Consider the following 72,089-nt stretch of genomic DNA (forward strand, 5'->3'; position numbering starts at 1 on the left):
CTTTCTGCCATCGAAGATTGAGGAAGACCGATCTGAAAATTATTCTCCCTAGTCCTTCATCGTGGCCAGATCTAACCACAACAAAACGGAGAGGAGACCGGAGAAAATTATTCCATGGCAGCGACATCACCTCCGCCTTGATGTCGCCACCCGGAAAGAAAGGTCTCCATGTCGTCATGCCGGTGAAATTGTTGACGTTGTAGTTGTCGTCCTCATTTTCAATAGAGCCGCCAAGGAGAAAGCGATTCCATCCTACCCCCTCGCCGTCGCCGAAGAGAAGGAGGAAGAGATAAATCCCCAACACCAAAAAACTTGGCATGAAAAGACCCTGACCCTAACACTCGATCTACTATAAACTTATTAAAAATGATGGATCCCCACTCCCTTCGGCCTCCAGTGTGATGCCGGAGGAGAAAGGAGGGGGACCAGCGGTGGTGGAAGGCGGGGTAGTGACGGCGGCTCGTCACGAGTCGCAAGAGGTGTGAGTCGCGACTTCCTGTCTCGCGAGTCGTAAGAGGGGCAAGTCGCGACTTCCTGTCTTGCCACTCTAGCTGTGTGCATTCAAGTCAGACGCTAGCATAGAAACGAGCATATCAAGACTCCCATCTCTGTGAATCGATTTTTATAGACAGGCGCCTAGAATCCGTCTATGTTAATAGCGATTTTCGGAGACGGACATCTTAAGATATCTGCCTTTATAAAATCTATTTTCAGAGGAAGGAATTTTTTTATTGTCTCAGCACATATAATGACCGTCTCCGTAAATCAATTTTGAGAGGAGGATGACTTTTAGGTGCCTCCGTAGGTAAAATGACCGCCTCCGTAAATCAGCATTTGCGAGACATATAAATTTTCCGCCCGCCTCTGAAAGTAAAAGGGCGCATCTCCTAAAGTTTTGTTTTTGTGATAGTGTTAAGGCCACGCATCTGAAAATGACTATTTTTAGGGACATGACCTGAAATGGCCCGCCTCTGTTAATTGGTTTTAGGAGGCATTATTTTTTTGGTGTCTCCTTAAGTTAGATGTCCACCACTGAATATCATTGTGTATTTTTTTTAGACACTCGTATTTTCTGTCCGCCTTTGGTAATCAAAATGTGTCTTCTAAAGTTGTTTTTGTGGAAGTGGTACCTTTTACCTGATTAAATTTGAACGGGTTCCAGAGCTATATATCCTGAAGGAAATTTTTGGCGGGAAGCAGCTATAAGATGGATAGAATTGAGAGAACAAGTCCATCGGGGCTATGTTTGTTTCTCCCTCCTAAACTTTAGCCCCTGTTATATCGAATATTTAGACACATGCATGGAGTATGAAATATAGACTAATTACGAAATTAATTGCACAGATTGAGACTAATTTACGAGACGAAATTTTTAAGCTTAATTAATCCATAACCTGACAATGTGTTGCTACAGTAAGCATGTGCTAATGACGGTTAATTAGTCTTAATTAATCTATGGAGTGTGATATGATGGCACATGATGATAGCGACGAATTTACAGTTGGCCTGGAGAGTGTGATCGTGTGGAAAGGATGGCAGAATGATCCGGCCTTCTGTCGTCCAGAAGGATGTCCGCAAGATTACACGATATTATTCCCTCTTTAATAATAAACGCATTTATAGGATCCCTTCAGAAGATTAATGTAATAATTACGCTTTGGAAATAGAGAGAGCATAAAAGGCTACTAGAGTCATTATTATGAGCTCGTTTGGTACAGCTCTAACTCTATTTATGCTAATCAAAATAAGGTGATTTAAATACTCTTATTTAATGTTTTATAATATATATGCTCTAGAAAATTTATGGATTTTCTAGAGCTAGAACTCTGCCAAATGAGGCCTATGTAGTTTTATATCTAGCGCATAGAAGTACGAACACTTATTTTGAAGTAAATTTTGAGTATTAAAAGTGCACTTAGGTAACACTCGATAGTATGAGCTAGTTAGCAGCTCTAAAATAACTTCTTTAGGGCTCCTTTGGAATACATGATGGGAAAAACACAGGATAGAAAAAAAAATAAAGGAATATGATAGGATTGGAGTTGAAAACAGAGGATTGAAAACTATAGAAAACTTTAAGAATTTGTTGTTCGGATAGGCATATGAAATTTATAGGAATGGAAAACTTAGAAAATTATAAAGAATACCACTTACCTTATCTGCGGCTTCATTTGTTGGTGTCACAAATGTGAGTCATCACATCTCGATCTTATCCCCTTCTCTATCGTTTTCTGCTCTATTTGTTTGACTGATAAGCTATGACTGAAAATACTATTGATTGATTTATTATGAGAGAAAAAATATAGTTCGTTACTGGGAAAAGTACCACTTATAAGACCCGCCCGCGTTCATCCGTTCATTTCACTGAAGCTCATCTCTCAGCATCGATGGCCAGTAGCAGCGGGACGTAGAGCGAGGCTGCAAGCTCGAGCGGCCAACGCAGCAGTGGGGCCGCAAGTTGACGGGCGTGGCAGGAGGCTGCGAGCTCGAGCGGCAATCACGGGGCGGCAGCCTGGGCGATGATGTGGTCGACCTCCCGCTCGGCCGGCGAGCGGGCGACGACGAGCTCGAACTCCAGCACGGCCGGCGAGCGGGCGACGACGAGCTCAAGCTCGCACTGGCGGGCGGGCGGGCCGGCGCATAAGTTCTTTTTTTGCAGTTTTCTTCTTCCTCTACGTCGTGCTTACTGCGATGAGCTCGCTCGAGGGACTTCGCCCTGTTCGTTTGCCTCGTTTTGGCTGATAAGCCACGGCTACTGTTGGTTAATTTGACATGGGAAAAAAATATTATTCGTTGACTAAAAAATTACGGAACAAGTCCAAAAGAACAGAGCATTAATTGTTCTCAATCCAGCTCAAAGGAAAAGAAACAAGAGGTCTACGTGAATGTTAGATTTCCTCCGTTTTTCCTCTAGAACAGTTGCCATAGAAAGATCCTCTGTTTTTTCCGTGGTCATTTCCCGCGATCCAAAGGAGTGAACAGTGGCCAAATCCTATGTTTTTTCTATGTTTCTCCATCGATAAAAAAGAGCTCTTAATGAAATTAACTTTTAGCACTAAGTCATAGCTCAAAACATGGATAGTCCCATACGATACTCTCATATAATCTTAGATTATATGCATAAGTCTAGCTCTTAATTATGAGATGGTTTTTTCTCTCTCTTCTATTAAAATGTGATATAATATGTCTGAGAGTTATTTCATAAATAACCATTGAAGCTACACTTAGTATGATACGGAAGGAGTATACTGACCAATGATCTTGTTTATTAACCGTACATATGTGGGGGGGCTACGACCCCGGATACCCACGGCAGACCACATGGGATGCGCCCCCTAGGGGTAGCCCAGCCCACAAGACGAAGCCTTGCGGAACACGACGCTGCTCGGCGCGTCCCGCAAGATATCGGGAAGATATCCTAAAGATACTACGAGATCTGTTAGGATACGTATGATCCCATGATTTCTGTAATCTATTATTACTTTCCGGTTATCTCCCAGATCTAACCGACTTGTAACCCTGCCCCCAGACTATATAAGGCGGGCAGGGACCCCTCCAAACACACGCAATATCATACGATAGCAAATACAATTCAACAGACCACAGGAGTAGGGTATTACGTCGTACTGACGACCCGAACCTGTCTAATTCTTATGTCTCTGTTGCCTTCTTGTTCTCCATTATACGCATCTCTGACGATCAATCTACCTTCGTGGGATACCCCTCGGAAGACTACCGACGATATTCTATCGACAATATGGATACACAACTTGCCATATACTCCGCCCGTTCCAAATTATAAATCGTTTTGACTTTCTTGATACATTAATTTTACTATATATCTAGCTATAGCGTATGTCTAGACAGATATAGCAAAACTGATGAGAAAACAAATAAACAAATGACTTATTATTTGGAACGGAATTTATACCTACACATATTTTCGTTTACGAGCTCGAGATGCCTCGTCACTTCATCAGGATAGTTCAAAATAAAGCTCATAGGGACGTACGGTGATGATGACTTTCTTCGGCCCCAAGGAAATTGGAGAGGTTGGAGGCGGTCTGGCGGTGTATATATGCGCCGTGCCCGTGCGGCCATGCCGAGACGGGCAACACCAAATCGGGGAGCAGTAACCAGGTCCGGGAGCAAGTGAGCAACAGACCACCAGGCCAGCCACCTCGGGCCTCCACTCGATGGCTATCAACCCACCCACCGCCCGGGGTCCGGCTCCATGCACGCTGCCGACACAGCTCGCGGCAATGATCCAAGGAGAGCGAGCTGCGCAAGTACACTGGCCGGCCGTGTGCCAAGAACCGATGGAGCAGGCAGGCAAAGGCATGCCTGCAAAAATCGCCGGAAACAGGGGACTCGCCACTGGAGTCGCTAGTACTATGATGGCCACGGTGATTGGGAAATGTGGCTGCTGGCGCCAACGTGGTCTGCGGTCATGTGGAAGGCGAGGCCGCTACGTGCCCGCCTCCTCCTCACAAAGCCCTAGGCCCCTCGCGACCGTGCCGTCCCTCTCGCTGCCCCCGCCTCCTCCGTTCTCATCCACGCCAATCTCCTCACATCACAAGAGCGCGCACACGATGCGTTGCATGGCATGGCTCCGCCACACACACACACCCGTAGCAAGCAACCGTTATACCCACCCACCGCTGCATAAGTATCTCCGCCGGCGGCTCCGTGCGATCCAGGCCCGGCCGCGTGCGTGCGACGACTGCACCATCGATCCACATATACGCTCTTGCTAGCTTGCACTCCGAGCGCGCGCGGCGCGGCCCCTGCGCCCGTCGTGTCGATCGTACGTGCAGCAAACTAGCTAGCTGCAGACTGCTGCATCAGTGCGTGACGACGTGAGGATATATCAGCCACGCACCGCACGCGATCGTGAGGACGGAGATGAACCAGTGCGTGCCGAGCTGGGATCTGGACGACCCAGCGGTGGTAGCTGGCGGCGGAGGCGGCCTAAACCACCATCAGGTCTCGACGACGACCGCCGGCGGGGCGCACCGGGGCCTGGAGGTGTCAGCTGCTGGGGCCGCCGGCGGGGCGTTCGCTCCCGTCGTCGTGCCCATGTCGGACCAGTACTACGAGGTGGCGGAGCTGACGTGGGAGAAGGGCAACATCTCCTCTCACGGGCTGGGGCTGCTTAACCGCCCGGTGCAGCACAAGTACCCGCCCGCCGCGCCGCCGCCGTTGCAGCTGCAGGCCATAGGAGCCGGCGGCGGCGGAGCGTCTGGGGACCGCGAGACGCTGGAGGCGGTGGTCGGCGAGGCGGCCGCGCGGTCACACTTCCTCTCCTCGCAGCCGGTGCAGCACCCGGCGCCTTGGGTCGGGGTGGGCGGCGCCGTCGTCGACGCCGTGCAGGGGCGGTCCGCGGCGGACGCGCTAGTGCCGTGCGCTGCAAGGGTGCAGGACGAGGCGGCGGCAGAGGGAGGAGGAGACGCGGGCGGCTCGAGGAGGAAGCGGGCACGCGTGGTTGGCGAGGACGGCGGTCTGGTGTGCGCCAGCCAGGGGAGCACCGCCGCCACGCCCGCCGGCCGCCGCGGCGAGAGCAGCGCGCTGCTCACGCTGGACGCCTGCTGCGGCACCGGCGGGGCTGATGACGTGTGCGGCTTCACAACGACGACCACCAACAACTCCACGTCCCTGGAGCGCGACGACAAGGGCTCCCCGGACACTGAGAACACCAGCATCGGTGGAGGGGCCAGTGATTCTCGCTGTTTCAGCCGTCGGTCACAGGCAAGCTCATCATATTTATACGTATACACACCTCTAGGCTCGAGCTAGCTAGCTTCATGCACTTCACATCTGAATTTAATTTCTGAATTGCTCGATGCTAAGCTGCGGATGCTACATGCTACATGCATGCAGGGTTTGTGTTCTTTCTATTTCCATTACAATAAGCTTATTTTTGTATTGATTTGCATATTATGTTCATTAATATATGCTTTATTTGTCTATATGTGTCCGTACATGCATGTTTGGCAAAATGATTAAAGAGAGACGGCTTGTGCGACGAAGGGGAGAACGTGGTGATCAACGGGGACGGGGCGATGAGGTCGTCGATTTCTACCAAGAGGAGCCGGGCTGCTGCGATCCATAACGAATCTGAGCGTGTAAGATCCCTTTTTTTTTCTGCAGTCGTACGCGAACTTGGATAAGTTACTTGCAGGTGAAATAAAATGCATGGTCCAGCATTATGGCACGTACACATTCCTGTAGTTTCTTGTCGACAGCGCTCACCTTTCTGATTATTGCAAAATCATGGGCCATATGTCAAACAGTTCTACGTATCACTTTCAGTAACCACTTATGCCACGTTCGTTTGAAGGGGAAAGACTGCCGGGAAATATTCCCGGCCGGAGTCATTATGTAATTTGAATAAGCTTCAGTGAACAGAATGGTTCCTGGCCCGGATTCCCCTTAATATTGGGTGAGATTTGTTTGCTCCAACAACACACACTTAGGGCTAGCAGCTTGTTCCGTGGACAAGGGATTTACGATGTGTTTGGCTTAGTTCCTAGGCTAGCCAAGCCAAAATTTTGATTACTTTGACAAATTTTAGTCATCATTTAGTTGATGCTAAAATTTGGCTTGACGTCCTCCTCCTTTGGCACCTTAATTTATTTTGGTGGCCAAAGTTGACCACATCCATGTCCACCAAATTTGGTGACTAAAATTTAGCCATACTAATTTTTGGTTTGGTTAGGAGGTGCAAGCCTTTTGAGGTGATTAGTTTGAGAAATTGGGTGGTTCATCAATTTATCGCTCACTCCTCACCTTTTTTTAGTTTGTGAGATGGAATAGTTTGATCCATCGTTACCTTATTCCATATAACAAACTAAAATTTAGTATAAATAAGCATGAGGAATGGATTATTCCACCAAAATTTATAAGATAAACTCATGATAGGAGGGGCACCTCTCAAATAAAACATCAGTTTAGAGTTTTAATCGACAAAGCCGCGTTTCTACATATTTCCGCTGAAACAAAATGTCAATTATTCTTTCTTTGGTTGTCTAAGTGCACATGCAAATGACTTTATGGTTATTTATAGTTTTTTTAAATATATATAGTAAAGATGTATTCTCTTTATTCCAAATTATAAGCGCCATGTTCGCTTGGCTTATAAGCTGTACTTTTTCAGCCAACGAATATTATTTTTCTCTCACAATAAATCAGCCAACAGTACTTTCAATCATGACTTATCAGCCAAGCGAACAGGGCAAAGATGTTTTGGCTTTCTAGATATATACATTGCTTTACTATATGTAGACCTAGCGTATATCTAAGAAAATAGCAAAATCCATGTATCTAGAAAAGTCAAAACTTCTTATAATTTGGAATGGATGGAGTAAACCTTTGCCCTGTTCGCTTAGCTGATAAGCCATGACTGAAAGTATTGTTGACTGATTTATGGTGAGAGAAAAATACTATTTGTTGACTGAAAAAGTACGACTTATAAACCAAGTGACCAGGACGCTTATGTATGCGCATGCACACTCACTAGTTCTACGAGTACACACACATCCTAACTTTATGACCACATATGAGAGAGTAGCTATCGGCATGTCACATCACTTATATCGCTAAAATATATAATCTTTTGCTGAAAATACGGAACCGAACTGAGTTAAGCTTAGATATCATCAAAAATGGTCTCTAAAACTCTTCACCCAATAATCTCGGTTATTATCATATGTTTACTCAACAAGGTAGCCTAAGACTAAGGTATTCCGAGAAAATCTTGAAACGTCATTTCCGTATTGTGCAACTACATATAGAATCAGATTCCGACAAATGGTTTTTCTTTTTTTTTTTTGCGAAAAATGATCCTGATAGAAGTTGATTGCACGTTGCCAACATCATCCTATTTTTTTTCACACGGCAGGGCGGAGTAATAACTATACGTGATCTAGATAGGAACGTTTCAAATATGTCTTTGGGACAGAAGGAACCAACATGTGTTCGTGTTTCTTTACTGTTGTTACCATTTTGGCTTTATACCCTACCGTACCTCACAATCACGTTTTTGCTATGTAGGATAAGTTCCACATAGCTATCACACTGTTTGAAAAAATATCTTTTGCGACCTAGTGGTAAAAAAAAAAACGAATCGTCAAGGTTTCGAAGCTTCCCAGCGGCGTGACAGTGACTGTTGACTGCGGACTCGAAATAAGATGCAATACGCCTTAGCAGTGCAGTTTCATTTGCCATGCCGCACTTTTTGCCAGTTCCTTCAGAGCCTTTTGTTCTCCTTTAATAAATTCCTTGAGAACCTTGTGCTGTAGGTTCTTGAGAATGAAAGGACGCTCCAACTTTCTTTCAGCTTGGCATATGGCTTATATTTGGGCCTATACAGGCCGAAACCAATGCAGCAGTATGTCTTTAGTTGGGCCAACCTTTTGCTTCTTATATCTTGTGCGTTTTGTTTCAGAAACGAAGGGACAGGATCAACCAGAAGATGAAAACGCTGCAAAGGCTCGTCCCGAACTCGAACAAGGTGAGACGTACGATCGCGACTCATCTGCCGGAACCAGTATATGACGATGATCTGTAATAAGCGGAAATCCGACACGTTGCTGCGTTTGTTGCCGTGCCCTGAATGAAAGCAGACAGACAAGGCGTCGATGCTAGACGAGGTGATCGACTACCTGAAGCAGCTGCAGGCGCAGGCGCAGGTGATGAGCCGGCTGAGCAGCATGATGATGCCCATGGGCATGGCCATGCCGCAGCTCCACCAGATGTCCGTGATGGCCCAGATGGCGCAGATGGCCCAGATGGCACAGATGGCACAGGGCATGATGAACATGGGCTCCCTCGCCCAGCCGGGCTACGCAGGCCTCACGCCGCCCATGATGCACCCGCCGCCCTCCTTCGTCCCCATGTCCTGGGACCCTGCCGCCGCTGCAGCCGCCACCGCCACCGCCACCTCCAGCGCCGCCGCCACCTCCCTTGCCCAGCAGCCCGGCGGCGGCGCCGTGCCGGGCGCCTTCTCCGCCTTCCTGGCCTGCCAAGCGCAGCAGAACGGACAGGTACGTACGTGCAAACCGTATCTACCTAACCTACGTGCAAACGATGATATGATGTCGATCTGTGCTGACCGGCACGAATGCATGTATATATGCAGCAGCAACCGGGTAGCATGGAGGCGTACAATAGGATGGTGGCGCTGTACCAGAAGATGAACCAGCTGCAGCAGGGCGAGCCCAGCAGCAACCCGTCCAAACAGTGAGCATGACGTACGTACGTAGAGCCTGTTTTCTTGTACATTGTTTGTTTGCTCGAAACCGTGTTCTTGCTCCTTTTATCGCATTTGTTCAGATTTTTTCTTCTTCTCGACTGATGGGCCCGGAATCGTGTAATATAATAGAGGTGAAATCTGTCGACGCGGTACCTGTAGCATCATGTATTTATTTTGTTTTTGATGACCGGTCTAGCCTTGTATAAGTGACCACACGTTGTGCAAGAGTTGAGCGGGTTTTGCACTGGTAGTGGTAGTCGAACAAGTGATGAAGGCGATGCCAGGTAGCGGTATGTACAGTACTAAAGACTTCAATGAGTGTGGATTAGAGAAATCAACCCACGAACGACTCAACCATTTGTCCTATCAGATATTTTCTCCATGCCCAGCTCTTTTTGTTCGGTGCTCCAGCACTGTGGCTGCCAGAGGGTAGAGGCTGACCGAGAAAGTGATGATTTTGGTGGTGTTTAAATCAAGGACTAAAGATTAGGATATCATATATCAGGTGTTATATCAGTGTGTCACATCAGAGTGTTTAGATAATAATAAAAAAATAAAATATAAAAGTCAATCCACGAGATAAATTTATTAAGTCTAATTAATCTATCATCAACATATGTTACTGTAGCAAAATATTGTCAAATCATGGATTAATTAGATTTAAAAAATTCGTCTTACAAATTAGTCGTAATCTGTGTAATTAGTTATTTTTAATCTATATTTAATATTTTATATATATATATCTAAATATGTGACGTGATAGGAAGTAAACTTAAGTAAAAAGCCTTTGTTTTGGAGGGGTCTCGGTGGATAGAGTTGCTGGGCCGTCAATCAGAGGCGCGCACTCAGGCTCAGGCGAGCTCGGCCCCGAAACGGAGCATGGCGTCGCGATGGATCCGCCGGACACATGGCCACCGGCAATAGGCTGCATCACGACATGGAAAGAGACGGTAGCAGGCTGCCGTACTGGCTAGTCGACGCCGGGTACAGGACGCTGTTGCAGCCTTTTGACTCTATCGGGCTTGGCACCGACCGCATCGGCGCCATGTCCATGTAGGCGCACATGCCGCGGACCGCGGGGAAACAGCTCAATCCAAGGCGGATAAAGAAAAGGCGAAGGCGAGGGAGAAAAGGTTCGTCCCAAACAAAAACAAAAAAAAAAGACGGATGTCCATGTGTCGGAGTAAAAATAGATGGTTGAAAATCTAAACTATCTACCTACTAGAAATTTATAACATAGTAACGAAATGAAATGACAAAAAAAAAAAAAAACCAAAATTAAGACAACATGAAAAGACCAAAGTATTATTACCTTATCTCTTTCTTTCAGACTTTCATTGAGCCATTTTCTCCCATTCATGTAGTCTCGATCCAAAATCCTCCTTGCTTAACTACTCTGATACACTAAATAACTTTTAATTAAATTTCTTTGAGATCCCAGATTTAAACTCTACCAACTCCAACCACTCTTTATTAACTTGCTTAGGAGTAATTACTAGGTATGTATGAAAACTATGGCCCTGTTGATCAAGTTACTGATATAGTGTCGGGTATCGTTATTAGGGATACCTAAAGCAAGGAGGTTAGCGCCCACGCTGACTCCCCCGGATGTCTCGAGACGTATTAAAAGGTCTCGAGCGACCCCAAGGCCGCAGGCTCCGTCTTGCCCAAGGTCGTGGGTTCCGTCTCGCCTGACCCCTCGGGTGCGGGCTTTGTCTCGCCCGACCCTTTGGGTTCGTGCTCCGTCTCGCCCGACCTCTCGGGTGCGGGCTCCGTCTCGCCTGACCCTAAGGCCGTAGGCTCCGTCTCGCTCGATCCCTTGGGTTCGTGCTCTGTCTCATCCGACCCCAAGGACGTGGATTTCGCTAGTTCGACGGGGACCCATACCACCGCCAACCACTCTAGGTCCAAGCGTATGGGCCTAGGTTAAAACTCTGACATCAGGAAAGAGTCTGGCACGTCTAGATGTAACCCGTAGCTATGACGGGTCATACCTGACGATTCACATCAAGAACAGTGTCGGGCGTGCCGGTACTGTTCTGCCTAATCCTCGTACGGACGCTGACAGACGCGTCAATTCATCATGACGTCCGCCGATGTAGCAGAACCGACTAATTTATAAGAGCACAAATATAATGGCAGCCCGCAAGCGGTTGCTCTGTCATACTTGAGCCCATATAAACCAGGTAGTCCGTCGAGTACCACGAAGGGTCTCGATTAACCATCAACATACAACCAAGATCGTACATGATTCAACATATATGTCACACGTTACATGAAGTTCACAAATACAGTTCATCCATAAGAGTACAAATTAAGGTTATTACAAACCGAGTTTAAGTAAAATAGTAGCAGAATCAAATTAAAGTTTGAAACTAACATCTGCCATCATTGTTTAAACATAGTGCCAGCCCACGATCATACTCCCACAAAAGCATATCAGAAGGATTAATAAGAGATGCCTGCCTAGGGCTCACTCCTCGTCCATGGTGGGACAGAAGCAGTTCCTGCAATAGCCATAATAAACTGTACCATCTACAACACTGAGAATAAAACCTCAAGTACGAGAAGGTACTCAGCTAGACTTACCCGTCATAAACAAAAAATAAGGTGACTCCAAGGATCTTGCATGGCTTTATAAGTGGAGATAGCTTGACAACATTTTGCATAAAAACGACTAATTCAGTTATACAATTATAATTCGGTCATCAAGTTAATTATAGCTATTCATCTCTAGATTAGCAACTAACATGTGCCAAACATGTGGTATATCATTTAGTAGCATACAATAGCAACCATAACTAGTGTAGTAATTCCATGTTCATCTAAACCATCATATTCCATAACATAGTTACTACGATGTTGGGACTAGCCAAGTTTCTCACTGTCCGAAAGAGACGACGATTCAAATCGATTTCAACCACCTGGGAATTTATTCCTAACATAAACCTAGACAGACTAGATCAACAGTCACCTTTGGTACAACTCAGGTACACATTTTACGGGTTCGCCCAGCATCGCACAATCAGGGACAACTAGCTGACAGGATGATCATGACTACCCTACCCTTGGGCTCACGTCTGGCTCCCTGCACATCCTTACTACCATCTAGAGTGCGCACTTTTACAGAACGGGACCCAGCTTGAGTTGAGCTACACGGCTTCTCGGTCGGAACGAGTTATCTGGCCAGCCAAGTGAGAGGCATACGTTCAATCTTGTTAGAAGTGCCAACAACGGTACGGTCCTTAACCGACACAGACAAAATCACATGAGTCAACTTACACATAGACTCCGCCCGACCTCCATTTCCATTTTCCCATAGTTCTTTTTCACGATAGCAAATATAGCCAACCGTGCTTCAGTATCCACCTATATCTCGCAAGTGATAAGAAATCACCCGACTTCTACCGGTCTAAGCATGGCTAAGCATATATTCGATCCTGGACCTATACAGGGTTAAAGATATATGTAACTGGACAAGGTAGTTCTATGCATCAAGGGTTTTTAATCAACTCTTATAACCTAATGCATCAAACATAAAGGACTCAAGTGATATTTTGTAAAACATGAGACTTAGAATGCTCTGGTGCTTGCCTTTGAGAAAAGAGGTTGGCCGATGATCCGAACACTCAAGGAGGTCCTCGAGAGTTTGCTCCTCTTCTTCTAGAGCTACGGCCTAAGGCGTCTCCTGCTGATCCTCCTCTTCTTCCTCGTTGAACACCAAAAGAGTTATCTCTTCGGTCGATCCTATATGCATGGGCATGAAATAAGATATCACAAATGCATATACGATGACATGTATAATATGATATGATGTGATGAATGCATCCTCATAAGTGTTTTCAATAGCATTGCATTAAAGTGATAACAATTGCATCTTATTTTACTGAATAGGTGCATATCTCTTCTCTAGTAACTTAAGCAAACACTTATGTAAATTATTTTCTGGACTACAAGATAGCAGTCACTTGTTTTGACCATAACTAGAGTTATATACATAAAAAATAATATGGTTGTGGACATTATGGAAAGCTTATGAAATTTCCTACAACTTTATTTTAATCCTCTTAATGTGATTCAGTAGTTATCTAAGTCAAACAATTCAATCTTTTAGATCTATCTAGAGAGCAAGCATTTCTGACAAGAGACTTCTAACAGCCATAATTATTAAACCACAAGGCCTATGACTATGAAAATATAACATAAGGTATATAAGTAAGTTATCTACAACTTTGTTACTAAAAATTTTTATATAAAAGACCATTATCATCATGAAATTACAATCACAACCGAAACTATATTTGCAACCATCTAGTTAAATTATAAAGCAATAATCAACTAGTTGCATACAACTAATTACTTCTAAGCCTAACTAATAACATAAACAGATCATATGCATCACAAGAACCATAGAAAACATCATGGTTAAACATAACTAATTTATTTATATCCATCTATTAATTTCCTTAGATAATAAGGTGATTTAAAGGATAAATATTTTCATTGCTTAATAAATTCTAGGAAAATTACAGTATCCTACAACTGACCTTAATAATCCACTGTACAAATTTCATGCCATTTGGATAAGTTTATCTACCTTTACAAAAATGACAAGTTATATAGGATTATTTTAGCAAAAATAGTTTGGCATAGTGAAAAGTGCCAAACAACAGATTTAATATTTTTGTACATTCCTCCGAGCATAAGAATACTATGTAAAAATCTGCATGATCATATGTTATGTATTTTTAATCCAATCAATTTCACTAGAAACTAGCAATTAATTAGGATTAAATATGAAGACCACATTTCAATTATGCTTACTGTAGGTTTAGTATTTTTTCTTGCTAGAGCATGTCAACACAAGACCAACAAAATTGGAATAACAATTTTGTCACCTTCCTAGCTCAAGTTATGCAATTTACAAGATATAAGCTACTTTAAAGGCACTTATCTTGCTCAATTTAATTTCAATAGAAAAAATACCCTAAATAGTATATTTCATATTTTTATCAAATAATACACTTCAAGATGAAACCAACAAAATTTTGGTCACCCCATTTGGACACTCCTAGCTCTAGATATGAATTTTTGAAACATGCATTCGAATCTGGAAAAAAATTAGAAAATCAAAACATCACACAGGCTGCCAGCTGGGGCCCACGGTCAATGGGGACCCACCCATCAGCGAGACCAAGACAGGGGATGACACTGACTGGTGAGAACTCACCGACAATGAGGTCTCCGATGGTAGTGTCTTCACTGTTGCACTCTTCTCACCCCCGCGCATCAACTGGTAGGCTTAGTTGGCTCGATGGCTCGCTGGAGCAAGCTCGACGGCGGCCATGACGGACGATAGAGGTTGGCAGCGATGCGCTGGCCATCTCCATCTATGGCACACTCAGGTGAGGATGATTATTCTATCCTAGTGACCTAGCGAAGCTACATGATGCAGGTGAGGGCTTGAGGTGGCATCGGTGAGCTTGGCCGCGTGCATGGCCATGCGACGGCGCACGGAGAATAGCGGTGCTCTCACTGTTCTGGTTAGACGGTGGTGAAAGGTGGGTCTCCATCATGCCACTATCTAGGTCTAGGGTTACTCGACCTAAGACGCGAGAGAAAAGAGGGAGATGGTGAACCAACTCGGCAGCGGCGAGCTCAAGTGCCACAGCGGCGGCACGCGGAGCGGCAACTCGTTCCGACACAGTCAAGCGGTGGTGTCATTCCTAGATCCAGCCTAAGCATCTAGACTCTAGCATGGTGCTGTACCAGAGAAGATGGAAGCATGTGGTGCGGTGGAACGACCGGGCCATGGTGAGCCACAAGCGCGGTGGTGCTCCAGTGACGACAACGGCCACAACGAGGCTAAATGCCTCTATACCTAGGGTCTATAGGTGATGCTGGTGGCTCGAGGAGGTGGAGGTGATGGCAGAGAAGCTATGGCCGAGACAAATCGATCAGCGAGGCTACGTCGGCGGCGAGCGGCTACGGTGGAGCTACGGCGGTGCACAGTGTGCTCGGCGCGGTGCTTTGGTGAGGCAGAGTGAGCGGGAGAAGGTGAGAGCGAGTGAGTGGAGTGAGCGGCGGGTGCACGGCGCTTATGTGCTCACTCTAGCCTAATCGGTCGGGACAACGCCAGCGTACAACCACCATGTGATGGCCATGGCCTGTGGCTGATCGGCCACAATTCGCTGCCCTAGCGCCGATTTAGTGTTGCTGAATCCAACTAACAGCGCTTTTTCAACCCTTTGTATCTCCTAATCCATTCATCCATTGCAAAAACTCCATTAAGGAAAGTTGTAGAGCTACATGCCATCTACAACTTTGCTTTAGGAAGCATTCCCTAATTCGCAATGGTTTTCTAGTTACAATGCTCCCAAGTGAGGTACATTGAAACTATAAACAACATTATGACTTAGAAAATTTTGCAAGTCTCAAAATGACATTTTCTTGCTACTTGTGAGCTATTTTTGAGCATGCTATGCACTAAATTAGACCTTGACCAAAAAATAAAAGTTGTTACCCTAGTCAAGTACTATAACTTTTATTTAGGTCACACAACTATGCAAATAATGTAAACTACTATTCAACTTTGGTCAAACTAGCATCATGAAAATGGCATTTGAAATGAAACCAACACTTAGAAGCAAATTTGGCCTATGCCATGAATACAAACATTGTTCCATTTGCCATCCTAGATGTGTCTAAGGTGTTTTCATGACATCGCAACCATCTCATACATTGGTCATACATGATTGTAAGCATAAGCATATATATAAATCAACATTTCATGTGACAATGTATAAGAATGAGATGAAATTTCATATGCTCATGTTCATGAATGCTTGGATGACTTGTGCTCATGAAATACAGATGCCAAATGCAATGCTTACACTAGGGTGTTATAGCTAGGACGGAGTGGAACGCCATGACCGGTAGATGACGACTGTGCATGGCGTCAGTGACGAACAGGGCCACGACGTGGAGCCATCCCTGTTGACATCTATAGGATCGGCAGGACTTGTATGAAGGAGAAGAAGGACCTAGTAATCCTAGAAGCCTTCTCTCTCTCTATCTCTTGTTCGTCTCCTTTTCCTCTGCTGTAACCCACGCTTTCCCTTCACCTATAAAAGGGGAAGCAGGGTGTCCCATTAAAGGGGGCTGAATGAATCAGAACATAAGAACACGACACAAGCACATGGCTGAGTAGCAATCGAGCTCTCAGCACCTGTTCTCTCCTTCCACTAAAGACTTAGGATCATTTTCCTCTCTCGCCTATTTGTAACCCCTACTGCAAACCAAGTGCCGGTAACACGAGCAGCAACGAACTGAACATAGGGACGTTCTGCCCGAACTAGTATAAACCCTTATGTTCTTTGAGCACACCATCCGAGCCAGACGCACAAATACAAATTTACTCGTCAGTGGTCCAACAACACTAACAGTTGGCATGCCAGGTAGGGGCTTTTTGCGCATCTTGACTTCCACATTAGGGCTCGGATGGCTAGTCACAGTGTCAGCTGGGTCCTAGGTGCGCACATGCGCTTTGGAAACCTAGACTTCATCATTACGATGAAGGGAGAGTTGGCATAGGTTCCCACCACCGTCCAACCTCTCCACTTCGCCGATCTTAACACGATCACAGAGGCGCTTGAGGAGCTGCACCTGCACACATCGGAGGCCCACATCGCTGAGAGCGACCAGCTCCTCGGCTTCGATTACAGGAGGCTAGAGCACTAGCTCGGTGCCTTCGTAGGACCTTGACCATCCTGGGAGGACCTGTGCCGCCTCACATTTTTGTTTGCCAATGTCATCACATAGCTTGCCGGAGGAGAGCTGCACTCCCCAGAATGCCTCATCCGTATCGCCCCGGCAGCGCTCCTATTCGGTCTTTGCAACACCGCAGAGACCGTTGGCCACCTTGTGGTGCAACGCATGCCCCCATCCCCTACGAATGATGGGTTCATGGGAATGACCAAATACATCATAGAATCTTTCCATGACATTCTCACAGGAGAATCGGAGTTGCTCTCCAACCCTGACTCTAGCAGGGGGAGCCATCACCCCTTGTGAGAATGTTTCATGGTGGGTACCCCCGTGGGTTACATCGAAACCATCCACAAGGGAGGGGCTACCCCAATAGATGACCTTGATAACAAGGTCAAGGGAGGTGTAGGGGCCCCACTTCGCCTGTGGGTAGAGCAGCTAAGGGCGTGGCACCAAGAGCTCGAAGAAGCACATCTCCAGCTCGAGCTAGAACATGCGAAGCTCGGGAGAGAGATTGAGCACCATAGAGATCATGGCCGTGCATGTACCATGGCCCATGATATGAACCAGAGGATCATCGAGGATGATAAAGCCCTCCCACACTTCACCTAGGCGAGCCAGAACATCGCTATCATGATAGCCTTGCTCCAGGGGCTTTCAGAGCCCGCAACACGAGAGGATCATCGGACCCATCATGAGATTCACACACTACTCGAGTGTGTAGCAGTGTAGTAGGCCAAAAGCTCACTATCCCAACAATGTGAGCTCGATGCTAGCCAGCTCACGCCCTCAGAGTGACCCAATAGGGACGTATTAGTCCACCAGGCGCAACAAGGTGATGGGCCACGCACCATGGTCCTGGTGCATGAGCATCTCGGCCTCCACCATGACACGCGCAACACGCTAGATGCCAGCCGGCATGCCCACAATGATGAGAGGGAGGAGGCTAACCACGGCTACCACCCTCGTCATGGCGAATGCTATGATAGTGGTGAGGATCAAAGCCTGAGCCCCGACTTGTCGGGGCCTTAGGCCTTTGGCCGATACATCCTCAATGCCGTCTTCCCACCGTGGTACTAACCATCGACCAACATCTTGAAATACTCTAGGAAACAAATGCCAGACTATGGTTCGAGGATTATCGGCTTGCTTGCCAAGCCAGTGGTGTGGATAGTGACAGTTTTATTATCCGTAACCTTCCATTGTTCCTGGCTAATTTGACATGAATGTGGTTAGAACACCTTCCACCCTAATTGAATCTAAAGTTGGGCAGACCTAAAAGAGATCTCCGTGGGAAACTTCTAGGGCACAAACGTGCATCCTAGGAACCCATGGGATCTCCAAAACTACCGATAGAAGTCCAAGGAAACTCTTTATGGGTATATCTGGCGCTTCTCCCGATAGTGCAATGAGCTGCCCAATGTCGTCGACGCTGACATCATAGGAGCTTTCCTATGTGGGACCACCTGCGAGTCTCTAGTTCACAAGCTAGGACATAAAGGCCCACGAACCACCAAGGAGCTCCTCGACATCACCACCAACCACGCCTCGGGCGACGAGGTGGTCAGAGCAATTTTTGACTGCCTCAAAGGCTAGGCAAAGCGGGACGAGGACGCCGGTGAAGGCACCTCCAACCGTCCCAACAAGAAGAGGAACAAGCAGCGGCGTGAGGGCTCGCTCGTGGCCGCCACCGACCACAAGGGGGTCAAAAGCCCACCGAGGGTACCCCAGACCACTTCAAGAAGCTGCTCGAAGGGCCATGCCCAAACCATGCTTTCCCCATCAAGCACCTATACAAGGACTACGTCCTCATGAAGCGGTTCTTGTCTAGAGGCTCCAACAAGGGGGAGCATAGGAAGGAGCCCAAGCTGGCCGCAAATGATGCTGAGGGGAAGGACGATGGATTTACGATGCTAGATGGCTGCCTCATGATCATCGAAGGGTCAGTGGTCTATGACTCCAAGCGCCGCTAGAAGCTTGCACGCTGTGAGGTCTATACGGTGAAGCTGGCTGTGCCTACCTTCCTCCAATGGTTAGAGTCCACCATAGCATTTGATCGGACCAACCACCCGGAAAGCGTCCCATAGCCGGGAAGATATCCGCTCATGGTTGACCCGATCATCAACACGAAGCAGCTCACTAAGGTTCTAATGGATGGAGGCAGCGGCCTCAACATCATGTACGCTGAAACGCTCGATGCCATGGGCATCGATCGAGTGCGCATCCAGTCGGCCGAGGTGCCTTTCCATGGCATCATGCTAGGAAAGCAGGCCATGCCACTTGGGTAGATTGATCTGCCCATTACCTTCAGGGATCCATCCAATTATAGGATTTAGACCCTTACCATCGAGGTGGTCAGGTTCCACGGAACCTACCATGCCATCCTAGGACGTCCATGCTATGCGAAGTTCATGGCCATCCCCAACTACACCTATATGAAGTTGAAGATGCTGGGTCCATATGGGGTCATCACCATCGGCACCTCCTTCTAGCGTGCCTACGAGTGCTAGGTCAAGTGCTGTGAACACGCCGTGGCAATTGTCGCCTCCAAAGAGCTTGCGGCCATCAGGGAGGAGGTCATCGAAGAAGTGCCTGACCCCAAGTGGTCGGCCGGGTGTCTTGAGCCTGTAGAGGGTGCCAAGGAGGTCCTCATAGACCCCAGTGGCTTCGAGGGCAAAGTGGTGCGCATCAGCACCACACTTTCCTCCAAATAGGAAAGCACGCTCGCCGACTTCCTTTGCGCCAATAGAGACATCTTTGTGTGGAGACCCTTGAACATGCTAGGCATTTCGAGAGAAGTTGCTAAGCACACCTTGAAGATTAGGCCAGGCTCCAAGCCAGTGAAGCATCACCTACATTGCTTCGACAATGAGAAACGTAGGGCCATCGGCAAGGAGATTACAAAGCTTTTGGCTACTAGGTTCATCAAGGAAGTATACCACCCCGAGTGGTTAGCCAATCCTGTTCTTGTATGAAAAAAGAATGGGGAATGGAGAATGTGTGTTGACTGCATGGGTCTCAACAAAGTCTATCCAAAGGATCCATTTCCTTGGCCATGCATAGACCAAGTAGTCGACTAGACCTCAGGGTGTGAAATCCTTTATTTCCTTGATGCATACTCTAGGTACCATCAAATCATGATGAAAGAGTCTGACCAGCTCATGACATCTTTCATCACCCCATTTAGATCATTCTGCTATGTCATAATGCCATTCGACCTAAAGAACACGGGGGCTACATACTAATGTTGCATGCTTAAGTGTTTCAGGGATCTCATTGGGCAGACTGTTGAGGCTTACGTGGATGACATCATGTTCAAGTCCAAATGGGCTGACCAGGTCTAGCCAACCTAGAGCAGACCTTCATGAAACTCCAAGCAAACAACATCAAACTCAACCTCGATAAGTGTGTTTTTGAGGTCCCAAGGGGTATGCTGCTGGGTTTTATCATCTACGAGCGTGGCATCGAAGCCAACCTAGAGAAGATCTCAGCCATCATGAGTATGGGCTCAATTTAGAACATAGAGGGGGTACTATGAGTTATAGGGTGCCTTGTCACGCTCAACTACTTTATCTTGTGCCTCGGCGAATGAGGTATCTCCCTCTATCAGCTTCTAAAGAAGGCTGACTACTTCGAATGGATGCCCGGGGCCTAGGAGGCACTTGACAAGGTTAAGTAGCTCATAACGAAGGCCCTGATCCTGGTCCCCGCAAACAATGGGAAACCGCTTCTGCTCTACATTACAACCACCACACAAGTGGTCATCACCACCCTGGTGGTAGAGCGAGAAGAAGAGGGACATGCCCTCAAACTACAGCGTCCCGTGTACTTCATTAGCGAGCTCTTGTCCAATTCCAAGACCCGCTACCCTCAAAACTAGAAGCTCCTATATGCCGTCCTTGTCGCTAAGAGGAAGTTGTGTCCTACTTCGAGTTGCATCCGGTGACGGTCGTGACGTCCTTCCCTATCGGTGAGGTCATCCAAAACTAGGATGCCATGGGAAGAATTGCGAAGTGGGCACTCGAGCTGATGGGTCAAGGCATTTCATATGCCCCCGGATGACCATCAAGTCCCAAGTGCTGGATGATTTCGTTGTAGAGTGGACCGAGATCTAAATGCCACCAGCAGTCGTTGACCAAGAGTACTGGACGATGTACTTCGATGGATCGCTGATGAAGAAAGATGCCAGCGCAGGGCTAGTCTTCATTTCTCCCCTTGGGGTACGCATGAGGTACATGGTTTGCATCCATTTCCCCTCCTTCAACAATGTGGCCGAGTATGAGGCACTCATAAATGGCCTACGCATCGCCATCGAGGTGGGTATTCAACAGCTTGATGTCTAGGGTGACTCCCAGCTGGTCATTGACCAAGTCATGAAAGAATCAAGCTACCACAATGCTAAGATGGCTGTGTATTGTTGAGAAGTCCACCAGCTGGAGGACAAGTTCGACGGTCTTGAGCTCAATCACATCCTGATGCGTCTCAATGAGGCGGCTGATGTGCTAGTGAAAATGATGTCCGTTTGAGAGCCGGTGCCACCGAGCATCTTCGCTAGTGATCACTACAAGCCTTTGGTCCACTATGAGGAGCCAAAATAGACCGGTGAGGGGCCAGCTGCCCTAGGCTCCATCCGACCCTGAAGTCATAGAGCTTGATAAGGATCGAACAATAGAGCCTGACCCTCTGGACGGCTGGAGGATGCCTTACCTCGACTACCTCCTCTGTGAGGCGCTGCCAACAGACAAAATGGAGGCTTGACGGCTCACGTGTAGTGCCAAGTCCTTTGTCGTTATTAAGGGCGAGCTCTACAGGCAAAGCCACATCGGGATCCTACAACGCTGCATCCCCATTGAACAAGGGAAGTAGTTGTTGGGTGATATCCATGGTGGGGTCTGCGGGCACCATGCCGCGCCTAGGACCCTAGTTAGAAACGTATTCCAGCAAGGCTTCTACTAGCCGACCATAGTAGCCAACACTGAACAGATTGTGCACACATGTGGAGGGTGTCAATACTACGCTCGACAGACTCACCTACTGGCCCAAGCACTCCAAACGATCCCCATCACATGGCTATTCATAGTCTGGGGGCTCGATCTAGTCAGACCTCTCAAGAGGGTGCCCAGTAGATATACACACTTGCTTGTCGCCATAGACAAGTTTACAAAGTGGGTAGAGGCTCGACCGATCTCCATGATCAAGTCCGAGCAAGCCATGCTATTCTTCCTTGACATCATCCATCGCTTTGGGGTCCCAAACTCCATTATCATGGACAACGACACACAATTCATTGGGAAGAAGTTCCTCTGATTCTATGATGAATACCACATCTACATTGATTGGGCCACCGTGGCACACCCTCTCACAAACGAGCAGGTCAAGCGCACGAATGTCATGGTCCTACAAGGCCTCAAGCCTAGGATCTTCAACCAGTTGAACAAGTTTGGCAGACGATGGGTCACGGAGCTTCTCACGATGCTCTAGAGCTTGAGGATGACCCCCAGCTAGGCCACCAGCTACATGCCATTCTTCATGGTCTACAGTTTTGAGTCTATCCTCCCAACCGACCTCAATTATGGAGCGCCGAGGGTTAGGGCGTACGACGAACAAGGAGCCGAGGCATCCCTCAAGGATGCCATGGACCAGCTAGATGAAGCACGTGACATTGCCCTCTGTCGCTCGGCCAAGTACCAGCAAGCGTTGCGCTGATACCACAATCGTCGAGTGCGGGGTCGGGCCTTCAATGTTGGGGACCTAGTACTCCGCCTTGTCCAGAGCTACAAGAGCCACCACAAGCTCTTTCTGCCATGGGAGTTACCATATGTCAGCGTGGAGATGCTCTGACTAGGCACCTATAAGCTCAGGACCATCGATGGCGAAGTCTTCGTCAATGCCTGGAACATCAAACAGCTACGTCGCTTTTACCCTTAAATCTACACATGCCTTCTCTTATCGGTTTCACAATCAACTCCTTGATCTTTAGTGACACCCAACCCCAGCAATGGCAATGGTCTCAGGACCATCAATGATGAAGTCTTCATCAATGCCTGGAACGTCAAACAACTATGTCGCTTTTACCCATCAATCTATGCATGCTTTCTCTTATCGGTTTCGCTATCGACTCCTCGATCTTTAGTGACACCCGACCCCAGCAACGACAAGGGGCTTAGGACCATCGATGATGAAGTATTCATCAATGCCTAGAACATCAAACTGCTATGTCGCATTTATCCTTAATTTACGCATGCTTTCTCTTATTAGTTTTGCTACCAACACCTCAATCTTTAGTGACACCTGACCCCAGCAACGCCAGGGGGTCAGGCCTCACACGGGGGCTGATAAGAGCATATCTATTCGGTAGACATTCTCTATGCCTGACCCTTTCTCATGTTAAGACCTAGAAGCGAGGTTTGCAGAAACAAACACTGAGTAAAACTGGTCAGACCGTAAGAAACCTATGCCCCATCGGCTACGGCGTTTTTGCTCACCAGCGTGATGAGAGTTTTTCCCACAACCTGAGCTTTTTAGCCTTAACTACGAAAAGAGTCGGAACACATTTAAGAGTATATCCACCTAGCAAACATTCTCTGTGCCTGGCCCTCTCTCACGTTAAGATCTAGAAGCAAGGGTTGCAAAAACGAACGCTTAGTAAAACTGGTCAGACTACAAGAAACCTACGCCCTAGCAGCTATGACATTTTTGCTCACTAGCATGATCAGAGTTTGTTCACGCGCACCTCGGGCTTTACAGCCTTAATGATAGAAATGGTCGGAATGCATTAACCTTTTTATACAAAAAGGGGAGAAGGGCTAAAAATCTGTTTGGCCATAACGAAATTTAAGAGCTTATCCACTTATTACGAGTTCATCGTCTGGCTTATCTACCTAACAAATTTCTTGGGGGGTGATCTCATTCTGTATCTCCACAAGTAAGTCATGTGCCAGAGGGGCCACCTCCTTCTCGATGCCGTCCAACTCAGCGCCAGAACCATCATAGATAAGGTGGGATACGAAGCTAAAAATGCTCCTATGGCCCATTCAGGCCTAGGAGTTTGAAGGCTGGCCCTCCAACAGGTTCATAGCCGCTCCAGGGCACCCTTAGAGTGAGGGATGGAAAGGGATGGGTCCTCTAGCGGCCAGTACTCGGGCGCATGAGCATCGCGGGCATCCTGGCCCACGTTCGAGTCTTGGTCGGTTTTTAGTCCATGGTTTTTCCTCGAAGAAAGGCAATGAGCCCTTAGGACCAGTCGAACGGACTAGAGAACTATATGGATTTGCCACTAAGAATATGGAGTTGGTCACCAGCTAACCCATGCCAGACCCCCACAAATAGGAAGCCAGGGCCCCACTCAGACTAGCCCGTTAGCCGCTCATCGAGCACAATGTTTCATCCATTGAGGAAAAACATGGCACGACTCAGCCCCTTTGTTTTATCGAAAAGAATGCTTGAGGGATGATGATCACAAAGGCAAGCTGACCCCTCGATCGGACCCCTATAACGTGTGGGGGCTCAAGGGAAGTTGGACTCGCAGGGAGACCGAATGCGCGGTCGTAGAATGATGGCTCGGATCCTAGGGAGGGGGTACGTACAAAAACTAAGAATAACATTTTTGAAACAAAAAATGCTTTCTCCTACCAGTTTTGCTATCGTCTCCTCAACCTTTAGTGAAACCCGACCCTAACAATGACAAACAACCTAGAGCAAGGTTTATGGAAACAAACGCTAAGTAAAACTGGTCAGACAACAAGAAACCTATGCCCCAGCGGCTATGATGTTTTTGCTCACTAGCATGATCAGAGTTTTTTCCCACACCTCGAGCTCTATAGTCTTAAACAACAGGAAGGGTTGAAACACATTAACCCTTTTTACACATAAAAAGGGAGAAAGAACAAATTTGTTCAACCAAAATAAAAGGACAAGCTTGTTTAAACGAAACAGGAGGGTTGGAACTTGTCCGCTTATGACAAATATGCCACCTAACCTATCTGACTAAACTAATCCCTTAGGGGATGATTTCATCTTCTATCTTGGCAAAAAGGACATGCGCTAGGGGGCCACCTCCTTCTTGATGTCGTCTAGCTCGGTGTTGGTATAGACAGGCACGAAGCCTTGGCTCATCGTCGCTAGATCAATGTTCTTGTAATAAGAATGAGCAATCGCGAACGATCGGTGAACGCCAAAGTGAAGTGCGCCCCTTGCCATATCACATGCTCGATCCATGATCCGAGTGGCGCAAACCATGAATGAGCTTGTCTCCTACTTCGAGGCCAGCTCAAGCTCATCATAGACCAGCTAGACGGCAACACGCAAGTTCTCATGTTCATTGCTCACCTTCTAGAGGGTGTCCTTCACCTTGCTGAGCTCCTTCTCTAGGCCATGGCTCTTCATCACCTTCACCCCGAGCTTGTCATCGAGACCTGCCTAAGTCACGTACGGCCGTGTCAAAAGGCCTACCATGGATTCTAGGGAGAAAGACAACAAGGGAAACCGGAGACTTACCGTCCATGTCCGCCAAAAGCTTGTGAACCTCATCGCGCTACCGGGTCACCTTGTCCTCTAGGTGTCGGACCTCTTCTTGGCACTGACTGACATCCACAGGGAGCCCGGTGGACATGCCCTCGACCACAACCTTCAAGTCCCTCTCCCTCTGAAGCTCATCCTCGAGGTGGTCGATCCACTGTTGAGCGTCAGCACGCTCCTGGTGAGCCAGGTCAATCCTCGTGCAGAGCTCCTCTATGACCCAAAGAAAATAGTCATGCTCCTTCTGTAGCTGTCCGTGCATGCCCTCTTGATTAGGGCCATGAGCTTCTCCTCGGCCTCATGGGTGTCGTCACGAGCGTCCTTCTCCCAAACTCGGAGGTCAGCCACCTATCGGGCGGTAGGGGCAAGCTTAGCCACCTCCTGATGGGCGACAGCGAGTTGTGCAGCTAGCCCCTTACTCTGCCGCATCTCCTAAGCAATGAACTAGGACTTCTCCTAGCTATGGGCCATATGGATCTACGAAGAAGACAAGACTTAGAGGTGTAGAAAGATAACATGAGGGCCGAAAGCACGGTCATATCATACCTAGCCATCTAGGGCGACAATGTCACGCATCAAGCTTAGCATGGTGGTCAGGGTGTGAACTGCGTCCCCAACCTCCGTGTGGATGCTCCCTCATTCCCTCTCCTCTTCTACTTCATCGAGGGCAGCCACCTGGACCAGAGACCGAGGCGTCCTCACGCCGATCTCAAGCGGCGCCGACCACTCTTGTAGCAGTAGCTCCTCCAGAGTGGCTCCTCTAGCAATGGAGAGAGTGAGTGATGCAGACATGGAGGCCTATCCTATCACCACATCCACAAAGGATGCCTCGGGTGCACCCCCTTCCGTCCGCCCCTCCGCGGACATGACCACCAGCATGAACGATGGCTCCGACCATGCCGTGTGGCAGAACCGCCTAATCTAATGCCTCCTAGGAGTACTTGTCTTCCATTAGACGCTAAGTTCCCAAGAGAGGACACTAAACTACGCAGTTCCGTCGAGCACACCCCAAGGGAGAACTCAAAAATCCACATTTTTTCATCAGGATCATAAATGTGAGAATAAAGCTTACAATATTCTTAAGTCATTTCTTACATCACTTTATTACAGTACCAGAATATCACCTCAATTTATTATAACAATGGAATATAATAATGTTATTAGAGTTACAGAGGAAACATGATTAATTTAAGGACATGGTGGAGCATTAACATAATTGACATTTTTATACAAGGGATGCTCGTAGATTTTACATCTTTTCTTATAAAAACCTTTTGTGAGGGTTATAAATAAACACTATGATCGTAGCATGAAAGGAATCCTCTCTCACAGAAATGGTGGTTCGCGAACCAATGTATCCTAGCTAGGTACCCCGAAACACATGCCCTGTTTGTACCCTAGGCACAAACAAGACCAACCTATTCCACTCCTGTCACGGGGTCCAAGTCCCCGTCCAAACTTGGACTCTAAGCCCCCACACTTGGGACCCAGTCTCACTATGGTGCTTAGACCTCCACCTTGCCCCGCCTCTAATCAGTCGGTCTGGAAAGAGCCAAAACCCATGACAAGAGCGTAACGAGCCTTCTTGCTCCCATAAGCAAGTATGTGCTCAGGATAATAAGTCTGTGACCTGATTACCATCCACAGCAATGGACGGTCCTCAATCAACATAGGCAGAACAAGTGCAATTTGAGCCTCACTCGAATGCCTAACCAAGTCTAGATCTAAAGTACCATTCCGCCGAGTCTCCAATTATCATTCATATATATTCCATGTGACAGAAACAATAATATCTTTCCTATCTCTTGCGAGTGACAGCTAACCACTCGACTTCTATCAAATCCTATAGCATAGCAATCTACACGATCCTGACATACTTATAGGACTCATAGGATAAGGATATATATATGCAAGTGGTTTTCATTCAACTCCTTAAAACTTAATGCACAAGCATAAGATAAAGTGCAGAATAATAGGGGTTATGCACCGGGGCTTGCCTGAGCAAGATGTAAACATGGATTAGCATTCCATCATGGTGACATGATCATCAAGGCACCATCTTTTCACGGTGTTGGCGTGGCTACTCCGGTAAGCTAGAGTGGCGATAAGACAAACAGGGAGGCGTGGGAGCACTAGGAGCTTACCACGGTTCTAGCCAAGGTGATGGTCGGGGTTGAGGAAGGCAGAGCCGCGCTGGCCACGTACGAGTGGGTGGTGTGGTGGCACTTCGAGCATGGCACCTCTACATTAGTACGTCACTGATAGTGCCTTCGATAGAACTAGCGCATGCATGAGGACGAGGGGGCCATGGCAAGCTCGTACGAGCAAGTAATCAAATCACTATCGAAGCATACCGGCTTACCCCTGACCAAGTTAAGGCGCGGCAGCGGAGGCGACCGACGGTGAGGAAAAACATGAAATTGGTCGGCAACGGAGCTTGGCTGTGGCTCAGGGCGGGTGGCTCAGCTATACAACTCTATGGTGGAGCTATAAGTGCGACGAATCGAGCTCTAATGAACTGAGGCGTGTGAATTTTGAATCCTCTATGGGAGGGGACGTCGGCCAGTCGTCCATGATGGCGGTGATGGCTTGCGATGAGTCCCATTGATGCGATAGTCTCCATAAATTGGCACGTAGGGAGGGCAAAGCATGGGCAGGGAAACGCCACAGCGGCTGCCTTGACTCTCTGGCTAGCGCGACTCACATCGGGCAAAAGAGACAAGGAGGGGTTAGGCTTTTACACGGCTCTTCCTTGCCTTGATGCGTGGTTGGCTACTAGCGAGGTCAAGCACACGTGCAACAGCGAGCTTGCACTCCAGCACGAGATGCGTGCTTGGCTAGAAGCGGCATGAGCAATGTGACCAAACGACGAGCGGTGGCATGCTTGCGCTGTGGTGCTTGGCCGGTGGTGGCACGGTCAGATGGCTATATGGCCTCTTGCCACTTGGTGTACGACGGTTCAGACGTCGAGGACGACAGTGATGCGGCAGCAGAAGCCGCGATAGCAGCACGGTCCCAAGGCCATGGCACAGCAGCACAGCGAACAACGTAGGCTATAGCAAAGGGAGGGAGAGAGAGAGAGTGAGCGAGAGAGAGAGAGAGAGAGAGAGAGAGAGAGAGAGAGAGAGAGAGAGAGAGAGAGCAGTGTAGCAACGCAGCTGTGGTGACAGCGGCAACGGCATAGAGGGCTGCAGCGTGGCAGCAGCAGCGACGGTCAGCTGGGCCAGGGCCGGCCAACGCCACGGTGTGGGCGACCGTAGCCAGCCAACGCATGGCTGAGCGTGGCGTTGCCGAGGTAGGGCGTGGTGACCATGGCCACAAGTGCCAACAGCCGCGCCTAAATGCGATTTAGACTATTTAAAACTTTTAATGAGCGACTAAAACCATCACTAACACGACTAACCCTTATACCATTGCAAAGCACTCGTCAAGATGCAAATCACTATGCTAGGCCAAAACATGACACTTGTTTTCAATTCCATTTTTCAGGATTTGAATGCCAAAATGGCATTGTCATTATAATTTTAGACTTGAGAGAAATCTAGGGTTCAATTTGAACTAACAATCCTTAACACTTTTGCCTAAACTTCAAAAAAGGTCTAAACCCTATTTATTTCACCCAACAAGCATCTCAAGCAATAGTCCATACTTTATATTAATCTTATGAAAACAAAATATTTAGGCACTATTCAATTAGTTTGCTTAATATAATTTGACAAAATTCGCACTTTAAACATAAGTTCAAATATTTGCCGACTTAACGAAAAGAGTTTATCTTAATTTCAAATTGGGATTTTTGAACTCCCAAAAATATTAGTTAACAATATTTATTCTAAAAAATCCAAGTTGCATTTTGATCTACTAAACTTACACTTTGAATTTTATTTAAGTACTATATACACGTCGTATTTTTTTTGTTTATAAAAATTATTTTTCGTGCCAAACAATTAAAACGACCTATCCTATTTTTCTTGTTAGGATTTTCATTAGCACTACTTTTATACACTAAGTAAGTTAACTTGGGATATTTAGTTGAGTTCACAAAAGTGAGTTACATAGGATTTGTTTATCATTTTATGTGCGTTTTAAATTTTTAAAACCCAAAAACTTGATTGGCTAATCCCTCTTGGGCCTCAATTTCGGTGCTAAGCAAGCTCGTAACACCAGGGGTGTTACAATCTTCTCTCCTTAAAAGAATCTCGTCTCGAGATTCAAAACAAGAATCATAAAGGGAAAAATGAGATTACACTTTGCAGATATAGAATTACACGGAAGATTACACGATGTCGAATACTAAACCACACAGGGATTTAGAGATACATGGTTAAGAGCAACCTAGTACAACCAAGGCTTAATCCACAGGTTGAGATAGACGAGGTCAATGGAGAAACAACAAGAAAATGATTATCTAAAACATGACGTATGCCCAACTAATCCAGAAATAGGAGACCGAGAACTCAAACATCGTGAATTCTAAGACCAATAACCAAAGGGGGACTTGAACTTCTTCGACAAAAGCCAGATCCCTTCTTCTTCTCGGATTACGCAATCACCTCAGCTGACGACTCTAGTTCCACGAACGACGATTGGATCTCATAGCTCTGCTTCAGATTCGAGGGGGATGGGGATGCAAGAGGAACGCAAGGGCATCTTATAATGGCAAACGGAGGTGGGGCATAGTGCACCGGGAGTGGAGACGGCGTGGATGGGAGACACTGCCGGTTCACGGTGTGGGGATAAAGTCAGCCATGGTGCACTCCGTGCGCGAGTGAGCGGAGGGAGGATAAGGGAGAGGGGAGGGGATTCGCTCAGCGGGGAAGGCGTGCGGGCGGCCGTGTTCCCAAAAGAAGAAAAAGAAGAGGGAAAAGGGGGTTCGGTATGGGAGTGAGGGCGACGATCGAGAGCCGATAGGGTGCCGGGAAAAGGGGAAGCACACAATGCATGAGTACGGTGGATGCGACATAATGCCGTGGTTACGCGAGGACGGGGTGCTAGTGGTCACTGACTGCATCCGCAAGGCACACGGTGACAGTGACCTGGCGTGCATAGTGTGGTCTAGCTGGACACAAAGCTTGGACTTGACATCTACTCAGGCTTTTGCAATCACTCCCGGCTACCTGTTGACGCAAAAATGTCGACACACAGCAAGCTAGAAGGATCTGCTTAGGATGAGCCCAGAGATTCGCTTGGCTTCAACGCAGGGTTAACCGATCCTGCGAATTTTTCCCGAGACGTGCCAGTCAATTTGACCTGCAATTGACAAGGAGAGAAAGTTTATCAGTAATTTAAGGTAGAACATGTCGATCTTTGCCTAGACAGTTCCAAATATGCCGCTTCGGGAGCAGCCAGACGAGAAAATCGACTAAATTGCCGATACGTATAGAACTCGGCTTTTACGGACAGTAGAGCTTATGGATCGCGATTGATTTTATGTTGATAAGTACAATGCCCGTAGATATAAGTGAAATCACCAACTAGGTGGATATTACCAGTATGAATCACTGAGCCGGTGAATCTAACGAGAAAGGATATAACATGCGAACAAATCGACTGTCTAATACAAATAGACCTACAAACGCTCTGAATCTAATCTGTTACCATCAACAGTGAGGTTCGACCGGATCGATGACAGCTATGATGATAATCTCCTACAACTAACAAGAACAAAGTGCGGACATCTTTTGGTGCGACATTAGTTTTGGTTCGTTCGTCTGCCTCTCCCCACCCCTGCGATACCGCGGCAAATAAAAAAAAGAAAAATCCGGCCTCGTCTCTCTCGTGACCCGATGCCCGACGGCGCTCCCTCCCCCGATGGCCGACAGCGCTCCTCCCTCGCCGGCAACGGCGGCGCTCCTCCCTCGCCAGCGATGGCGGCGCTCCTCCCTCACCGGTGGCGCTCCCTCTCACGGCGGCCTCCCATCGCCAGCGAAGCTTTGCGAGCTCGGCTGCGTGGGGGCTAGGACGGCCACGTGGCCGAGGGGCCGGCGACGGCGACTCCTAGGACAGGCGCGGCAAGGTGTAGGGTGATGGCGTGGCCACCCCGCAGCGGCACCGGCGGCGCCGGCGCACAGCGGCACACCTCCCTCTTTCCCACAGCAGCGGCGGCTCCCAAGGCCGAGCGTCCCTCCCTCTACCTCTCCCCCACAACTGTCGTGGAGGGCGTGGTGCCCTTCGCCCACAGCGCCGATGGCGGCCAGCCAGAGGAGCGGTGGAGACAGATCTGGCCACCACCGACATCGACGGCGACGGATCTGGCTCCACCGACCTGCCATTGCCGTGCCGCCCCCGCCCGAAGCCGCCGACCGACCCGACACCGACGACCCCGCGACGGCATCGCGGGCAAGCCCTAGCGGCGCCTCTCCCTCTCCCCCACATCGGCGGCGCCTCTAGTTGCGCGCAGATGCAGCAGCGGAGTCAGTACCCGGCGCGGCGGCCCATCCCTTCCACGGCTCCGCCCCATGACCGGCTCCGCGTCACGAATGAAGCCCACGTGTCCAAGCAGAAGGTGGCCGACGCACTCGGCGATTTGGTTCCCGTCTGGCCATCCGCCTTGAGTCCGTCCGGCCTCCTTCCTGGCCGTCTGCTTCATCTCACCAGTCACCAGTCACCGGTCACCATAGCGCCTAGGATGGACGACAACAACGATCCTGCTGCAGCACGGAAGCCATACACAAGGTACATCAAATTAAGCATCCAACTATGAATTTGATTGTTCTTGCTGTTATAATCCGGCAATTAGATGATGTTAATTATTACTGGAATCCTCCAACGATTGATTTCATCTTTTACTGATACTTATTTACAATTAATTGTTAATAAAAAAAAGTTCACCTCTAAACTATATCTAATATTAAAGAGTTTAATTTCTTTCGGCAAATTTTGATCATCTTACTGTCTCTCAGTCCATATGTTTAATTTGAAATCATATTAGAACAAATGGCACAAGATGTGTAAATTTGTCTACTTATTAATTTCCTAATTGATCTTAGGTATGGCTGAACATATTTATAAGTTCATCTTCTCGATTTTCTTCTGTCACTTTTGAGTATTTCTGCCATGCGGGGTAGCAGTACCAAACAAGGAGCAATGAGTAGAGGGCACCAGTCCATCATGGTTCAACGGGATTGAAGTTAGTGCTCATATGCAGGCATGCTCATGAATCTTACATAGGAGTAATCACTCCCTATCGTTAGGAAGTTGCGAAGATATAGTCATATGCCATGACCAAATACTTCTACCTTCCTAAAAGATGGCTTATGCATAAATGTCCAGAGCTCTTTTAGTTTAGCCTTTCTGCCTGCAATTTCTCTCGACACTGATGCGGTGAGTCTGCTTACCTTATACCTATTATTATTTATGTCCATAGTTCTTTAGTCTTCCTTCTTGCAATTTCTCCTGAAGCTTTCTCAATGAACTGTTCCGTCAGTTTATCCTGCTCCACATAATTATTTACTCCAGTTTAGTACCAAATCTTTATATTGCTATTGCTCTCTGGAATACTTCACAGTTGACGCACGGTAATCATTGCCATTTCAGTTGAAACGAATTGGATCATTGTCATGGTTCATCATGATTTGGTTGGGTTCAGACATCAGTGATTATACATCCGTCTTTGGCAGACCATTGCTCTATGCATTTTTATTATATAAAATAAAAACCTGCGTTGCTTATGGTCCGTGGTACAGGGAACCCACCAATGAGCAATCGACAAATACTAATTCATCTATACCAACTTCTCAGTTAAGAAGCTCCATTTCGAAACATCTTCCATTTTAGCGAATTGTCAGGCAACGACTCATTTTATCTCCAGGTAAATCATGAATTTTTTCAGCTTCGCGATACTAACTACCAGTTTGCTTATCGCATCGCATTTTCCCCTCTACAACATTGAATTGCTACAACGTGTTCTTCTCCCAATAACTACGATTCGTAAGTTTTTGTTTGCAATAGGTTTGCCATGGCCAAAGTCATCTGTATTGCTTCATGCTCAACTAAACTGTGCCTATTTTCAGACTGACAAACACCAATTTGCATTCTTTTTTTGCAGTAGATTTGCCACGGCCACAGTTAGCTGCTGCTGCTGAAACACATAGGAACCATAGAGCAGCTACATCTTCTGGAAGACAACAAGATACGTGTCATATTTAACAAACACTAGATTTACGGCTACAATGATCTACTTATGTTTCCGTTCTAAGCCACTTGATCATCTCTTCCTCCAGTGATCACGCATATTCTAGCAAAATGCTTATAGGCAGTCCAACATGTACGTCTAGATGCTTAGCATGTGTGTCTGCATATAACACGTCACATGTACTTTACTCTATACCCCTGTGCAAACGCTCATCTGTTTTTAATTCACCATATGAGAAACCATTAAGCGTCCATGTTTAGCAACGCTGAAAAGGTCTCTTCTCCTTTTTTTTGTTACTAAACATCGAAGTTCTGGTGAGTGCAGACCATGTAAAATTCTGTTAAATTTGAGTATATATGATCAGTCGCCTATACTGACAGTACTCACTAATAGGTTGCATGACTCTCTCTCTCTCTCTATATATATATATATACACTACAACTAAACTTAATTACTAATTGATCGTGCCATTCTCTTTGATTGAATATTGCATGTCATGTGATAGAGGAATCACGGTAAAATAGGAAGTAGAAAATTATTGTGCTATCCATATACACATTGTATGTTTGCATGCACCAACATACATGGTAACGAGCAAAATGAAAAAAATTAACACAGAAGGAAAGGGAATTAAGACAAAAGAAACTTCTTTGTATTTCTGAGAACCTTGCCAAATCTACCTACATTTAATTACTTCTCATCTTTGCATTTGCAAAAGGGACAACTTTTTTCTCCTTTCATTTGGTTTTACGCTTACGTGTTTCATCGGCATCGCTTGCTATAACTTGCGTGAACCATAGTTGATGTCATCTGTCTTCCATGGCTCAGCCTCCCAATCCCAAGAGAAGGTCCCTACCTCTCCCTGACTGGAGATCCGGCTTGCCAGAGGATCTCCTCGAGTCCATCGGGCAGCGTCTCGTGTCGGGCCACGACGTGGCGTCCTTCCGATCCGCTTCCTCCGCATGGCGCGCCGCTGTCCCGTTCGTGATCTTCGGGCCGCTCTTGCTGCTCCTGTTCGACCCCGACTCAGACCGCGTCGGCTTCTACTGTGTCCCGGAGAAGAAGGTCTTGTCCAAGACGCTGTCTGACATGCACAGCAAGGTGGCATGCGGCTCCTCATGTGGGTGGCTGGTGCTCATGGACGAGGCGGCATCCGTGACGCTGCTGAATCCATTCGTCGGTGCCCGTGCCCCCCACGTTGAGCTCCCGCCAGTAGGCGAACATGTCGCGGCGGCGGCCTCATCGGAACACGTGTCTAGGGTCCACAGCCGGTGGGTCCTCCATCCCACAAACGGCTACGGGGACGCGGATGCCGTAGGCAGAGCCATCAAGCTAGAAGACATGAGGGACGTGTTCTTCTGTGAGATCGTGCTCTCGGCGCCGCCGGACGCCGCCGGCCGCGAGTGCGTGGCCATGGCCATGCTTGGGTGCTCTAGGGAGGTCGCGTTCTGCCGGGTTGGAGTCAACAGCGCATGGATGCTGCTCGACACCAAACTAGAGTTCTCCGTGGGATCCATCGTCCACTACCAAGACAAGTTCTTGGCGATCGACTGCACTAGAGAAATCTCCGTCTGCAGCTGCAACGCCGCCGGCGCTACTCCAACCGCGACGTTGCTGCCATCGCTGTCGCCACCTGCAGGGCTCTGCCACCACAGCTACCTAGAATTAAATGGTGAGCCACACATTGTGGGTGCCATGGTGAGCACGTTCTATGAGACATAGAGCTTCACCTACAGTAGCACGATCTACAAGTGCAACCTCCACAACCGTACGCCAGAGTGGTCCATGGTGAGGGACATCGATGATGAGACATTGTTCATGTCTAAACATTTCAATGAAAGCTTCAGTGGAACAAGTGTATCCAAGTACAAGGAGAACAAAATCTACATGTCTGAGCCATTGTATGGGGATCCATACGACTTGGTCCAACGACTCGAGATCGTTGATACTGCTACCGGCACATCCGAAGTGAAGCCCGTCCAGGAAAAGATGCAGGGTTCCGAGGCTCTAGGTTGGATTCGACCCAATCTCTGGAAACTCTAGAGTTTGTGAGCCTACGACGCCACGCACTTCGTGACTATGTTAAATTCATAAACTTTGCTTTTCAGATTAAATGTCACTTTAACGTTGGTATTTAATTTAACTGTATTGTTATCTTATCGTGCGATCCGTGTGTTTTTAGTATAAATTGTTAGTTATCCCGTAGCAACGCACGGGCACGCTACCTAGTAACAAACTAAAACCGAAGAATCCGTAAAACCATCTATACTTCGACAGGCTTTTCGAAAGACATGCTATATGTGAAGGCTCAAGCGAATCGGCTGAAATAGCCGATTCAGGTGAAAAGGGACTGCAACGTGTGAACAATCGACTATTTAATATGGACAAATCTATGGACTCATCAGTCTTAAACTACTATCTCTAACAGTGGGGTTCGACTAGATCGATGCAGCCGTGATAAAAACAACAAATCAAATCCTTAAAGTACACAGATCTATTCACGTTTAACAGAATCATGGACGCACACTGTAGGCATTAAAGCATAAGCGATCGGCTATTTAGCCGATGTAGGCATAGCAAACAGTTAAGATCACGCCTGATCTAGAACAAATCTACTAACTAGCATCCTCCAATCTACAGTGCCATCAGTAGGGATCGACTGGATCGATGCAGCCATAATAGTGAACTATAGACTAGATTTAACTAACCAGCAAACCTCTTCAAGATCATGCATGCCTTAACCACGCACTATGCATGATCAAGATCGAAATAGAACAGCCGATGAAATATAACCCATTGCTTAGAGTAAGAAACATCATGTTGTGACAAAGCAAACGATGGACTAAAAGGATATGAGGCCGATCTAGATTGATCTCGACCGGGTAGATTGATGTTGCCGCAAACTAATATCAATAAGAACATCAACAAGATTGGTAACTTAATGAATCTACTCGAAGGATGCCACCCTTATGTAGAGCTCATATCTTAACCTTAGTCTAATTCAAGCAATGGAGGTCGATCGGATCGATGTAGCCATACTTGAACTAGACAAGAGTCGATAACTAGCTTATACTAGAGTTCGCAGTGGAGGTCGAACTTAACCGATGCAGCCGTACAAACGGAAGTATAAGCCATGACAGTACTTATGACAAGCCAGAGGTCGGCCGGACCAATACAGCCCTGCTTGTTGAAGAACTCGCCGATATCTACACTACTCCTACTCCTAAGGGTTGGCACGGAGACAGAAAAAAGTAAATTGTATTTGATTGATTGGATGTCCTTTACAATAGCCGGGGTCCAATATTTATACTCGGAACCTAAGCATGAATCCTACTTATGCATGACTTATTACAATCTTTGGCATTAGAGAAAACATTCCTATTTTAAGATAACTTGGACCCTAATCTTTCCCTTTTTGTAGAGTCCAACGTATTTCTCCCAACGCCAACCGTAGCTTTTTTATCGTTATCTACTAGCGTCATCTGAAGAGAGTCGATTCTAGTGTGGCATTTGAATCAGCTGATATCGACCTTTATGCAATCGATTCCATGGTCTTTGGGAGCTTCGAGTTCCCGCATTCTTCTTCCCAAATTTTGATGTAAACACATGCCCCCCAATTTTGAGATAAAAGTAATTTTATTCTAAAATTATCATGCCTGTACCTCTGATAGGTCCGTAGTCATGGGTAGAGAATCTTGATCTAGGGTCTACTATCTATCACTGTCTTTGCCAGCTTATGAACCTATGCTTCAAAGCTTTACGAGAGCATCATTGCTTCATGGGCGCTTGGATCCATCTTTTCAGGCCGACTGTAAATGTCTATCCGACTCTGGCGAGAGCAACTCAACAACTTTAGTCATGTTTCTCCTCTGTTTGCTTCCTCGAGTGCCCTTGGCTCCGCCAGACCCTCCATGGTCTAATTCTTTGCTATGAGGATCTTGAGTGGTGAGAAGAATTCTTGTGCATAGGGTGATTATGTCGCTCATTTTAGCGCCTTGTCGAGCAAAGGATAAGCTACTGCGGTTAGAAGAATTCTTATGACATCACCTGAGTTTTCTCACCATGATAACAGAGTTGTTCTAGTGTTTACAAGGGCTAAAATGTGTGGACACCTTCCCCTTGTTTGCTTCATCAAATGCCCATCGGAAAAACCACAGACTTCTTTCCCACAGTTTCCCAGCCACCGATAAATGGGCATCTCTTAATAGGCGGCTTTCTTTCCCGTTGTTTCCCAATCACTGAGAAATTGGTTGGGTATATGGGCATCTTTTAAGTAGGCGGCTTTTCCTCTTCTCCTGATGCAATTTTATCAATGGGCCGATATGACTTGGTCCATGATGACCTTCGGACTTGTGGGGATCTGGACTCCCTTCAATCCAAAGAAGTCTTGGTGGGTTGATTGCCAGTTAATGTAAACCCTTCATATCAATCCCACGATATTTTGTAATTATAGGAAGCAATAAGTCCGAATCTATTGTCTCTTCGTGATTCATCCCCTAAATTTCCAGAGTGCCGATCCGTTTCCATATCTGACTTTAATTCCACAACCTTGGCAAAGCCTATCTTCTCATCTCTCGGGCTATATATACGGGCCACGGTTGTGGATCAAAAAACAAACTGCTTTGTCCCAAACCTTCTGTATCTCTGGTGTGACTCTGCTTTCTCATAGTTTTGAAGACATGGAGAACAACAAGAGGTCAGCTGAGGAGGCCTTCAACAGGTCTGTGTCACCACACCGACATCTTTGTCATCAGGAGGGTGCAACCTAGGATGCTCTCATCGTCCCAGAGCATGGGGCCAACTCCGCTCCACTTCTGAGGTCATCCTCATCAACAATTCACCGCCAGCTCCCCTGCTACCCAAGAAGGCAGATCGACAACGACGATATGATTACTTCCATCGATCGGGCTGACTAAAAGCTCGCCGACTGCCTCTCCATCATAGAATTGGCTCTGACCATGGTTCTGCACCGATCGCCCTCCGAGGATGACCAGGCAGAGGAGAGGTTGGCCATGGCCGAGGCCAGAATCACGGGTGAGATGCCTACCATGATTTTCTATCTCTCGTTAGCTTTTGTCTTCAAGATCTTGATCATCCCATCCTCGAATCTTTTTAGATCTATCGGCCTAGCCGGAAAGCCTCTAATTAGCTATGGAGCACGCGGCATGATTCGTTAACGCCAGTGGTGCCGTGCCAGTGGTTCGCTTGTACGATATCCCAAACTGTGTTAGAGAGGTCACTCTTCATGGTGTTCGCCATGGTGCTACCATGGCACTAGCTGCAGTGCAAGCTCACTCTGGCCACGAGCTTCGACTTATTCCCCATGGTTTTCCAGCCACCGAACACCCAAGGGATCATGAGCGCCTAGTCGAGGATTTCTTCAACGCTGCCAACTCTATAGCCCTTGATACCCAGGCCAAGGACATAGTGAATAAAGTGTTCCACAACCTTTAGTTTGTAATAGAAGCTGGCAAACAATTTCTTCATTTTAATTGGTTTTTTGCACTTATATTCCATGTACCAATATGTGTTTGTTCTTGCTCTATAGGCGATACATATCGTACCGACTTTTACCCCTTTTGGGTTTATTTTTTGAACTAGAGGCGACACCCTTCTGGTATCGACTATTAGAGCCAATGATCGAACAAATCGACTGTTAAGTATTAATCCAAATGCTAGGATAATATCTCTTTAGATATTTTCCATTGATTGCTCTATCAAACTCTTCTTCTCCATCTAGTGTTTTTAAAATATAAGCATTGCTAGGCGCACAACGTTTAATGTAATAAGGTCCTTCCCAATTAGATGACCATTTGCCTAACTTGCTGTCCTTTGACCCGATTGGCAATTTTACTTTCCAGACTAAGTCTCCTTTAGAAAATTATTTGCCCTTGACCTTTTTATTGTTATACCTTGCAATCCTTAGTTTATTGGCTTCGATATTCTCAAGAGCACGTAGCCAATGGCAACTCAAGTCCTCTAAGTCGTCTATCATAAGATTCTTGTAGACTTCGGCTGACAAATCATTTTGCAATGTGACACACCTTGATCCAGTTTGAATTTCCCAAGGACTGTATTATGACCATACACAAGTTCATAAGGTGACATTTTAATCGATCCATGACAGGCCATCCTATATGCCCATAGTGTCTCATTAAGCGTTGAATGCCACTTCCTTGGCTGCTCCTCAATCTTTTTCTTGATCAGTTTAATCATAATCTGATTGGACGCCTCTGCCTGGCCATTAGCCTAAGCATATTAAGGAGAAGAATTTAGCAACTTTATTCCCATACTAGCAGTAGAATCTCCAAATTCTTCTGATGTAAACATTGTCCCTTGATCGGTAGTGATAGTTTGAGGAATCCCAAAATGGTACACAATATGCTCCTTGACAAAGTCAACCATGTTCTTTAAGGCTACCATCTTCAAAGGAATTTCCTCAACCCACTTAGTGAAGTAATCCATTGCTACCAATATGAACTTATGTCCTTTACTTGAAGGAGGGAAAATCTGGCCAATTAAATCAATTCCCCAACCTCGAAATGGTCATGGTTTGATTATTAAATTCATGGCTGATGCGGGTGATTTCTGAACATTACCAAAATATTTATAGTCCTGGCATCCCTTATAATATTCAAAACAGTCTTCCAGTATTGTTGGCCAGAAATATCTAGTCCTATGAATAATCCATTGGATCTTATAAGCCGATTGATAAGCTCCACATATCCCTTCATGTACTTCACCCATCAACACCTTAGCTTCTTCTTGATTTAAACATTTAAGCAACACCCCATCGACTATTTTATTATACAACTGATCATCTAGTAAAACATACTTAGTCGATTTATACCTTAGCTCTTACTAAACCTTCTGTGATGGATTCCTAAGGTAATTGGCTATTTCAACTCTCCAATCATTATTCGATGTTTCACTACTTAAGACTTCTTGAAACACTCGATAACCTTACGCACTTTGAGATAATGATTAGCCTCTTGATTCTGTGCTCTTGGAGTATGTTGAAGAGAGACGTGAGGAAATTCCTTGAGCAACCTTTGGCACTCATCATAATATCCCCTCAGAGTATTTTCTTTGCACTCATATAGGCCGATCAACTGATTAATAATTAACTGTGAATCTTTAAATACTTCAATTGCTTCGGCCTTTACTTCATGAAGAAGTTGAAGCCCCTAAATAATAGTTTCATATTCTGCCTGTTTGTTGGTAATCATTGGATCAATTGGAAAAGCAAACTCAAAACTTGCCCCCCCTGAGGCAAAATAATAACAATACCAACGCTACCACCTTGCTTGTATGATGACCCATCGAAGAACAACGCCCAAGGTACCAGCTCTATGTAGTCCATATCCACTTCCTCATTCTTCCATTTAATATTGGCATTTGTAGCATGTGTTTGGTCACATCAGCCTTGGAAATAACTGTACACTCAGCCGATAACAAGTAATGTCGCAACTTAGTGCAAGAAAAATATAAGCACAAGCATAACTTTTTGATGGGAGAATATCTTGTTTCTAGATCCAAAAGTCTTCTACTTAGATAGAAAACAACTCATTCTTTTCCTTCAAACTCTTGCATCAAGGTTGATCCAATTGTCTAGTTATCGGCCAATATGTACAACTTAAAAGGCTTACCTTGCTGAAGAGGGACTAGCATAGGTGGACATTTCATATATCCTTTTATTTCCTCAAACGCCTTTTGTTGTACGTCACCCCACTTAAACTCTTGATCATTTTTCAACTTCAACATGGGAGAAAATGACATAACTTAACTCTATTTTAGTAGTCGGGGGTACTGCCTCATCAATTGCTTTCATACTCTTTTGACCAATTTTGATTCCTCTCTCGTGGACCATGAAACCCAAAAATAGTTCAGCTGATACTCCAAAAGCACACTTATTAGGATTTATCTTTAGACCATGTTGTCTTGTGCACTCCAAAGTCTCTCGCAAATCAGCTAGATACTCCTTGTACCCCTTGGATTTTACCATCACATCGTCAATGTAGATTTCAACAATCCTGCCAATCAACTTGTGAAAAATATAATTCATTGCTCTCTGATAAGTTGCACTAGCATTCTTCAAACCAAAGATCATCACAATCCATTCGAACAAACTAATTGCACCAGGGCATCTGAAAGCTGTTTTTGCTATGTCTTCCCTAGCCATGAAAATTTGGTTATATCCTGCATTGCCATCCATGAAACTAATAACCCTGTGCCCGGCTGCTGCATCTACCAACATATCGGCTATCGGCATCGGATAACCACCCATGGGTGTAGCTTTATTTAGATCTTTGAAATCGATGCAAACTCTTAACTTCCCATTTTTCTTATACATAGGGACAACATTCGATATCCATTCTTCATATCGGTACGGTCGGATAAATTTCGCTTCTAGCAACCTTTCAATGTCCTTTTTGATATCATCAAGAACATTTGGGTTGAATCTCCTCGGAGCTTGTTTAAATGACCGATATCCAGGTTTGATTGGCAACCGATGTTCGACAATCGATCGGTCCAGACCAGGCATCTCATAGTATTCCCAAGCAAAACAATCTTTAAACTCCTTTTATAGATCTACTAACTCCTGCTTATACTTAGGATCTAACTTGGCATTTATATACATTGGCCTATGCCTATCTTCAAAACCAATATCTATTGCTTCTAATTCATCAGCCGATGTAAAGCCATGTCCTAGTTTACCATCTGTACCATCTATTGGACTATCCATTAAAATAAACTCTTGGAGCCGATTGCTTGGATCGACTGTTGCCTTTTATTATTGATCTTAACGAAGCCTCCTTCCCATAGTTTGCTAGAAAAACACTCGATGTCTTCCAGCTCCCAAAATACTAGATCGGCTGTTGCGATATTTACATAATCATCAGCGTGAACCAGCTCAACATCATCTCCATGCCATTGAATCAAACATTGATGCATGGTTGTTGGCATACAATAGTTTGCATGAATCCAGCCACAACCGAGGAGTAGACTGTATGACCCTTTTTCCATCAATGACGAAGAATGCGGTGAGCAAAGTCTTACTTCCGATTGTCAATTCAATGTTCATTGCCCCCCAGGTCTTAGACGCATTACCCCCAAAATCCTTAAGCATCATATTAGTTTCAATTAAATCTCCTGGCCCTTTACCAAGCTTACGAAAAGTGGTGTAAGGCAACATCTTGCTCATCGACTTTCCATCAATAAAACCTTTTACATATAAACCCTTTAAGTGCCTGTAACACCCTAAAATTAGTTACTTTCTAAAAAGAGTAAAATGATTTCTGTTAATTGTTTTGTGCTCATAAAAACATAGGTAAAAGAAAATTTTCTTTAAATTAAAATCCAACATAAGGGTAGCAACATGTTTGCGCATACATGCCGTTGCATTGATACTTTTGTGATGAGTGGTTTGGAAAATAAATTCAAATCTCAATCTTTAAAATATTGCTTTCAAGTAGTGGTTTAAAAAGAATTTGAAAACTTGCAAAAACAAAAGTTAGATAAGATGCCTTGTTTTCAAAATCCAAAGGCTTGGAAAAGGTTTTAAGACACGTTAGAACGATGCCTCTCTTTCTGGGAATCTTTCCGGCATTTTCGGGATTAAATTCCTATTTCTTGGAGCTTTGTCTTTTTCTTCGATTAATGCAAAAAGCCTTTTTTAGAGCTAAAACCACTTTGTTCGTGTTCCTCATTCTTCCATCTATCCCTAGGAATTTTTCTATTATTTTTTGGAGCTCAAAGATATTTTTTAGAGCCTAAATAGTAATTTCTGATTTTCTATAATTATTTTAATTCCGAAAAGCAATTATTTCCTAAAATATCTTGGATTTCCAAAATCTCCAAACCCTGCGTATATATATGCCGGTGTAGCCCTCATCGCGTTGATTCCAAAAGTATAGCCCGTTTCATGATCCGCCACTCCTATCGCCGTAGATCGGACACCGAAGTTTGGAAAAGCTAGGTTTTCGGTGAACTCTTCGGCGAGCTTTTCTGGCCAAACCGTTATGTTTTGGCGTCAACCACCACCACCACAAGGTAGATCTTGTCGTTCTCTACACCGTAGTGTCCTTTTCTTGAATCCATCACTGTTTCATCGTTTCCCCTTCGTTTTCCTTTTTCCGACGAGTTTCCCGGTGAGATCCTCCATGGACGGCACATCATTCTTCTCCGTCCGACCTTCCACGAGCTACTGCACCACTGGTCGGCCATCCCTACCGCTGTTGGCCTAGGCCTTAGGCCCCATGTCGCTATGGGCACTCGGGCCTCCTTCTTCCCCCGCGCGTTCTGCTCCTGCTTCAAGCGGAGCAGGTAGCTACCGCCTCCCCCTGCACGTGCGTGCAAGCACGCCGCATGGCCTGGCCGGCCAACCGCCACCGCCGCCCTTCTAGACGCGTGCGCACGTGGCTGTGCCACGGCTAACACCGCCCATAACCCTCCTGGCTAGCCGCCGACCAGCCTGGCCAGAGCCCTGCCTCCCCTGCTAAGCGGACCATGGCATGGAGGCCACGATTCGGAGAAGATATCCAAGGTAGAAGATGGGATTAATTACGATTTTGCCATCCTGCTTTTAATCCCTGCCGTTTAATCATTTTAGCTCCGTTTCAGTTCGTTCCAGTTGCGTTAGTGTCATGTCGTCAAGATCTACACAGTAGAGTTATTAGTTTTCATATCACATGTTTATGAATTTATTTTATTAAAATATTAATTGTGTCTATAATTAATTAATCGCTGATTAATTAAAGTTGATTTAGGCTTTTGATTTTGATTCGATTGCGCGAGTTTCATCGCAATGTGTGATATGTGTTAGAAGCGTTATCCAATATAATAAATGTTTTTGAATTTTAATATAAGGTATTAATTTAATTTATGTTTATTCAATAGCTTTTAATTAAAAGCAACTACATAGACTAAAGACATTATGCAATATGATAACATGAAGTTTTTTTTGCAATAGATAGGGGGCTAGAGTACGGGGTTGAGTACTCCAGTGCCTTTCCATAAGGACTTAATCCTGAAGCGGCAACCCAAGAGGTTCCATACAACCCCGAGTGTCATATGACTCTGACTTTAACCCATTAACTAGATTGTACTAGCTTGTCTGTAGCTTCCAGTAAGGGTAAGAGGGTATCTTTCCTTTTTCTGCTAGGATGTGTGTACCATGCTGTGATGCCCATGTGTGCCACTCCTTAGTAGCTACGACTTGTTAGTTCAACTAGCTAAGGGTTTCATAGTGAAATCCTGTCACACTTCCTAGGTAGAGGTGTAGTGGGCGTTGCAAACCCCGGCATTGGGAATCACGGCTTGGTGGGTAAAGATGTACAATTTCTGTAGAAATATTTGACCTGTTATAACAGCCGTGCTCACGGATACGAGCGGTCTAGATCCTTCAAGATTAGTGGTTACTGTGGATGGTGGATGGTTGGGAATTGAGATAAACATGACTATACTTTAATATCACTTGGTAATTGAGACTGTTCATTAAAGTAGTGACTCAGGAGGCTAAAAGTTGATCAACTAAAATTGCGAACCACAGTCAAACAGTGTCAAGCCTTATGAGCCTCATAGATCCCTTTGATATACTTGCTAAGCATGGTGAGCTTACACTTGCTTTACATCCAATGAAAATCCTGGATGGGTACTAGATTGCTAGTCTGAAGGAGTTAGGCTTGTGGTCAATCCGTCAGTCGTCCCTGTGGATTTAGAGTCTTCGCCTAAAGATTAGAGTTGTATTTCCGCTGTCTATACTCTGTGGTTATATTCTTTATACTAATACGTTATGTAATAAGTATTGTCTTGTGATATTACCCTTATTTGTGGTTATATGTGAGATTTGACTTCCTGGGCTCATATATAGTATGTATCTGGTTTTGTCTTTAAAACTAGGTGCTATAGTGCCGATGTTTGACTGGTTTATTGAATATAGCCTGCTGTATAACTGTCAACTTGGTAACTGTCTCCTCAAACTCTGATTCATCGAAATCTGAGTAAACTTCTTGGTCTGTTGGAGCTCTAAATTCTAATAGCAACAGAAAAGCCATTTGAATATTAGCCGATGGTTGTCCTCTATTGGCTGTTTATTTAGCACGCCACACCTGAGGCCTACTAGATGCTTGAGTCTATTCTAGCTCTCTATTCCTTAAGCGTTGCACTCTTCTTTTCTAGCTTCTTGTCAGACCTCCTAGATACCATTGGCCTTCCTGTCAAACATATTCTTCCTCATTACTCTCCTTTTCATAATCAGCCTAGTTCTGATCAACAACTCGCTTTCCAAGCCGATCATGAATACTTCTATTTTTAAGCATCGATCCATGTTATTATGATGATGCTCATCTTGAGCATGGATAGACCAGCGGTTGGCTTGAGATTGCCTAAACTCTCAATATTACTTGTTGCACTCCAGACAGTTATTTCTGGTAGGCAATTTCAAACCTTCGTTCTAGCAATGTCTAAAGAACACACGATTCTAATGTGATTCAGATTGCTTTCTCTCATACCTCTCTTTTTCCTGTTGATGCTGGTATTCTTGCTCTTCTAACCAACACTGATAATCCTTTTCCTTCTACCGCTGCCATTTATTCAAAAAAAATTCGAGATGTAACACGCGGCCTTGTCGTCCCATCCTTCGACATTTCTCCCTACTCATATCGGCTCTTTTGTTGGTCACGACGCCTTCTAACCTCTCTATATTCATTAGCCGATATTTGCATCTCGGGATCGACTGTTCTAGTTTCTTTTGATCTAACTGATGTTAGGACTTCAGTCTTCCCTTTGAGCAGCCTAGCATCAACCATGTTCTGATCTCTTGGGAAAGGATTATCATCAACTTTCATCTTTCAAGACGTATCAATTTTGAGCCTTCCTAGCTAAATAGCCCTCTATATATGTTACCGGAAAACTCTGCACTCATTAGTGGAATGAGAAGTGGCGTTATAAAATTTACAGAACTTCTTGTTCTTCAACTAATCAGGGGGCAACATAACATGATTATCGGGCAACTTGATCTGTCCCTTCTCGAGCAAGAAATCAAAGAGCTTGCTTGATTTTGTGACGTCGAAATCGTAGCTCTCTTTGACTCCTCTTCCCCAAGGATTTAGCGCCATTACTATCTTCTTACCCCAATTTCATTCGGCCACAACAACCTCTTCTTCTTCATCATCTTCATAGCCGTCATCAACCAAATATAGATTATAGGTTTCGACAATTGCGACATTCTTCTAGAATCGAGTATCTCTGCGCATGTTCTAAAATTAGCTATTGAGCGCTGCTACTTATTGAGCCAACTGACCCAAGTTGTCAAATTCTTGTTCCAGTAGCTTCTCTCTCCATATTGGCAACATTTCTTGAATGGCCAAAGCAGCTAGCTGATCATCAGCCAAGTTTTATGAGAAGCACAAATTTCTAGTCTCTTGGAATCTTTGAAGAAACTTGGTGCCTAATTCATTAGTTCTCTGGCTTATAGTTGTCAAATCGGTAATCTTCTTTTCTCCTATCCCAGTGTAAAAATATGTATGAAACTTCTTCTCTAGATTAGCCCAATTAGCAATGGAGTTAACAAGCAGTGATGAAAACAAAGTAAAGGCTGGCCTTGACAGAGACAAGGAGAAGAAATGAACTCGATGGGCCCCTTCAATGGATGCTTCACCAGGCTGTGTAAGATACCGAGTGACATGTTCTATTGTGTTTGTGCTATCTTGGCCAGTGAACTTGACAAACTCTAGGAGCCTGTAATTTGTAGGAAGAGCGATCAAATCGTACCATTCTAGATATGGGTGTTTGTACAAGAAGGTCTGCCCTTTTGGCTTCAAACCAAACTAATTCTTCATTATCTCGGTCACTCTAAGCAACAATTCATCAGCATTTGAATTTGGATTTCTCTATAACTGTTGATCCATCTGTGGATTAAAATTTTGAGTACCTTGATACCCTGGATTTGGAATCATGTGAAGGGTGTTGTAATCTGTGCCATAATGATACCCCTGTGGAATCTCTATCTGCTGGATCCTTTGCTGGCTTGCTGCTTGAAGTCTCTAGTTGTAGATGTTAGGATCTATATCTCTATGAATCCTTTGAACTGATGGCGCTATTTTTTGAACCAACGACAATATCTGGCCTGATGTGCCAAAATTGACCATTTGATTCTAAATTTGCCCCGTCGACTGTTGCACATGCTGTTCTGACGATCTAGGATTATACTGTATCCGATTAGTAGTAGCACCCTGAACTTGCTTAGATGAGCTCTGAACCACCTAGACATCATTATTACCAGCCAGTGCTGCTTCTTGATGGCTAGTACTAGCTTGATTAGTCCCCTGAGTCGACGGATGTGGAATGTTGTAATAAGTCGGCCCAACCTGATCAACTAGAAACCCATGAAACACCTCTTTCATGGTATTGTGGAATGTGTTCAAGAAAACTTTATTACGATTCAACATGTCATCATGAACAGACTTGTTTACAGCCTCTATGAAGAAACACCTGTCTTTAGCTTCATCTGCATCTGTCTTCTCATGCAACAGAACTCTCAGTAGTGGATATTTCTAAACAATTTTATTGTCCCGTGTTTTGGTGTAGGACAACAAACACTTATTCTGAAATTCTTCTATAGCTTTGCTGATGACATCTTTATCTCCATCAGGTAGGTCTTCATAAGGCACCATAAGGATGTCATTGTTGTTGTAAGCCACCATGATGATTGTGGTGTCCCACCGAGCATGCCAAAACATGTGTTGACGCAAAAACGTCGACACATAGCAAGCCGGAAGGATCTGCTTAGGATGAGCCTGGAGATCCGCTTGGCTTCAACACAGGGTTAACCGATCCAGCAAATTCCTCCTGAGGCGTGCTAGTCAATGTGACCTGTAATTGACAAGGAGAGAAAGTTTATCAGTAATTTAAGGTGGAACATGCCGGTCTTTGCTCAAACAGTTCCAAATAGTCAATACACATAGAAATTGACTTTTATGGACAGTAGAACTTATGGATCGCGATTGATTTTATGTTGATAAGTACAATGCCCATAGATGTAAGTGAAATCACCAGCTTGGTGGATATTACCAGTATGAATCACTGAGCCGATGAATCTAACGAGAAAGGATATAACATGTGAACAAATCGACTGTCTAATACAAATGGACCTACAAACGTCCTGAATCTAATATGTTACCATCAATAGTGAGGTTTGACCAGATCAATGACAGCTATGATGATAATAACAAACTAAAACTGAAGAATCCATAAAACCATCTATACTTAGACAGGCTTTCTGAAAGACATGCTATACGTGAAGGCTCATGCGAATCGGCTGAAATAGACGATTCAGGTGAAAAGGGACTACAATGTGTGAACAATCGACTATTTAACATGGGTAAATCTATGGACTCATCAAACTTAACCTACTATCTCTAACAGTGGGGTTCGACCAGATCGATGCAGCTGTGATAAAGACAATAAATCAAACCCTTAAAGTACATAGATCTATTCACGCTTAACAGAATCATGGGCGCACAGTGTAGGTGTTAAAGGATAGGTGATCGGCTATTTAGCTGATGCAGGCATAGCAAATAGTTAAGGTCATGCCTAATCAAGAACAAATCTACTAACTAGCATTCTCCAATCTACAGTGCCATCAGTGGGGATCGACCAGATCATTGCAACCATAATAGCAAACTATAGAGTAGATTTAACTAACCAACAAATCTCTTCAAGATCATGCATGCCTTAACCGTGCACTATGCATGATCAAGATTGAAATAGAACAGCCAATGAAACATAACCCGTCGCTTAGAGTAAGAAACATCATGTTGTGACAAAGCAAACGATGGACTAAAAGGATATGAGGCCATTCTAGATCGATCTCGATCGGGCAGATTGATGTTGCCGCAAACTAATATCAATAAGAACATCAGCAAGATCAGTAACTTAATGAATCTACCCGAAGGATGCCACCCTTAGGTAGAGCCAATAACTTGACCTTAATCTAATTCGAGCAGTGGAGGTCAACCGAATCGATGCAACCATACTTGAACTAGACAAGAGTTGATAACTAGCTTATACTAGAGTTCGTAGTGGAGGTCGAACTTAACCGATGCAGCCGTACAAACAGAAGTATAAGCCATGACGGTACTTACAAACAAGCCAAAGGTCAGCCAGACCGATACAGCCCAACTTGTTGAAGAACTCGCTGATATCTACACTACTCCTACTCCTAAGGGTTGGCACGGAGCCAACAAAAGTAAATTGTATTTGATTGATGAGATGTCCTTTACAATAGCCGGGGACCAATATTTATACCCAGAACCTAAGCATGAATCCTACTTACATATGACTTATAACAATCTTTGGCATAAGAGAAAATATTCCTATTTTAAGATAACTTAGACCCTAATCTTTCTCTTTTTGTAGAGTCCAACATGTTTCTCCTGACGCCAACCGTAGCTTTTTTGTCGTTATCTGCTAGCATCATCTGAAGAGAGCCGATTCTAGTGCTGCATTTGAATCAGCTGATATCAACCTTTATGCAATCGATTCTATGATCTTTGGGAGCTTCGAGTTCCCACATTCTTATTCCCAAATTTTGGTGTAAACACTACCCGAGGGCTAACTTTTCCTTGTTGCTCTTTTTTCCTTCCCTTCCTTAACTACGGTATGCGCTAGCCTTTCGTATGTACTGAGATCAAGACATTCATACTTCCTCCAAAACCACATTCTCTTGTTTACTTTGAGGGAACACTATTTCATCAACCCATTATGGATTTCCCATTCAAACACCTGAATATTTCTAAGAAGAATATTTTGTATCAAAAGCGGTACGGCGGTGTAACTTGGTAAAGGTGCTTGGTCAACAACCTCGATACCAGCGTGTGCCAAGCAGCGTCACCATGTGGCAGCTGTTCCATAGGGCCCTTCAGTTTCACCATGGCACCATAAGCTATTAACCAGGCAACTATTACCAACTTACACGCAATGAAGGCGGTGGGGTCATAAACCACAGAATCAGAAGACTATTGCAAGGGAAGATTTCGACAACAGGGGTTTCTTTCACAACAAGGGACAAGGAATTCAAATCCCACAATGGATTTGATTTAAAGAGATTCAAGTGCTCTGCTGGGACATCCACAATTAGTAGATACAGTGTCCTACGTTATCCCATCATGGTCAGTCTATTGGCATCTGAATGGTGGCTTTCTTGGAACACACTTAACATCACCCTTGAAAACCCTAAGCATGTCTAACGAGACATAAGGATAGATGGATGCAATAAACACAACAACATAAATAAAATGCACACTCCAAACATCCTTATACTGGTACAACATACAGGCATTCACTCTCCCACTGTTGACACATCTGAAAGCTTTAGTTTGGTTTTGGTGAATTGATAAAACCCTAAGTGCTAACCTAGTTTATCAAATGATCATGAGATAGGTAGCACATTCCAAGTGATGAAGCAAATGAAGATCATGACATGATGATGGTGATGCCATGGTGATGATCAAGTGCTTGGACTTGAAAAGAAGAAAGAGAAAAACAAAAGGCTCAAGGCAAAGGCATAAATGGTAGGAGCTATTTTATTTTGGTGATCTAGACACTTAGCGAGTGTGATCACATTTAGGTTCGATAGTCATACTATTAAGAGGGGTGAAACTTTTATCGAAATGCAGTTATCAAAGTGCCACTAGATGCTCTAACTCACTGCATATGCATTTAGGATCTAGTGGAGTGCCAACACCCTTGAAAAATGTTTGTGAAAATGTGCTAACACATGTGCACAAGGTGATACACTTGGTGGTTGGCACATTTGAGCAGGGGTTAGGAACTTCACCGGTGGAGTGTTCGCCCATAGAGTGAGGATAGTCCGATGGTGCCACCGGTGCCCTAGACAAAAAAGATGGAGGTCACTATAAGTGACCGGACGCTAGTCTCGGTTGGACCGGCACGTCCGGTCAGTGGTAGCAGAGGGCACGCAGTGTTAGTCTCTGACCGGACGTTGGGTCACTCAGTGACCGAACGCTGACAGGGTGCATCTGGTCCTACTGACGTGGCAGTGGATAGAGGTGTTGCCGAGTGACCGGACGCTGGGTGTGTCCAGTTGAGCTTGACCGGACGCTTTCGGTCGTGAAAAGTCATCTCTAGATGCTTACTAGAAACAACCGGACGCTGGGGTTCAGTGTCCGGTCACTCTGAGCTGCTATGTCCGGTCGTCACTTGACCATTGAGATCAGGTGATCAACATTTAAAGAGAGGGGACACATGGCACGCATCGTGTGACCAGATGCTGAGGTCCAGCGTCCAGTCAATATGACCGGAGCGTCTGGTCACCCTGTGTTGTGCCCAGTGAAGGGGCACAACGGCTCTATTTCATGGGAGCTTCTATTTAAGTCCCATGGCTGGCTCAAGCTCACTCTCTTGGCCATTTACATTGACAAAGCAATCTTGTGAGCTTAGCCAAAGCCCTCCCACTCATCTCCATAATTGATTCATCATCTTTGTGAGATTGGGAGAGAATCCAAGTGCATTGCTTGAGTGTTTGCATATATAGGCACTTGGTGTTCATGTTTTGCTATGGATTTCGCTTGTTATACTTGGTGGTTGCCGCCACCTAGATAGCTTGGAGCAGCGAGGATCGTCGAGCAGAGGGTGGTGATTGTCTCTGGCTCCAATCATGGTGATTGTAAGGGGTTCTTGACCTTTCTCCGGCGGAGAGCCAAAAGGTACTCTAGTGAATTGCTCATGGCTTGTGTGATCCTTATCTTGTGTTGGTTGTGTGGCACCCTATTGAGGGTTTGGCGTGTGATGCCAATTAGCTCGTGAACCTCCAAGTGAGTGAATCACCACAACGAGGAGTAGCTTGCCGGCAAGCAAGTGAACCTCGGTAAAAATCATTGTGTTCATCTTTTGATTCTGAGGTGATTGGTCTTCATTGGTATTCATTCTTGTGATTGATTGGCTCCTTCCTCGACACAACGGTATAAACAAATTGCTCACTCTCATTACTTTACCGCAAACTAGTTGTCAAGCTCTTTAGTGTAGCTAGTTGTGAGAGCTTATTAGTTTGGTTAGTGTGGCTCTTTAGTTAGCTTTTGAGAGCACACTAACTTAATGTAGTGTCATAGCTATTGTGTGGATAGAAACTATATAAACTAGAATTGTGGTAGGTGGCTTACTTTTTAGTAGGCTAGCGCAACACTTGCTTTGCCTCATAATTATCTAACCTGTTTGTTAAGTGTTATTGTAGAAATTTTTAATAGGCTATTCACCCCCCCTCTAGCCATTATGACCTTTTAACATCGTGCACCTTCCTTATGACCAGACGATCTCAACAACTATAGACAAAATACAACAAAAAGATTACAATACTGGAGGACAACGATGAAAGGCACCACTAACTATGGGTACACTTTGTCGGACCACACATCTTCATTCCTGGGCTCAGTGGATTCGTTTACCGCCTAGACTATGGATCTGCCTCCTCTCTTGGCAGTGGCTGAGTGAGGGGAAGTAAGGGTTCTACTTCTGACACTTTCAAGGGTGGGGGTGCTGGTGGTACTATAACACCGGTTCTCCTTCTTTCCAATGGGTGGACAGGGATTCCTTTCAAGGTCAAGGGATCCTGCCTTTCAATGGCCAACGTCCTACGCTTAGCCCTAGTGACAAGGTAGGCCTCGCCTAGCTGATGGGCATGCTGATCTTCAGCCTCCTTTAAGACTTCTGACATGGCAGTCTCATGACTCTCTACGGCTACCACACTGGCATGTGCTTCAACAAGCTACACCTAGAGTATCCTGGAGAAGATCTTAGCTTCCTTGGCTCACCGAAGGCACTTCCTCAGCTTTGAGGCTTGCTGGTCATACTGCTCATCTAAAGCAAGTAGGCACATGGTCAAGTGCACCACGGTTGGACTGTATTCCTACACATCCCACCCTTGCAAAGCCTACATGCGAGCCCTCCATACCCATTGATTCTTTTCCAAAGGTGGAAAGAACCTCATGGGGGTACGAGCAATGGGCTCTTCATAGATCTGGTAAAGGTACCGCAAGGCTTTGCGAGCCATAACTTGGTAGGTGTCGACGAAGCGAAACCCGGTTGTGATCACATTCCAGGCTTTAGTGATGTTAGAAAACTCCTCACTCTTCCCAATATAGACGATAACTTCACAACGCTCAGTGCCATGCTTTTCATACTCACGGCCCTCATACTCAGGACGATCCTTGACCTCGAGTTTTTGTAGGGTGGCATATAGGATTTTGGGAAAAACCCTTAATGTTCAAGCAGTAACTGCTAACCTAGGATCTTGTCATTCCTGGTGGGTGGTTGCAAGGAAGGATTGAGCGAAAAGCTTGCTCAAAACGAAGGCGAGCTAAAGTGCACCGAGTGGTGGTACCATTGGCTAGGCTTGGCCTTGCTTATAATGGTAGAGCGGTCAGTGGTCCTAGCATAGTCCACCTTTGTTCCTGCATAGGCCACTATAAATGAATCGATCGAATTTTTCGTGCATTCAAGGTGAGCGATATCCGAGGCCATTAATGACTAGTATGGCTACAGGGCAAGGGTCTGACAAGAGCATAGAAAAGAGTATGGGGAGACATGTGTTACGGTAGGCATGAACCACAGGTGAACGCGAAGCATGAATTCATAGTGCAGAAACAACTCCGAAACAAGGATGGGTCAGTCATGCACAATACGACACCATGACATCTATGAAGGGCGCATCTACCAGCAATACGGTAATGACAACTAAGGCATTTCTAGCGCGATTGACTTAAAATCGTATACTATGCGAGAGTCAATCCACCAGAGAGAACCTAGTTAAACCTATTCCAGATGTTCAACTATAGCAATAAGGCTACTTATATACTTCGTAGTTAAATGCCCTAACTTTTTACAAAAATAGGTTGTCAAATTTTAGTTTAGAAAAGTATTTTGAAGTTTTATTTCCTTATTTATGCTCCGATACCACATGTGGCAGAACCACCTAATCTAATGCCTCCTAGGAGTACTTGTCTTCTATTAGACACTAAGTTCCCAAGAGAGGACACTAAACTATGCAGTTTCGTCGAGCACACCCCAAGGGAGAACTCAAAAATCCACATTTTTCCATCAGGATCATAAATGAGAGAATAAAGCTTACAATATTCTTAAGTCATTTCTTACATCACTTTATTACAGTACCAGAATATTACCTCAATTTATTATAATAGTGGAATATAATAATGTTATCAGAGTTACAGAGGAAACATGATTAATTTAAGGACATGGTGGAGCATTAACATAGTTGACATTTTCATATAAGAGATGCTAGCAGATTTTACATCTTTTCTTATAAAAACCTTTTGTGAGGGTTATAAATAAAAACTATGGTCGTAGCATGAAAGGAATCCTCTCTAAGCCCACCAGGAGGTTTCCACACACAAGAGTTAGCTCTAAGTATCCTCCGATCACCTACAACATGGGAATAAAACCCTAAATACTTGATTGTACTTAGCAAGACTTACCCGACAGAAGGAAAATAAAAGACTCCAAGGCTATGCAAGGCTAACTGGCTTGTGTGTTATTGCATCTGTGGAAGCATTACTAAATGTGTGTCCTTATATTCAACTTCATTAGAAGTCATCATTAGTTCATTAACTAACCATTCTATGTAAGCACCTATGCTACTTTTAAGCAGGTGGTAAGCAATCAGAACCATTTTACCATCTTTCACATTCTAGTTCTTACTATGGTGCTAGACCATAGCCAAGTTGGTACCGTCTCACAGAAATGGTGATTCGCGAACCAATGTATCCCAGCTGGGTACCTCAAAACACACGCCCTGTTTGTACCCCCAGGCACAAACAAGACCAACTCATTCCACTCCTATCACAGGGTCTAGGTCCCCATCCAAACTTGAACTCTAAGCCCCCACACTTGAGACCCGGTCTCACTATGGTGCTTAGACCTCCACCTTTCCCTGCCTCTAATCAGTCGGTCCGGAAAGAGTCAGAACCCATGACAAGAGTGTAACGAGCCTTCCCGCTCCCATAAGCAAGTATGTGCTCAGGATAATAAGTCTGTGACCTGACTACCATCCACAGCAACAGACGGTCCTCAATCAACACAGGCAGAACAAGTACAATCTGAGCCTCGCTCGAATACCTAACCAAGTCTAGATCTAAAGTACCATTCCACCCAGTCTCCAATTATCATTCATATATATTCCATGTGACAGTAACAATAATATCTTTCGTATCTCTCACGAGTGACAGGCAATCACTTGACTTCTACCAGATACTATAGCATAGCAATCTACATGATCCTAACATACTTGTATATATATATATATATATATATGCAAGTGGTTTTCATTCAACTCCTTAAAACTTAATGCACAAGCATAAGATAAAGTGCAGAATAATAGGGGTTATGCACCGGGGCTTGCCCTGTGCAAGATGTAAACAAGGATTAGCATTCCATCATGGTGACATGATCATCACGGCACCATCTTTTCATGGTGTTGGCGTGGCTACTCCGGTAAGCTAGAGAGGCGGTAAGACAAACAGGGAGCCATGGGAGCACTAGGAGCTTGCCATGGTTCTAGCCAAGGTGATGGTCGCGGAAGAGGAAGGCGGAGCTGTGCTGGCCACATACGAGTGGGCGGTGCAGCAACACTCCGAGCACGGCACCTCTACGTCAGCACGTCGCTGACAGTGCCTCTAGTGGAACTAGCGTGTGCATGAGGATGAGGGGGCCAAGGAAGGCTTAGAGGAGCAAGTAATTGAATCGCTACCAAAGCATACTAGCTTACCCCTGACTGAGTTAAGGCATGGCAATAGAGGTGATCGGTGGTGAGGGAAAACATGAAATTGGCCAGAAACGGAGCTTGGCTATGGCTCAGGGCAAGTGGCTCAGCTAGACAACTCTATGGCGAAGCTATAAGTGCGACGAATCAAGCTCTAATGAACTAAGGCATGCGAATTTTAAATCCTCTGTGGGAGGGGACGTCGACCAGTCGTCCAATATGGCAGTGATGGCTTACGACGAGTCTCGTCGGTGCGACGGTCTCCATAAATTGGCACGTAGGGAAATGCCACAGCGGCTGCCTTGACTCTCTAGCTAGACACGATTTGCGTCGGGCGAAAGAGACAAGGAGGGGTTAGGCTTTTACATGGCTCGTCCTTGCCTCGGCGATGCGTGGTTGGCTACTAGCAAGGTCAAGCACATGTGCAACAGCGAGCGTGCACACCGGCATGAGACATGTGCTTGGCTGGAAGCGGCGTGAGCGATGTAACCAAACGATGAGTGTCGCTTGGCCGGTGGTGGCATGGTCAAATGGCCGCATGGCCTCTTGCCACTTGGTGTATGATGGTTCAAACGTCGAGCACGATAGTGACGCGGCAACGATAGTAGCGATAGCAGCACAGTCCCAAGGCCATGGCACGGCAGCACAGCGATGCGCGAAGCAAACAACGCAGGCTATGGCGAAAGGGAGGGAGAGAGATAGAGAGAGCAGCGTACCAGCGCAGCAGTGGCGACAGCGGCAGCGGCATAGAGCGCCACAGCGTGGTAGCAGCAGTGATGGTCAGCCAGGCTAGGGCCGGCCAACGCCACGGTGTGGGCGACTGCAGCTGGCCAGCGCATGGCTGAGCGCGGCATTACCGAGCTAGGGCATGGTGACCGCGGCCAAAAGGCCCAACAGCCGCGCCTAAATGCAATTTAGACTATTTAAAACTTTTAATTAGCGACTAAAACCATCACTAACACGACTAACCCTTATACCATTGCAAAGCACTCGTCAAGATGCAAATCACCAGGCCAAAACATGACACTAGTTTTTAATTCCATTTTTCAGGATTTGAATGTCAAAATGGCATTGTCATTATAATTTTAGACTTGAGAGAAATTTAGGGTTCAGTTTGAACTAACCATCCTTAACACTTTTGCCTAAACTTTTAAAAAGGTCTAAACCCAATTTATTTCACCCAACAAGCATCTCATGCAATAGTCCATACTTTATACTAATCTTATGGAAACAAAATATTTAGGCACTATTTAATTAGTTTGCTTAATATAATTTGATAAAAGTCACACTTTAAACATAAGTTTAAATGTTTGCCGACTTAACGAAAAGAGTTTATCTTAATTTCAAATTGGGATTTTTGAACTCCCAAAAATATTAGTTAACAATATTTATTCTCAAAAATCCAAGTTGCATTTTGATCTACTAAACTTAGACTTCGAATTTTATTTAAGTACTATATACAAGTCATATTTTATTTTTGTTTATAAAAATTGTTTTTCATGCCAAACAATTAAAACGTCCTATCCCATTTTTCTTGTTAGGATTTTCATTAGTACTTTTATGCACTAAGTAAGTTAACTTGGGATATTTAGTTGAGTCCATAAAAGTGAGTCACATAGGATTCATTTATAATTTTATGTGTGTTTTTAATTTTTAAAACCCAAAATCTTGATTGGCTAATCCCTCTTGGGCCTCAATTTTGGTGCTAAACAAGCACGTAACACCAGGGGTGTTACATGCCGCCTCCGCCTGCGACGTCGAGGACACGACCAGCCGCACCGCGCCCACCATGGGTGCCCTGGACGGGCCCTCCTCTGCTTGCTCTCCCATGGACGTAGCCATCGGCTGTGCCTCCCCGGTTGACGCCACGGCCACCCCAATGCCACTCACACTCTCCACTGGCATGGCGCCAGCCGGCTCCTGGCACGTTTGCAGGAGGATCTTTTTTGGACCGAGCCACAGGAGAGTCCCACGTCCTCTAACGCTGCAAGGGACATGGCAGACAGTTCACGGCAAAAATCCACCAAGACAAAAGGACAAAAAAAACTCTTGACTCACTCTGACGCCATCATGTGAGGACATTTTGGGGCTGGCTTGCCCGACCTCGGCTGCTCCTCCTTGGCACGTTGCCGCTTCGAGCCCTCCCTCGACTCAGAGGGCTCGAACAAATCACAACGGCCACAATGCATTAGTATAGATAGGCACGAGAACCATCACATGTAAGGAGGGATACAGAGCTAAAAACGCTCCTATGGCCCATTAAGGCCTAGGAGTTTGAAGGCTGGGCCTCTGATGGGTTCATAGCCGCTCTAGGACACCCTTAGAGTGAGAGATGGAAAGGGATGGGCCCACAAGCGGCCAGTACCCGGGCGCACGAGCGCCGTGGTCATCCCAGCCCACGTTCGAGTCTTGGTCAGTTCCGAGTCCATGGCTTAGCCCCTCCGTTTTATAAAAAAACGCTTGAGGGATGATGATCATAAAGACGAGCCGACCCTCAACCGGACCCCTGCCACGTGTGGGGGCTCGAGAGAAGTTGGACTCATAAGGAGACCGAACACGCGATCGCAGTATGACAGCGGACTGATCGGATCCTAGGGAACCAAAATCAAGAACAACATTTTCGACCACCCGAACACTATGGTTACAAGCCCTAAGAAGACCAATTGCGACAAAAGGAAATTGTCATCCTACCAGGACACGCCATGGGCTACAAAAAGAAGGCCAAGGCCCTCAGAGTTCTCTCGTCCGAAAAAGCCTGCAAAGGAGTATTCTACTCCTCCGCAAGCTTAGGGGCTACTGTCGGGTATCGTTATTAGGGATACCCAAAGCAAGGAGGTTGGCGCCTATGCTGACTCCCAAGGATGGCTCAAGATATATTAAAAGGTCTTGATCGACCCCAAGGTTGCGGGCTCCATCACGCCCAAGGTCGTGGGTTACGTCTCACCCGACCCTTCGGGTGCGGGCTCCGTCTCGCCCGACCCCAAGGCCATGGGCTCCATCTCATCCGACCCCTTGAGTTCGTGCTCCATCTCGCCTGACCCTAAGGCCGCGGGATCTGTCTTGCCTGACCCCTTGGGTTCGTGCTCCGTCTTGCCCGACCCCAAGGACGCGGGTTCTGTCTCGTTCGACGGGGACCCATACCGCCGCCAACCACTCTAGGTCAAAACGTATGGGCCTAGGTCAAAACTCTGACACCATAAAAGAGGCTGGCATGCCTCAATTTAACCCGTGGCCATGATGGGCCATACCTGGCGATTCACATCAAGAACAGTCGGGCGTGCTGGTACTATTCTGCCTAATCCTCGTATGGACACTGACAAACACGTTAGTTCACCATGACGTTCGCTAGGATGGAGTGGAATGCCATGACTGGCAGATGATGCCTGCGCATGGTGCCAGTGACAAACAGGGCCGTGATGTGGAGCCATCCCTATTGACATCTACAGGATTAGCAGAACCCACATGAAGGAGAAGAAGGACCTGACAATCTTGGAAGCCTTCTTCTCTCTCTCTTTCTCTCATTCTTCTCCTTTTTCTCTATTGTAACCCGCGCTTTCCCTTCACCTATAAAAGGGGAAGTAGGGTGCCCCATGAAAGGGGCCAAAAAAATCAGAACATAAGAGCATGACACGAGCACACAACTGAGCAGCAATTGAGCTCTCAACACCCATTCACTTCTTTCACCAGAGACTTGGGATCCTTTCCCTCTCTAGTGTGTTTGTAACCCCTACTGCAAACCAAGTGTCGGTAACACGATGAAAGCATCTAGGACCCTAATTGGGTTTCGGTGATTAATGACAACACAAGATTACTATGACTAACGTGTGTTTTATAGAGGCAATTAAGTTAGATCATGGTAATGGAGATCGATTGGGCAATCAAGGTGGTCATGCCCCTACGATGGAAATCGTTTCGGTTTTCAAAGGATGGATGACAAGGTTAAGGATGACTAGTTCTAAGTGTCGATTGGAGTTGGAGAGACACTTAGAGCAGTTTAGGACTTTGTTTTTCCTTTGACCATACTATTAAGGGGGGTATGGATGGGTAGCTTGACCTAGATGAGTCTAGTGAGTTAGGTGTGGTGCACACTTGTTAAAACTAGCACTAGGTAGCTCCACAACAGCCCTATGATCCTATGGAGCAAACTTCATTCATATATGTTCGAGAGTTGGAAGTGAATGGAGGGTCAAATGCTGACTGGACGCTGGCTCTAGGGTCCGATTAGTTCATTTAACCAAGGAGATTGCGTTCGGTGCGACCGGACGTTGAGTGGTCGAGTGACCGGACGCTGAGGGCCAGCGTCCGGTCGACTTCAGTAAGGTTCCCAAAGAGAAAATCTATGACCGAACGTGTCTGGTCAGTACTGACCGGAGCCTGGGGGTTCAGCGTCTGGTCGAGTATAGTAAGGTTCTAGTGAGGGTTAAATGCGACCGGACGCGTTTGGTCAGTGGTGATCGGACCCTGCCAGTGTCCGGTCAACACTAAAACACTGGTGTGCGGGTTGAACTGACTGGAGCATCCAGTCACCCCGCAGAGGCACATAACGGTTTGTTTTTCAACCCTTGTTATAAATAGAAGCTCCACTCGTGTGTGGAGTCACTTTTGCTCATTCCAACAGCTGAGAAACATGTTTGTGAGTGCCAAGAAGAGCAAGGTCCTAGTGAGGTGATTGAGATTTGAGAATCCAAGAGAGTAGCCTCATTAGTGAATCAAGAGTAGCAAAGTGTGCATCCACCGTTCTTATTAGGCTTCGTGTGGTCAAGTGAGAGTCCGTGCTTGTTACTCTTGGTGATCGCCATCACCTAGGTAGCTTGGTGGTGATTGGGAGCTTGGTGATCACCCGGCAGAGCTTGTGGGTGACCCAACTCATATTGTGAGCGGTTGTGGGTGATTCACCACGACGGAGTGTCGAAGAATCAACCCATAGAGAGCACTTGATCCTTGCACGGATCAAGGGGGAGCTACACCCTTGCGTGGGTGCTCCAACGAGGACTAGTGGGGAGTGGCGACTCTCTGATACCTCGGCAAAACATCACCACGTTCCTCTCTCTCTATTTACTTTGAGCATTTACTTTGAGCAATTCAATACTTGTTTTTACATTCATAGAATTGCCATGCTAGAATAAGTTTGGAACATAGGTTGCAAGTCCATTGTGCGTTAGATTAATAGAAACACTTTTCTAGGCACAAGGGGTTAATTAGGCTAACCGTAGGATTTAATTATTGCAAGAAAATTTAGAATTAGCCCAATTCACTCCCCCTCTTAGGCATCTTGATCCTTTCAATTGGTATTAGAGCCTCGTGCTCATGTTTTAAGCTTAATCGCTTAGAGTAAGATGTCTCACGGGGATGGACCTCCTCCTATCTTTGAGGGAGATGACTTTCCATATTGGAAAATCCGCATGGAGGCGTACTTAGAAGCTCTAGATGTTGGTATACTTAGAGCCACCACACAAGGCTTCCCAAAACCTTGGGATGCTACACACTTACAAGGTGATGAGGTTAATTATGAAAAGTGGAATGCAAAGGCTCGAAACACCATCTTTAGAGGCCTTTGTAAAGATGTGTTCAACCACGTAAGGAACCACAAAGATACCCATGCACTATGGTTGGATGTTTGTGCGCTCCATGAGGGAACCAAGAGTGAGCGTGAGGAACGCTATCATCTTGTGACTAAAAACCTAAATTCATTTGAGATGCTTCCCAAAGAATGTGCTAATGAGATGTATTCACGTTTGAATGTTCTTGTAGAGGAAGTCAATGGGCTTGGACTTACTCAAATGTCACCATCCGACGTTGTGAGAAAGATCTTGAGTGTCCTCCCCATTGACAAATATGGACATATTGTGACCATGCTACACCAAGGTGATCTTTCCACCGCTACACCGACACAAATCTTGGGAAAGATCAATGCTCATGAGATGTACATGCACATCATGCCACAAGATGGCTCATCCTCTACCAAGAAGAAAGAGAAGGACATAGCATTCAAAGCTAGCCAAGATAAGGGCAAAGCAAGACTTGAGTATGAGAGGTCAAGTGATGAAGAAGATGAAGATGAAGATCTTGCTCTCATGGTGAAGAAAGCCGCCAAAATGCTAAAGAAGCTAAACAAGAGTGGCATCAAGTTCGATGGCAAGAAGAAGAAGTTCTTCACAAGCTCTAGAAGAAAGCCAATCTCCGAAATGGATTGCTTCAATTGTGGTGAACTTGGTCATCTAGCACATCAATGCACCAAGCCCAAGAAAGACAAGTTCAAGAACAAGAACAAGGGCAAGAAAGATGACTCAAGTAACAAAGATGAAGATGAGAAGAAGAAGAACAAGCCATACAAGAAGAGAGATGGCAAAAAGAGGGACTTCCACAAGAAGAAGAAGAGTGGAAAGGCCTACATCGTCGGTGATTGGCTCATGGACATTGATTCATCTAGTGGATCATCTGAAGATGATAGTGAAAATGAAAAGGTGGCCGCCATTGCTATTGATCTTTCATCTTCACCACCACCATCACCATCATCCTCTACACACCTATGCCTTATGGCCAAGGGTGAACACAAGGTAACTAATAATGATGATAGTAGTGATGATGAGCAAGCTAGTGATGATGATAGCGATAGCGATGATGATGATTCACCTTCATATGATGATCTTATCAAAATACTAAGACAATACACTAAGACCATTAGAAAGATAGAGCTAAAAATGAAAAGCTTGATGCTAAAATTGATTCACTCTTAGCAAAATGCGACACATTGGAAAAGGCTAATGTTGAGCTTAAAGAGACAAATGATGCTATATCATCCAAACTCAAGGAGCTCAAATCTTCTAAGAAAGAGCTTAAAGATAAACATGATAAACTTGAGTGGGTGCACAATGAGCTCATCACTAGCCACAACAAGCTAAGAGATGAACATACAACTCTAAAGATCAATTATGATACTCTTGTTATTGCTCAAGAATTTTTACCAAATGAGCCACATGATGCTACTAACCATGTTGTTAAGATTGATATAGCTACATCACGTGATGATTTGATTGATGAGAGCATTGAGCAAAGATCTAGTGGCAAAGGCAAGAAAGTGGCTGAGTGCAATGACTATGATGAATATGTCAAGCTCAAGAATACAAATGAAAAGCTCATGAAAGATCTTGAAGAGATGAAAAGCCACAACACCATTGTGCTAGAAACTCTTGAGCATGATGAAGAGTTGATCCTTGAGAATGAGAAGCTCAAAGAAGAGAACAAGAAGCTCAAGGAAGAGAAGAACAATGATATTCTCAAGGAAGAGAACAAGAAGCTCAAGATGGAGAAAGAGCATCTCAAGATGGGATTGAGCAAGTTTGCAAGAGGCAAGCATCTCCAAAGTGAGCTACTCATGAACACCATCATGAAGATGGATAGAAGTGGCATTGGATATGTGGCAAGTGTAGAGAAGAAGAAGGCTCAAGTTCAACAACAACAATCAAAGCCAAAGCCAAAGAGATGTTTTGAGTGTGGACAAGAAGGTCATTTTGCTCATGAGTGCCAAACTCCACTGCCATAACCCTTGCCCAAGCATGCTAGACCCTTTGCCTTCAATGCTCACTACATGCTTAGAAAAAATTCTAGTGGAAAGATGAATGTCATGTTCTTAGGACCCCCTAATAAGAATAGGCCTAAGAAGATTTTGGTGGCTAAGTCACTTGTTGAGAAGGTGAAGGGCCCTCAACAAGTTTGAGTTCCTAAAGCTTGAATCTCTTGTGTGTAGGTGAACTACAAGACCGGTGGAAGTCATTGGGTTATAGTGGTTGCACTCAACATATGACCGATGATCCTCGTATGTTCACCTCACTAGATGAAGAGGTAGATGGACAAGAGAGAATAACATTTGGAGATAACTCAAAGGGCAAGGTTAAAGGATTGGGCAAAGTGGCAACATCAAATGATCATTCCATCTCCAATGTGCTTTATGTTGCTTCATTGAGCTTCAACTTGCTATCCGTTGGACAATTATGTGATCTTGGCTTCCAATGCTTGTTTACTGAGAAGGAGGTTGTTGTATCCAAGGTAGATGATAATCAGGTGATATTCAATGGATTTAGATACAACAACTTATATCTAGTGGACTTCACCTCTGAAGATGCAAATTTGAAGACTTGCCTATTCACCAAAACAACACTTGGGTGGCTATGGCATAGAAGACTTACGCATGTTGGGATGAGCTCACTCAAGAAGCTAATGAAGAATGAGTTGGTGAGAGAGTTGAAGGATGTGAAGTTTGAGAAGGACAAGCTTTGTAGTGCATGTCAAGCCGGCAAGCAAGTTGCAAATACTCATCCAACCAAAGCTTTCATGTCAACCACAAGAGTGCTAGAACTCCTTCATATGGATTTATTGGGACCAACAACATACAAGAGTTTAGGAGAAAATCTTTATTGTCTTGTGATTGTTGATTACTATTCAAGGTATACATGGGTATTCTTTCTTCATGACAAATCCGAAGTTGCATCTTGCTTCAAGAAGTTTGCCAAGAGAGCACAAAATGAATTTGAAGTGAAGCTTAAGAAGTTTAGAAGTGATAATGGCAAAGAGTTTGACAACATAAACATTGAAGCCTATTGTGATGAAGTTGGAATCAAACATGAAGTCTCCGCAACTTATACTCCTCAACAAAATGGTGTAGTTGAGAGGAAGAACTAGACATTGATCACTCTTGCAAGAATAATGCTTGATGAGTACAACACCCCCAAAGCTCTATGGGCAGAAGCAATCAACACCACATGCTATGCATCCAATCGCCTAATCCTTCAAAAGTTCCTTAGCAAGACACCTTATGAGTTGCTCAATGGGAAGAAGCCAGACGTCTCCTTCTTTAGGGTATTTGGTTGCAAATGCTACATCTACAAGAAGCGGTAACACCTAGGATGATGAACCATTGAGGGAGGCTATGAAGAATATTCCCATGGGAGACATTAAGCCAAAAGATGATGAAGATGATGTACAAGTCATTGATCAGCCTTCTTCATCAAGTGTGCCACAAGATGGTGAAAAAGGTGGGAGAGTAGAAAATGAAAATACTCATATCTTCCATGAGTAAATGGTGGTACAAGAACAAGATGTTGATGCTCCACAACCTCCTCCTCAAGTGGTCAATAGAAGAAATACACCTCTCCTATAAGATCATGCACAAGATCTCATCATAGGGAGTCCATCAAAGGGTGTAATAACTCGATCTCAAAAACTTACTTCATTTATTGCTCATCACTCTTTTGTCTCTTGCTATGAGCCTACCAAGATTGAAGAAGCTCTTAAAGATCCAGATTGGATCAATGCCATGCATGAAGAGTTGAACAACTTCACTCGCAATGAAGTTTGGACTCTTGAAGAGCGACCAAAAGGTGTAAGAGTCATTGGAACAAAGTGGGTGTTCCACAACAAGAAAGATGATCAAGGTGTTGTTGTGAGGAACAAGGCAAGACTAGTTGCAAAGGGGTTCTCCCAAGTTGAAGATTTGGATTTTGGAGAGACCTTTGCACCGGCTACAAGATTAGAAGACATCCGTATCCTACTTGCATATGCATCACATCATGAAATGAAACTATATCAAATGGATGTGAAAAGTGCATTTTTAAATGGCTTTATTAATGAACTAGTCTATGTTGATCAACCTCCTGGGTTTGAAGACCCTAGATATCCTAATCATGTTTATAGGTTGTCCAAGGCACCATATGGGCTTAAGCAAGCCCTAAGAGCTTGGAATGAGCGTCTTTGGGACTTCCTCATTGAGAAGGGCTTTACCATTGGGAAGGTCGACACCACACTATTCACCAAGAAGCTTGATGGGCATATCTTCATTTGTCAAGTATATGTTGATGATATCATCTTTGGATCATCAAATGAAGATTTATGCAAAGAATTTGGTGAATTGATGTCAAAGGAGCTCGAGATGTCAATGATTGGTGAGCTTACATTCTTTCTTGGTTTTCAAGTCAAGCAAATGAAAGAAGGCATCTTCATCTCTCAAAAGAAATACACAAAAGATCTTCTCAAGAGATTCAAGATGGATGAATGTAAGCCAATCAAGACACCAATGCCTATCAATGGACATCTTGACCTAGATGAGGGAGGTAACCCGGTTGATCAAACTCTCTACCGTTCTATGATTGGTAGCTTGTTATATTTAACCGCATCTAGGCCCGACATCATGTTTAGTGTGTGTATGTGTGCTAGATTTCAAGCTAATCCTAAGGAAACACATTTAATTGCCGTAAAAAGAATCCTTAGGTATCTTAAGCACACACCAAGCATTGGCCTATGGTATCCCAAAGGAGCTATATTTGAATTAGTTGGCTATTCCGATTCAGATTATGCCGGTTGCAAAGTTGATAGAAAAAGCACATCCGGAGGGTGCCATTTGCTTGGTAGATCACTTGTGTCTTGGTCCTCCAAAAAGCAAAATAGTATGGCTTTGTCCACCACCGAAGCGGAATACATTGCTGTGGGTGCTTGTTGTGCACAAATACTATACATGAAACAAACTTTGCTAGACTATGGTGTAGTTCTAGAAAAGGTATCTCCTTTGTGTGACAATGAAAGTGCGGTAAAACTTGCAAATAATCCGGTTCAACACTCTCGCACCAAGCACATAGATATCCGCCATCACTTTCTAAGAGATCATGTTGCTAAAAATGATATTTCACTAGAAGGTGTAAGAACCGAAGATCAATTAGCGGATATCTTCACTAAACCGCTAGATGATGCTACATTTTGTAGATTGCGGAATCAGCTCAATGTGCTTGATTTTAGCAACTTCACTAAAAATTGAGCTTGTGTTGTCCCTTGCATTGCATTGTAATATACAACATGTTTAACGCTTTATAATGCAAATAGGGCTTGTCTAACATGGTTAAGATAACCGCCAAAAAGAGTGTGAAGAAGCTTAACCTTGGATCAAACTTGACAAGCAACTAGATTTACTTACAAGTATTGCATATGCATGAATGTTGTTTTGTCGTTTTGTTCCATTTGCCCTCTTATTGCCTATTTTTCTTAAAAGGAATTATAGCCTAAGACAAAATATTTTGAAAAATATGAGGGTTTGAGAGAGGTCACTCACATCAGTCCCAATTGGTGTTTATTTGGATCTTATTTGAGTTGGGACTTGATTGGGAATAGGCAGCGTGGAGGAACATTGAAGATTTGCTAGAAAAGAGTGACCGGACGCTGCACCGGACTTTGCAGTCCAGCGTCCGATCAGTTCACAGGTGGTGAACTCGCTGCGAAGGAGTGACCGGACTCTGTTTGTCAGCGTCTGGTCAGAAGACATCTAGCGTCCGGTCATGTGAAGAAGACGAAGGCTAAGTTGACCCAGACTCTGGCTGTGTCCGGTCGGTGTCCATTGGACGCGTTCGATCACGATTCTAGAGGAATTGGACCTCTCTGGAATCGATCGGACACTGGGTGGTAGCGTCCAGTCGCTACCACCGGAGTGTCCGGTTAGTAGAAAACGTGTGTTTTCTGGACTTCTCATCCATTTCCTTTTCTACTCACGTAGGGGACCCTTTATAACCTTATCCAGCCATACCTACCGCATCCACTCCCTGCCCTAGCCACAAGCTGCCAGAACCACCAAGTCGCCGCCGCTGCTGCCTCCTGTGCCCAAGCCGCTGTCTCCAGCCACCCACGCGTATGTCGCCGCCTGCTCCTGCGCCGCCAGCGCCTCCCCATGCCACGCCTGCCCTTGCACCATGCCGTTTCCATGCACCATCGAGCCACCACCATCCTCTCTTGCACGCCTACCGTGCTCCCTCGCCGCCGAGTCACTGCAAAATTCTCACCGCGTAGGTACGGCTATGCCCTAGCATCCACTTTGCTTTGGTCTAGATCGGTTTCAAAGCTTTGACTTCAAATTGCAACCAGGGCCATCGATTCATCGCGAATCCTAACCCTAGCGGTCTCGGTGATCCCCCGCGTGATGCTTCTTTCCTTTTCTTTGGATCGTCGGTTCGTCAGGTAGCAAGCCAGTCGATTCAATTTTGTACCTACATTGCTTGCTCTCATAAGGTTTCGCATCTATTAGATATATCGTATTTACTTGTATATCCTTCTATTCCATTGTGCAGCGAGTCGGTGTCATTGAGGTGTCAGTTGTAGTTGACAGCTAACTCAGAGCCAAGCTAGTGAGTATAGATCGAGGCCAAGCCTTGAAAGTGTTAGTGGACAATTGGTCTTCTTAGCGGCAGTGGTTCTAGTCAGATCAGATGGCTCGCACCAAGAATGTTGGTGGTGGTCTAGGAGATGATGATCGGAGGCCTTCGCCTCACCTGCCTATAGGTCCTAAAGGCAAGGCGATGAAGAAGGTTGCATAAAAAAGTGAAAGTACCTTGATGTAGAGACAGTGAGAGCAGTAGCAGTTACAGAGGCCGCAGAGCGTGCTGAGAGAGGAGGTGCCCGTAGTGGAGTTGTCATTGCAGATCATCTGTCACCAGAGGCGTAGGGCAAACTTGAGCATATTGAGCATCTTCATGGTAGTCCACCTAGGACTGTCATGATGGCAGGACGATGTCTTCCCATTATGGATCCTCAGCCTTAGGGGGAGTCACAGTAGGAGTCACAGCAGCAGCCCCCACCAGCAGAGTCTTAGCCAACTCAGGAGACATAGGAGGGACAGCCGTCATAGCAGACTTGGGAGGGCCAGTAGGCCGAGGAGGCCGAGGAGACCGAGTAGGCACCCCAGCCACAGCTATGCTACTCTAGTCGTACCTGTGTTCTAGTCTCACCGAGGCCAGCTACTCAGCGCAGGGGCTCACGCCCACCGCCTAGACCATAGGGTCCACCTCTAGTGACCCACCTTGACTTGAGGGCCACCATGGCCAAGCAGGTTTAGTAGCTTCGCTTCGTGGAGTTTGATGTGTGGTTTCCACCTAGGAGGGATGAGAGAGCAGCATAGGGTTTCTACACACCACCACAGGAGGATTTCTATAATGCCTATCTGAACAGTGGAGCAGTCTTCATATCTCAGAGAGTCTACAGCATAGAGGCTATAGTCGTAGTAGTTGGAGAGCACATTCACCCCTATCTTGCATATCTGCCAAGGCTAACAAATCTAATTGGCTAGACTAGATTGTATGTACCATCTTGGGTTAGGTAGTTCTATGCTTCGCTCTACATTGACCCGCAGCACAACTTTATACACTTTGCATTCAGAGGCAGAGACTACAGGATGATGAGTCAGAGGGCTAGGGAGATACTGAGGTTATAAGAGCAGCCTATTAGGTTACATGAGGTATGTTATGGATAGCAAGAGCCTCCTAGGTGCCCTCATGGTGGTATGGTGCCTCCTACAGATCTTGTGCGCCATTGCTTTAAGGAGCCCTTTGGTGAGGGGTCGAGGAGGAACCCCAGTGACCTTACTCCTATAGCTAGAGTGCTAGAGGCTATCATAAGGAGGACACTACTTCCCAGGATGGGATACAGAGATGTCTTGACTCGCCTCTAGCTTTGGCTCCTCAACGCCTTGATGCAACAGACAGTGTTTTATATTTGGGACCTCCTTCTATCAGAGATGGAGGATACTATAGCTAAGGGCTTCAAGGGTCATAGGCAACTTCCATATGCACATTGGATCACATTCCTTATTCTCAAGGTTGTGCAAGTTAGGACACCAGAGATGGTTGCAGAGTACAGAGGTGCCACCATAGAGTTTCTAGCTTATAACATGGCATAGAGGATCAGGCATAGCACACCACAGGCACCCACTTAGCCTCACCATCATCCAGATGTACCAGAGTCCGCAGCTTAGTAGGACGAGATTATCAAAGGCATAGCCACTACTGAGGAGGAGCAGCTTGAGGCTTAGGAGGAGAGGAGCGAGTCTAGTGACAGTTCGGATGATGACTACCTACCTATTCCTCAGATGCCTCCACATAGACATAATGTAGAGGCCGGCAGTTCTAGCTCTGCTCCACATGCCCCATAGATGGACCCTGCTTTGATTGCTATCCTTGAGCGGATGCAGCAGGATCAGGCTAGACAGGCTCAGGAGACCACTGCCAACTTTGCACGGTTTTAGGCTCATCAGGATGAGTTCGAGCGATAGCAGTAGGTCCTCCAGCAGTAGCAGTAGCAGATGCATCAATAGTAGTTACTCATGTAGCAGTAGCTTTTGGGATTCATGCAGCATGTAGTGATAGCCATTAGGGCCCCACAGCCATAGCCTTCGCCCCAGATTGGTCAGCCTACTACCACTGTGATGACTCCAGTAGTATAGCCTAGTGGGCTTTAGAGTCAGGGATAGCCTCTAGCTCCGTTTGCTTCTCCCATAGTACAGGTGTCCAAGTGGTTATCCTCACTAGTGGTAGCCCCACAGTTCACACCACTTTAGATGGGTTTCACTCCGGATCAGTCACCCTCACTATTTATGCCTGACACGTCAATCTCCAGGAGTCTTGGAGCATCTTTTAGCAAGTTAACAGGGATGCCTACACTGCCACATATGTATGCCCTAGGTCCTTCTACAGCAGCTCCTGTCACCGCAACTACTCAGAGGCTCCCTTCTTCTATCGCATCTTCAGATCCTACGACAGACATACCAGTAGCATCACAGGCAGCACCTGCCCTAGCTCAGACCTAGACCACTTTAGCGATGCTTTCAGCCATAGAGGGTCAGTCAGTATAGAGCTCAGGGTCAGATGATGATGGTGCCCAGTTCTAGCTTGCCCCTCGTACCTCAGCTCCTGGCTCGTCCGCTGCAGCCCCACCGACCGGCCCTTAGGTTTTGGTGTTTAACGCCAAAGGGGGAGAGGGTTCGAGTATGTAGACTCAGGGGGAGTGACTTTTAGGGGGAGCCTAGTTAGCTATTAGTCTATTATATACATTTGGAGTTTTATTTGTATCATACACTATTACTTTTATGCATTCGTGTGTTTACTGTCATGCATACTATTATATCTATGTGATAGTGATATCTACGTGATTGTGATTTATGACATGTGTGCTCTCTACTTTGAATTCCTTTATATGTCATATCACTTGTGTTATGCTCATTTGCTTTTGCTTCCGTGCTTTATTCTGATGCAAATGAGCTTCACCACTTGTACTCATGCTTATTTCATATCTTTTGAGTACATCGTGTTGGCTTGGGTCATATAAGCTTGCCTAACTACTTTGTTCTTATTGACAAAAGCTTATATGAACCAAGCACATCAAAAACCTCACTCTTTCACATACTCGAGGTGGTATTGTCATCAATCACCAAAAAGGGGGAGATTGAAAGCATCTAGGCCCCTAATTGGGTTTCGGTGATTAATGACAATACAAGATTACTATGACTATCATGTGTTTTGTAGAGGCAATTAAGTTAGGTCATGGTAATGGAGATCGATTGGGCAATCAAGGTGGTCATGCCCCAATGATGGAAATCGTTTTGGTTTTCAAAGGATGGATGAGGTTAAGGATGACTAGTTCTAAGTGTCGATTAGAGTTGGAGAGACACTTAGAGTAGTTTAGGACTTTGTTTTTCCTTTGGCCACACTATTAAGGGGGGTATGGATGGGTAGCTTGACCTAGATGAGTCTAGTGAGTTAGGTGTGGTGCACACTTGTTAAAACTAGCACTAGGTAGCTCCACAACAGCCCCATGATCCTATG

At 45.5% G+C, this 72,089-nt stretch overlaps 2 protein-coding genes across 11 annotated transcripts; both read left to right on the plus strand.

Moving 5' to 3' along the window:
• The first annotated feature begins 4,594 nt into the window (after positions 1 to 4,594).
• LOC136540375 (transcription factor UNE10-like) lies at positions 4,595 to 33,934 on the plus strand. Of its 10 annotated transcripts, none has more exons than XR_010779946.1 (9): positions 4,596 to 5,748; positions 6,009 to 6,125; positions 8,447 to 8,512; positions 8,625 to 9,044; positions 9,140 to 9,251; positions 16,127 to 32,212; positions 32,527 to 32,860; positions 33,278 to 33,466; positions 33,585 to 33,934. XR_010779946.1 is itself a non-coding variant. In XM_066532420.1 (6 exons), exons 1-5 carry the CDS (start codon positions 4,906 to 4,908, stop codon positions 9,242 to 9,244), a joined length of 1,548 nt encoding a protein of 515 aa, XP_066388517.1. In that variant the 5' UTR covers positions 4,595 to 4,905; the 3' UTR covers positions 9,245 to 9,251; positions 33,585 to 33,934. The 10 variants fall into 10 exon arrangements, 4 of the variants coding, with proteins under 4 accessions (XP_066388517.1, XP_066388509.1, XP_066388481.1 ...); XR_010779945.1 differs by having other exon boundaries at positions 33,278 to 33,347; XR_010779947.1 differs by lacking the exon at positions 33,278 to 33,466.
• A 556-nt stretch (positions 33,935 to 34,490) lies between these two features.
• Positions 34,491 to 35,393, plus strand: LOC136462791 (uncharacterized). Its single transcript, XM_066461845.1, has 2 exons — positions 34,491 to 34,883; positions 35,037 to 35,393. Exons 1-2 carry the CDS (start codon positions 34,491 to 34,493, stop codon positions 35,391 to 35,393), a joined length of 750 nt encoding a protein of 249 aa, XP_066317942.1.
• The last annotated feature ends 36,696 nt before the right edge of the window (positions 35,394 to 72,089 follow it).

The sequence above is a fragment of the Miscanthus floridulus genome, chromosome 1 (assembly GCF_019320115.1).
Source record: "Miscanthus floridulus cultivar M001 chromosome 1, ASM1932011v1, whole genome shotgun sequence".
Classification (NCBI taxonomy): Eukaryota; Viridiplantae; Streptophyta; class Magnoliopsida; order Poales; family Poaceae; genus Miscanthus; species Miscanthus floridulus.

What these genes read in the sequence shown, in the direction of transcription:
- LOC136540375 (XM_066532384.1), top strand. Translation starts at nt 4,906, where the DNA reads ATGAACCAGTGCGTGCCGAGCTGGGATCTGGACGACCCAGCGGTGGTA. An exon ending in GTTTCAGCCGTCGGTCACAG is followed by an intron (nt 5,749 to 6,008) that starts GCAAGCTCATCA and finishes AAATGATTAAAG; the next exon opens with AGAGACGGCTTGTGCGACGA. An exon ending in TCCATAACGAATCTGAGCGT is followed by an intron (nt 6,126 to 8,446) that starts GTAAGATCCCTT and finishes GTTTTGTTTCAG; the next exon opens with AAACGAAGGGACAGGATCAA.
- LOC136462791 (XM_066461845.1), top strand. Translation starts at nt 34,491, where the DNA reads ATGGCTCAGCCTCCCAATCCCAAGAGAAGGTCCCTACCTCTCCCTGAC. An exon ending in CCCACGTTGAGCTCCCGCCA is followed by an intron (nt 34,884 to 35,036) that starts GTAGGCGAACAT and finishes TTCTTCTGTGAG; the next exon opens with ATCGTGCTCTCGGCGCCGCC.